Here is a 72,089-nt window from a genome sequence, read left to right on the forward strand (position 1 = left end):
GGCAATGTAGCCTATAGAAACTGTAAGCCTAATAGCTATAGCTATACCTCGTGGGTTGGTCCAACCCGGTTGGACATTTATTTTGAAAGCAACTAAAATCAATTTAGTTAAAATAACTCCTTGATTCACACAGTCTGAGGATGAATGGTAGGTCTTAATGAAAAACTAAAAAAGAACCCAAATCATATTGGCCCCAGCCTGAATGACAACAGCAATCACAGATATTCAGAGTCATATTTACATCAAGATGAAATAAATAAAAAGAAGATCAAAGAGAAAAGCTTCTCTGTAAAAACTGAAGCCTACAATATCACCTGTGTTTCTGTTTCATGCACCTTTTGGACATGCACTTCTGTTGCTTGTGCGTAATCCCCCAATTTAGCTGATAAGTTTAATTGGGGGATTTCTTGTCTCAAGAAAGTGAATTTATTCAGATATAAGCTACAGAAGTTGTCAGGTTTTGTATTAGTGTTGTTGGACAAACTTCTCTTCGTGTCTGTTCATTAAGGGATTTGCTAGACTGAAACCTATAGCTGACAAAAACACATTGAAACTTAACAGATACAAAATACTGACTCAGTTCAAAACAACCATGTTGACTAACTCACCCTTTACGGTCTCTTCCTCTGTCTTCTGTTCCGCTTTTTATTATTATTTTAATGTATATTTATTTTCCATATAGACTATATTGTGGACACATCCACACAGAGGAGTTGGATTTGCGCACAAGCACTATAGCTACTTCTCTCTCTCTCTCTCTCTCTCTCTCTCTCTCTCTCTCTCTCTCTATGTGTTAATCTGTGGAAGATCCCTGTATGCCAACTACTGACAATCCACCTACTTACTGTCTGATCCCCCTTACCAGTGGTGTAAAGTAACTAAGTACATTTACTCAAGTACTGTACTTAAGTACAATTTCGAGGTATTTTTACTGGAGTATTTCCAATTTTCAGTACTTTTACTTCCACTGCAATGCATCTCATCTCAGAGGCAAATCTTGTACTTTTACTCCACTGCAATTATTTGAAAACTTTAGTTACTAGTTACTTTGTACATTTTGTATTATTATTAGGAAACATACTTTAATCACTTAAGCCCTATTTATACTTTGGCTATTTGAAAATAGTCGAGCTCACAACCTTGTGAGCGTATAGATGTAAAGCTTGTAGATCAAGTACATTTTGAATTCTGGACTTTTACTTGTAACAGAGTATTTCTATATTGCAGTGCATTACATTGTCATGTCTTATGCTGGCTTCAGGGATCTAATTCATAATTGATCTCTATGTAGACCAATTGCTATGCAAGTCTAATATTTGTTGTGAGAAAATGTCTCCACCTTGTGGTTCGTAACGGAAACAACCAGTATTGGAAAAGCTTTCCCATAGAATCAGAAAAAGCTTGATTGCCACATCACATGTGTAGGGTGATGTTTTCGTTTTTCGTACAAGCTCCATCTTTAGTTTACAGAAAATTGGGTAGATCGATATTAAGATAATGGAAAAACAAGGGGCTTCCTTAAGCCCAGCACACTGTAAATTGACACGTGTCTCAATATGATAGACCTCGATGCATTCCAACCTTTAAGTTAGCTTTGCAGGTGGCATCTTGTTTGGGACACAGCACGACTCACTGAGAATGGTCTCAAGCTTTGAATATGAGAAATAGGATGCATTCCGATCCAGCTGGATGGATATGGCTCAATAGCCCAGAATATTGTTGCACTCATGGTGCAGCTTAACCTGACCAAAAGGCCATCTTCCATGTTAAAAGACTGAAATGGTTGGTGCGTTGTGGTTTTTCATGAATATATATGAAGCGGTCAGTATTCCATTTCCCTGCAATTTTCTGTTGCTACCATCAATAGACCACTTAAAAATACTGTTTAAGAATTTATCTGGTGAGATAAAGCTTCTTGGTGTATATTTCAAATTACTTAAGATGTTAAATATTTCATTTTAATATAGAGAATTGTGTCATGGTGCAAGCAAAACAGCTGATACAAGCTACAGCACTGTGGCAATTTCTGCAAGAAACTTCAAACCCAGACAGACATTAAGACTCCAGCACAAAAGGTTTATTCAGAGTGTTCAGAAACATTAATTCACAACCCCTCTTAATTATAAGAGAATTGGATGGTCCAAAGCAAAGCAACACAACCCCATAAAACTTCTCTTCACACAATATTTTTAACCACAATGACTGTGCCTCAACAATCATGATAATCTCGGATGCAAAACATCATGAGAAAACTCATGTGTTAAAGCACATAATGGATTAGAAACATCAGTGAATATCAGTGTATGCAAGGTTGAGGCCAGAGGTTGGGTAACATCTTGTTTGGGACAAGTTGAAGCCTGCGTGTTTTTCTCTCTCCCCCTCATCGGAACGTGGGTTTAGCTCTTTCCTCCCAGTGTGTGCTTATCGAACAGGTACTCGGCCATCTTGTTGGTGTGGGCGTCCATACGGGTGAGGTTGGTGACGTAGTCGCCAAGTTTCTTGATGGCCTCCACCTGCTCGTTCAGGTAGTGACTCTCCAGGAAGTCACAGAGCTAACAGGAGACAAGATGACATGGAACGGTTAACTACTATTTTCCCTGGCTACCATTGCAAAAAGAAGCCCAGGGGGGAATCATGTCTCTACTCAATGCAAAGCGTTTGTGTGAATTGGGACAATAATAAAATTGACTAATAAAATTAGTTACTATCATAGTGTGATGTAATCGGGTCAATAAAGCTAAATCTAACAGTTATTCAATTTGGGCACCATGGTTTTTTAATCCACGTCATGGTGGTTGTATAGCAGTTTGTCAAACTTAACTGAATCTACTTACATGTGGGTCTCCTAGTTCAGAAGCCAGTTTGTGCAGATCCAGCAGAGCCTGGTTGACGTTCTTCTCCAGCTGCATGGCACACTGCAGGGCCTCTAGTCCACTGCCCCACTCATCACGCTCGGGTTTCTACAAAAGAAAGGGCAACACTGTTAAGTATAGTGGAATAAAAAACCTCCAGGTTACAAGAGTCCAGGTTACAAGACACAGTTGCCCTAACTTAAGTACACCAGCTGTTATTACAAGTTTCCAGAGAGGTTAACTACAGGTTTATTTTAAATAGAGATAACAAGTATTAATATCAGTGTCAGTATGTTCAATAGTTCACACTAATGTATACCAGGTATGATGACAAATATACTGAAAAATTAAGCTCTCTGCACCCCAGAATACTTAATTTTCATGTTTTGCATAATTTGTTTTCATCTTAGTCTTAGTTACAGACGTTTCAGCGAAAGGCTGAACACACTGGGTGAGTAAAACCAGGGAAACATCAGTGTCATTTTAGATTTTAGCATTGGCTATTCAAAAATAGCAGATGTACAAGCTCACAGCGATCTACTATTTTATAAAAAATCTTTTAAGTGTGAGAACTACTGATTTAGAAGAGCATTTGTAGAGTCGGCTCATCAGGTCTTATGGGTTAATGGAAATAGGATAAGGACACGGACCTTGACGTCCTGAAGGAAGATGCGTCCTCCTCGCTTGTTCTGGAAGGACAACAGTTTCTCAGCGTGCTCCCTCTCCTCATGGCTGTTCTCCTTGAAGAAACTGGAGAATCCTGGCAGGGCCACATCATCTCGGGAGAAATACATGGCCTGAGAAAGAGATAGGAGAGAGAAAGAGACAAGAGGCCACCATGAAGGAAAAACACGAGGCAGGAAGAGCACAAAAACAATGATTAAGAAACGGCACCTGTCATTATTTGGCTAAAAAGAGGCAGCTGTGACACAGACTGTGGTTAAAAACACGGGTCATTTTGTCTGACTAAATCTAGTAGTTTTATTCTTAGTCAAGTACAACAATAACATGTATGAATGCATGACACACAGGGTGTGGATGGCTGTCTAGTGTCTACACACTGCTGCCGCTTCCTTGTCAACAACAAATGGAGTCACCTGAACTGTTATTGGGTGAGTGGACGACCAACCAAGACATTTCAATACTTTGATGTAAAATGAAATGAATAAGCTACCAACATCGGTCTTTATTTCTGTTTGGGCTAGCCTTGGATCAAGACTAATACATGCATTTCATCGAGTCTGACTTTTACTTTCGTATCTATGCATGTATGTAGATGTATTTTGGATTAAGACTCTTGATCCAAGACTCAGCTTGTGCACCTCGGCTTGGCTGTCCACAGATAAACGCACTTTCTCATGATTCACGTCTTAATTAAATTAAACACATTATTATTCATGTCTTACCATGGAGGTGTAGGTGTAGGAGGCATACAGCTCCATGTTGACCATACGGTTGATGGCGGCCTCGCAGTTCTGGTGGTAGTTCTGACGCACTTGAGAGGACTCCATTTTGGCTGGCGTTTTCGCTGGTTTTCTTATCAAAATTAAGACTGTAGAAAAATATAGCTTAAATGCAGTTTAGTGGCGGTCTTGTAGACGTTTTTGGTCAAACAACTCCGGAATGCAGGTTAAGTAATACGGCGGGATGAATGTTAGAAGTTCCGTTCAAACACTGTTGAAGCAAGAACTCCTTGTAGTTTCTTCCCGGAAAATGTGAAGCTTGAACGGCGTCGCTGGCTGTATTTATAGGCCCACAATGCAGCGCGTGACAGACATGACGCAGCACAAAATGTAGCCAAACCTTTCAGCCAAACATATCAGGATTTGGATAGGAAGTAGGCGGGCTGTTTGTGTAAATTGGCCAATCCCCAGTGGTGGAAAGTAACGTAGTACATTTACTCAAGTACAAATCTGAAGATTTTTTACATTTAGAGTATTTTCTATTTCCAATATTTTTAATTCTACTCCACTACATCTCTTACTTTTTACTCCACTACAAATATTTGAAAACTTTAGTTACTAGTTACTTTGTAGATTTTGATTATTGTTACAAAACAATAAACATACATTAACCACTTCAACCCTATTTAAACTTTGGCTGTTTGAAAATAGCTGATCGCAAGCTCACAACGCGTCATGATGTGACACGTTGTGAGCTTGTAGATCTGCTATTTTAAAAAGATTTGTATTCATTTTGGTTATATGATAACTTGTGAAACGGGACATTCTGCATAATGAGTACTTTTACTTTTGGTACTTTAAATATGTTTGATGCCAAAACTTTTGTACTTTTTTAAGAACATTTTGATTTACTGGACTTTTACTTGTAACAGAGTGTTTCTACATTGCAGTATTGATACTTTTACTTCAGCTCAAAATGTGAGTACTTTTTCCACCACTGCCAATCACCGTGTCTGACCTCATGAATATGTTGCAACATTACATGTTTTCAGATTGATTATCATTTTCAATTTGACCTCATTAGCAAAAATAAATAAATAACAAAGGTAGGCCTAATTATTTTTATTTGAAAATATTAATTTGGTGCATAATGCAATTTGGAGCTATAAAGCTTATGTAGGCATAGAAAACAATATTATAGGCTAATGTTGTTTGGTTGGATAACATAAACAGTGGTGAATCAGCGATTTTAATATCAATACCAATACTCAATGTTTTACATAGGAAAACAAATACAGGTGGAGAAATACTGATGACAAATGATGTGAGCAAAGTGTATAGCCTACTGTTTTTTTGTGGTTCTGGCTTTCTACAGAACTCAGTGGAAATTTCTAGAAAAACTGGAAAAGTGAAGCAGTTCTTAAATCTTTTTTTTCCCCCTTCCCTCAGTTGCCTTACAACTTCCACTTTTTCATTATTTTTTACAGATTCTGCAAAGCACCAGCAACAGAACTGGCCTCCCAGGGTCAGGCTATAAATGTAGGTCTTTTTTACCTGCAAAACCTCACACCTCTGTAAACTGCTGATAAGCTGTTTCTAGCCACAGTGGTTTTTATGGTATTACTCAATACCATATGACTGTTACTGTGTCTGACCAACCATTTTCCCATAGCAAACCCAACTTTACCCATATTTAGGGGCCAGAATGCTCCTTATAGGAACTATAAGTACAGCTGCTTCATTCTCAACAAGATTGGGGGGCGGGGATAAGTGACATGTATTAAATTACTAACTAAAACCAATTAATACTTGCTTAATTATATTTAGAGTTATGTAATAGAAAACAGGCTAAGTAGAACCAGGCCTTTGTCATTGGAGCCAACCTTTAATCCATAACACAAACAGCTTTAATCAATGAATATGGTTGAAACCAACTGATAAAGTATGATATCAAATGATGAGGCTGTTACCAAGTATTTGTGGGTATGATTACAGGGCTGTTTTATGACTGTACACACAACACAGTAATGTTGCAAGACTACAGGGAGACTTGGAAAAACAGCCCTTGAGGTTATATTGTTCCTTCAGATCTTTTGTATATAACAACAACACATAGTGATGATTATTTACTATGTTTAAAAGCCGTGAGCTTATAAACAATACGTTCTTGTATACCTGAGTATTGTTACCATGGGAAAACTCCAGTGCACTGCCTCTAACCTGTAATTAAAACATTTTCTGAAACATACAACATCTGACTGGGACTCATGATCACCAGGGCTGTTGCTATGAATTCTATCTGGACCCCATGGAAAGGTATGACACAGGGCCTCTTAAAACATTGTTGCTGACGAGCAGAAACCTCTTAACTCCATATTCTATGTAACATTTTGTAAACATTTTTTCGTAAATGAAAGCCCTACTTGACCATACTACAGCGTCACACAAAAATATCAAAAGTAGCAGATCCACAAGCTTGTTTTGAAAAGTACGTTTTGGTTTCCACCAGCGTTCCACCCGACAGAGACAATATATTGATGATAGGCCTACTGTGGACCCCCAGCCCTGGGCACCATGAATCGTGTGCAATCTGAGATATCTATTCATTTGACCATCAATTTTGATTCAATACTGCTTTTTGATACTTCGGACCAATTTCGGTGTAAAAGAACTGAGTTGGACAATGTGTTTGGGGATGGAATGTCTGCAATGTCTGGATACCTGCGGATGCCTTTTGATTGTCTATTATTAGTTGGCATGATAGCGAGCCATTGTGCCGTGACTAGTTGGTGCATTGTCCTCTTGAATAATGCCTGTTTAAAAGGAACGCAACCTATTTAAATATTTAGTTTTTGGTTCTTGCTGAAGGCTGGAGGGTAACTGCCGTAAGATTTAAATACACACAGCAATAAATGTATCAAATGTTATCCTATCAGAAGAGATTGACATTATTATTCATTGTGGAATATTACCTGTACTAGTATTTTAAATGGTAATCTGCATTGTCATTCTTAGGACTTGTGATTCTGACTTGTGGTCAGTGACATTCTTTCATATGACTGAGGAAAGAGGAAATAAATGTGACATTATGAAACCATGATGAGACATTTTATGCTGTAGGAAAATGAATATTTCATAATATAGTATAAAAACATCAAGATACTCCCAACTCCTATGAACTGAACTGTGTTCATGAATTGAGACTTCATTTAAAGTAAGCACACCATCTAATGTAGATTCAATACAAACAGGAGGAGGGCAGAGCTGTAGAAGAAAATAAATAGCATTTTTTTAAAGAAAAACATATTTTGTTTAGTTTCACAGTCAGGTTCTGTTCATCTCCTTGGACCTAATTAATTTAAAGCTTTAAAGAAGAAATAATTTTAAGAACAGATTTTCAAGCCAACAACACTTGGAAGATGAAGATCAGGTATTATCTGTAAGTTAAACCATCATGCAATAGAGTATAGATTAAGCTTTATTCTTCAGTGTTTTCAGGGTGGCTCATTCTAGAACAAGTTCGTCTAGGGTAAATAACACAAAGCTAATACTGAGACATGCCAAATTGGCATGCAATATTGTTTAATGTTCAACTGAAGTTGAACTTTACGGTGTTGTTCAAAGTAAGAAAATAACTCAGTCACCAGTTATAAACCTGTGATAAATACCGTGGCAGTTGATAGTTTTAAAAGTAATTCCTTCAATGTCATTTTGGTACACTTTGTACTTCTGGTTCCATAAAACAAAGGGAAATGAGATTAAATGTTCTGTATGTGTGGGTTATACAAGCTAATTTCTGCTCAGAACTGCTCATTTAATATGCTCTTAAATCTTCAAACTACTTTATACAAAGAGGTGACTGCAGTTTAAAAGGCGCGATCCTTCCTGTCTGCATTAATCCTGTGCTTTGTCACAAGTTCGCCTGACTCATCGTCATACATTTCTGCACAGATGTCAAGTCAAGCTTTGCCCGCCCAAAGGATTTTGCTGTGTCATTGCCATGACTCAGCATTCTGTAGTTCTCCTTTTAAGTAGCCCTTTTACTCAGCGAGTTTAGGTTTAGAAAAGAAAGGAAGACCCAGTGAGTAGAAGCAGAAACTTAAAATGTATTGCAGTTATTGTACAGTATGTGAGATACCATCTGATCTACCATTAAAACATTTATGCCTATAAGCTACAGGAAAAAACTAATTCATAAAGTGAGTAATGACTCATCATTTTAATTAGGTACTTTAGACATTTATGTATCCATCCAGGTCACCATTCTTTCATTCCACATCAAAGGTTTTTAAACAAAACATGGACTTTCACTACTTCCTAAATGGAATCTGGCACATTCTAGATTCTAGGAATGTTAATACCAAGGAATTTAACAACAAAAACAGTATCAAATTGCACAGCTTTAAGTATGGCAGGATTAACTTAACTATTAAAAAAATAATTCCACAATGGAAGTAAGGCGTAAAAGGTTGTGGCACTGTATAGTCGAAAACATGTTTCACAGTAGAAATTTTAACTTTGCTTTACATTGGACTGAAATATAACACCATTCTGGCAATCCAGGTGGTCATGGTGTTTGTATACCATTCTGTTCACCACAGGTATCTGAGAACAAAGGTTGATAGTGTTCAATTGTAAATCAAACAATACGGATCTTAGGATTAGGAAAAGACCCAAATCTGGTCTGATGACCAACCTGACAGTAAGAAAAACAGTAGGAAGAGGTAGCTTGTAATGGTTTGGTGATGTTCATGACAGTAACAATTTCTTCCTGGATTTGATTCTTGGCTAGTAAAATCAAAGATAAATAATCTTTCAACAGAGAATCCTACTGAGATGTATCTATTATTTGAGGCTGCACAAATGATGATAAAGTCACTGTTTTCTTCTGTGATCTTGTGTTCTTTGTTCAATGATCATCAAAATATGGGGACATTTCATTTCTTTGTACTTTTTCTTAATTGTAGTAGACAGAGTTCTCATTTATATTAATGATATGACCTTAGAACTATTAGTTGTGGAACATTAAACAATATATGATTCTATAGACGGGTTTCCTGTTAGTAAACATGAGAGGATATGACCGCGCAGAGGAGGGGTAAGCCTATAGAGGGCGCCATTACCCGCAGCAGCTCTGGTCAAATGTCCATTCATAAAATAAATGATCTTCACCGGGTTTAATGAAAGTAGATTAAATTATGCAGTTTGTAATACCTTGTTTACTCAATAAAAATGATTTGTCGGAAGTTGGATCTGTTTGTATATAATAGCAGCATTATGCCTATTATGCCTATAATAATATCTAACTCCCGAACACAACAACAGAGTGAACGACGCTTCCGGTTCGTTTCCCCCGAGCATGCGCAGATTGCGCATTCTGCTCTGTGATGACGTCGCGCGGAAATCCGTCTATAGGTTTATATCCTTCAAAAAGACTACTGCAGATACAACCCACCAAAACCCAAAGCTTCCTTCTCAGTTTCAGACAGAAGGCTATTTATTTATTTATTTATTTATGTATTACCAATCGTATAACAATAGGACTATTTAAATGTGAATTCACTTTCATACAGAAGTTTTGATTCTGCTTTGTTTTTGCTCTGTTGGGACACAAACATGACCTCAGAGACATCTTAAAGATAGCAAAGATGTCTTCATAATGTCATCTGAGGGGAAAAAAGAGAGAAAAGAAATCACCTGGGAACCTGAAAATACTAACTGAAGCTAACTTAAGCTTCACACATTTCAATTCTGTTTTGGGTTGATTTTACATTAAACAACCTTAATACCTGTGAGTATATTTGAAAATCCCCCCTAATCCTAAATCTGCCTGCCTGTCTGAATTAAGTGCACTCTGTAAACCCCCCTCCCTCTTTTCTTAGTTCCTTCCCTTTCCCACATTCTCAAATGTACAGTATCCTTGCGATCCTGTCTACCAATTAACTGTTTACAGTATATCTATCAGTATTAAATACTGAATATGTAATTTCTCTAGACAAGCAATAGTAGTAGATCTCCTGGTCCCTTCCTCTCCTTATCTTCCTCGGCTCTCTCCATCCATCTCACCCACCATACAGTACCGGTATTTGACACTCTACCACTCTCTTTACCCTCCTTCCTTCTTCATTTCTAGGCAGTAGGGATCCAGACACTCTTCCACTGGACGGCATTTCTCCACATCTCCTCCAGTAGCGTGGGATGAGGATGAGCCCAGTCCATTCCTCCATTTTTCTCCTCATCTTTCTGGCAGTGGAGCCACAGGGTCTTCAGAGGGTGGGTACATGTGTACTGGAGGTACTGACAGCCCTGGTGTGTGTGTGTGTGTGTGTGTGTGTGGGGGGGGGGGGGGGGGGCACAGAGAGAGGAGGAATACAAGTTAGGAATACAAGTTAGAATGACATAAAAATTAAGAACGAGATATTAGGAAGAGCGAGATAAAGAGCAAACAAACATAAAAGACATTATCATTTGAATGAGAACAAGAAAATGTAATATAGGATGCAGACCAAGCGGGAGAATACATTCTTGAACCTGAGCCGTTACAATAATATGAATTAAAAGTAACACATTAGGGTGTGTGTGTTTGATATATGTACGGTGTGTATTTTTCAGATTTGTATTCAATTATTTAACCAGGCAGTCTCAGCATGATTAACAATCTCACAAAATGTACACAAGCAAAATACATCAAATTCCCTTAATGACCTACACAACTGTGTGTATGTACACAGTGTGTACATGTACCTATTCATTATCACTGTCTAATTACCTCCATGCTACCCCAGTACCAGATGGACTTGATGACACTGTGATTGGCCAGAGCTGCAGTCAGCTGATCTCTATTTCCTGTTATGATGTTTACCAAGCCTGCAGGTAGGTCTGAAGACTGAAGCACCTGGAGGAGAGGACAGGAGAGGAAGATGAGAGGAAAGAAACATTTTGTAGACGATTAAGTCTGCAACACAAATGACAATTTCAATCAGATTTTGATTTGTGAATTTAACCACTTGAACCCTATATACAGTACCTCACTGGCCAGGGTTTTGATTGATTGAATCATTTATTCAGAATGTTGCAGAGAAAAAGCACATGGAAGTACAGTTTACAATACAAGGTCAACTAAGATGGATCGCTCATAAAAGCCGCAATGGGTTGTTTCCAATGAGATCACCACGTACTCAATTCATGGATCCTCCAGGGGTCTGTACTTGGCTCCCTCCTTTCTTCCCTCTACGTACACAAAAAATAGCTGATCTACAACACTACGACACGTTGTGAGGTTGCACATCTAGTCCAGTGGCTTAATGCCATTTTTTAACATTGGATCATGACGCAACAAACCTCCGCCTATTTCTGCCATTTTGCGTTATCTTCAAAACACATTATGCTACTACTCATATAGATTTTGTCCAATACTAACACAAATCGGCACTTTTGGTCCAGGGAAAAAAAGTTTTTGGGTGGTATGACCTACGGTTCAAAAGTTATAGGGCAAGAAGTGAATGGGCCTGTTTTTTAATTAGATTTTCTTAATTAGATTATTTTTTTTTTATTAGAATTCATCAGTAGGTCATAAAGAGGCCTCAAGAAAAATGTTGCGCTTTTATCCGCTTCGTGACGGTAATTTTGCTAAGCCACCTGTCTAATCAGCTATTCTCACCAAATGTTCACCTACTATGACATGCCCAGAACACGGACAATAGGGTTCAAGTGGTAAAAAAAAAAAAAAACACTCCAGTGAGGTGTTTTAGTTATTTCAGGACATTGTGTAACTGCATGTCTGCCCTGTGGCAAAAGCCTCACCTGGATGAACTGCAAAGCTGGGAGAGGGTACTTCTGACTGGGAACCATCACTACAGCATTGCCCATGGAGATGGTTGCCCCAAGAAGTGTCACCAGGGAGAGGAGGGGCTTGTTGTCAGGGAGGACAATGCCCACCACTCCTAGGGCCTCAGGCAAAGAGAGGGCAGAGCCAGACTGAGGGACGGGCTGGAGGAGAAGAAGGGATTATATTATCTGTCACTCAGCCATTACGTTTTGTTTTACATTCCCATACACTGCAGGTACGCCTTTCCAAAGCGAGAGCACAGAGGTCCCAAAATGGCAATCACGACATACTTGATCCATGTGGCAATTAGAAAAACAAGAAAAAATACATCCATATCTCATCTGGAAATACTGTCAAATGTTTTGTGCATTATCATATTTGTTCCCATATCAGAGGAATGAGCTGGCTCCGTCGCCTGCTTATATCCATATTCCGGAGACACTACGCTGGAATTGCTAGTTAGCTGTCTGTTAACCAACTAGCATTCTCAAACTGCAGTTACTGCACACCTACTCACATACAAACTATCGTTAACTAAAGATTGTACAGGGAAGCCACACGTTATTAGACTCTGGGTGCGTTCGGAAATTCCGCACCGGAGCGCACTCGCCTATTAGTTTGTATTGGCCAGTGCGCTCAGTGTTGTATTTCCGAACGCACCCTCTATGTCTTTCTTCCCGCAATTGCCTATCTCACATTCGTGAGAAAAAAACCTCATGATTTCGAGATGTAAAGACAGTATTGTGAGACAAGTTTACCTGGAGAAGAGGGGAGAATACATTTACCGTGCCCCTACACTTACCCCCTGTCACTACAACTTCCCCAAGTCAAAACCTACTTATTAAACATATTTATTGCATTTGTAGAATCGCACAAAAAATCCTTACCGGAGCACCACCCAGTGCCTTATCGCAACGTGCGGCCCAATCAAAGAGCCTGGCGATGCTAAGCTCCACCTCCATGTCAGCCTCCTCCAATGTGAGGCCGGTTTGGGCAGTGATTGATGCAGACATGTCCCTCCTCTTTGCCTCCAGTCCCTTGGCCAGAGCGTAGAGGGACTGAGCACGTGCAGAAGGGTTTTTCTTCATCCAGCTGTAAAAGAGGAACATTTAAAGAAGAGGAGGATCATTAACAAGTTGTGTTCAAAAAACACTATTTAGTCATCACTAAAAGATTCTACATAGAATTCAACAACTAATGTGGTTTAATTACATGTTGCACCATTTTTATGCAAGTATCAAAAACGGGCAAAGCTGGACAATGAAACTGACAAACTTGAAGAAAAAACTTTAAAGTAAACGTTGCATAGTAACTGCCTTGTTTAAGCAGGCAGTCGGGGACTAATTTCTTGAAGAAATGGTTATTGTGATAGGATTGTTATTAAAGATCGGGACTATGACTTTGCCATACAGTATATGGTAACTCTTTTATAAAAGCAATAACTCACTCAAGTCAAGAAGACCATAGTATATTGTCATTAGCTGATTCTGAGGAAGGCCAACAGGCTGAAACGTTCAAATAAAATCACTGCATATGGAGCCAGAGTGTGCGACACTATTTTCTTCTTTTTAAGTTTGTTCCCGAAAGTCAGCACCAGCACCTTGCAAAACCTTTGGTGGGTGTTACCAGTGGTGTGTTCTACCGTGTTACACTATATACATAGTGTGACCTGCAGAAACATTTATTGCCAATTGTAGCCCTCTACTAACCATTTCATTCATTGAAAACGTGCTAGCGTATACCCACGACCACGCGTGTCGTGCAGGGAATGATTATCATATACCTAAAAAAAAACTAGAACACACTACTAGGCGTTACCGCTCCTGCTGTATTGTCAGCAGCCAATAGCCATAGCAGAATGGGTAGAGGCCGCCTTACCCCTTATGCCTACATTTTTTGGGCATTTTTTGCTATTTTGAAAAACACTTTAAAATTGTAAAAAGAAAATCCGATCTACATCGACACGTTGTGAGCTTGTAGATCGGCTATTTGAATACTGTCGATACTGTTGCAATAGTCGAGCCTGGATGTGATGAATGCATGGATGTGTGTTTCAGCTGCAGAGAATGACAGAGAGGGCCGGAGACAGACAATGTTGAACAAGGTGGAGAAAGGCAGTTTTGGTGACCTGGTTTACATGTGGGAGGAACTCTACGTGGGTAGAGGGTGTGACAGTGGAGCCATCAATATCGACATAGGTGATCATTGATACCATGATTAATAATATATTGGTTAATTATTAATGACACGGTGGCCTTACACCTGCACATGATATACTCTGCAATGCATGTCTGATAATACAGTAGCATATAGTACTAGAGACAATTATTTTTGTGTTTATCACGTAGACACATTGGACTTTGATAGCTGCCTACTTTGTATTGCAAAAGATGTTTCGCCTTCTGTCTGGACAATACGTGTGCATCTGTATGTGTGCACGTATGTGTGTACTTATAATTCTAGCCTTGAAAGAAAAGTAACGTCTCCATCGTAACGAAAACGCCTAAACAACAGTAAACACATAATTTTACTAAACCTTACGACTAAAAGGCTTCATTTTGGGATAGTGTTTAGGTACAGGGTCAGGGTTAGAATTAAGGTTTTGTCAAACTTATGGTTAAGTTTGCGTAGGATTCGGACGCTGGATGGTGGGGTCAGCCTTAAGATACACAGTTAGCAGTTAGAGAAAATGTAATTCAGTCCTCAAAACTCTGTCCTCAAGATGTCCTTCCAGATATCATGAGAGTGTGTGTGTGTGTGTGTGTGTGTGTGTGTGTGTGTGTGTGTGTGTGTGTGTGTGTGTGTGTGTGTGTGTGTGTGTGTGTGTGTGTGTGTGTGTGTGTGTGTGTGTGTGTGTTTAGCTTTCTTGGTCTTATCTGACAACAGTTATGTATCCATGTCATGTGTCTCACCTTAACTTAGACTTAAGACTCTGCCTGACAGGAAGATGTTTATGCCTTCCAGGTGACAATATGGTTTGAGATTACTAGCTGTGTGTCTGTCTGTGCACCACCTAAATGTAACCTTTTAACTCAGGAGTACTGAACCTTTTCTGAGCACTGAACCTCTTCTGTCTCAAAGGTTCAACTGAAGCACCTCCTATGATTACAAATGTTGCTCAATAGGAGCAAATGTTTTAATTGCAGCTTAAAGGCTATAGGCTATACATGTAGTGAACAATGTACAACTTTCAGTCTCACTTTAGACTCAGGCTCACACTGCTATTAGAATTATAAATCATTACAACCATATTTCTGTACAGAATACATAAAAAAAAAAGAAGAGTAACCCTATTTTCCTCACAAGTATGTGAACCCCCTGCAGTACTGGCAAGTACCCCTAGGCGTACGAACCCCTAGACGAACCGAACCCCTAGTTGAGAATCCCTGTTTTAACCAATTCTTCAGCAGTAACAACGCTTTCTACACATTTCTGTAAGCCAATAAATATATCTAGTTATACTGGTTTAGAATAAAAGTAGATCAACATTTCTTAAGACAGAATGTCTAAAACATATCCCATTATGTCACTGACTCTCAGTTTTACCAGCTCTCCACCACACCCTCTTGTAAATATCTTCTGGACCCTGTGCTGAAAACTCTGTGCTGGTGTTAGACTCTGCAATTATTGCATCTCATCTAATATAAGATAAGATGTTATTTATTGTCCTTGTGTTCAGTATACATTTGATTGTAATTCTACCGCAGTTAAACCAAAGGCAAATTTCTAAGGTTTTATTACACTAAATTCAATTGTGTTGTTCCCTCTTAATTTCATTCCAATATGTTCCACTAACTTGGGTTTTGTACATTGGGGTACAGTAGTCTCGCGTGGCCAGACTGTTGCCTCCCACAATTTTCAAATGCTTCCGGTCATACAGTCTGGGACACGGAAGCTCTGATCATGATTAAAGTATAAAGCGGATGTGAAGCCTCCTCCTTCGTCTTTACAGTCGCGCAAATGTATTTATATTTCGGGAGGTGTAGTTCCAGACTCAATAGCATTCGGAGATTGTGGAATAGTTGTCTGGCTACGCGAGACTAGGGGTACAGTGACAGTCACAAATGCACAAATTAACCACCACTAGACCCTGGGCATGTCATTATTGGCGCGCATTCGGTGAATTGAGTACAAAGGACCCCAATGGAAACATGCCATAGTGCTTTCTTGGGTTTAAAATCCTCATAACAGACCTTGTATTGAACTGTACTTCCCTGTGCTTGTCTTTGCAAACTGTTAATAAAGTATTCAATCAATAAATCAAACCAAAATAGCCGATCGCCATGCTCATAGCGTTTGAAAATTCAGATTGAGAAGCTCCTGCTTCCTCCAGGCAGTGTCAAATGTTGTCTTGTTTTTTGTGTGTATTCTCTTGTTTATTTTAGTATTTTAACTGAGTGTACAGCACTTTAGTTCAACACTGCTGTTTTAAATGTGCTCTATAAATAAAGTGGATTGGATTGGATCATAGCGCGCCGCAACACGTTGTGAGCTTGTAGATCGGCTATTTTCGGCAAAGACATTTGGTGTAGAGGTCAGCTTAAGAATAGGGTTTAAATGGTTAAATATTTGTCTTCTGTTCAACTTTGTAGAACTTTGACCCAGCGTCAAAGAACAACAACGAAGTGTGTGGGGTTGACCACACTTGGCCGCTCATTTTTGTGAACTACCACATCCACTCAAAAGGATAAATAAACCAGCAAATTGATTTCTGTGTCCATCACATTCTGCACTGCCCATGTTGACTGTTCCCTTACAATATTGCAAAGGACCCCAAAATTTATATGTATTGGACTATGAACCCCCTTTTGAAAAGATTTTGTGCTAAGGACCCCCATAACAGAATATTTGTCAAGATTTGTCAGCATTTTTCAAAAAATAGCCAATCTACAAGCTACAATGTGTCGCAGAGTAACAGGTTATGAGCTTGTATATCATCTATTTTAGCTGAAATAGCTGAACATTTTAACTGTTCCCACTTTGAGAACCAGTGTTGTTTTGTATAGTATTCTATTACCCAGGCTGAACTTTGATAGCAGCCTCCACTGCGTTGCGGACGTCCTTCCTGCCACCGTCTGGGCAGTAGGCCAACACGCCAGCGCCCCCTGGTGCCCCCACTGCCACACTGCTGCCAGACTCTGACTTGCAAGGCTTTCCCCCGACAAACTGCTGGTAGGTTTTAGGGGCACTGGGAAAGAAGAAAGAAGAAGAGAATGGAGAGGAGAGAGGGAGGGGTTGGTGGGAGGGGAACAGAAAAAGACATACACAAAGAGGAAGAGGAGGACGAGATTGTGATGAATATGACTCACAAAATCATCTTGAAAATGAATGAATTCATACTCATACAGTACATTGTGTGTACACAAACATACACGCTCGCACACACACACCTGGCAGAGTCTGAACCATCAGGAATGATAGTTAAGGACGCAGATGTTCCAAACTTGTCATAGTTCACATCAACAGGGGAGGAACGAGGAAGAGGAGGGGAGGAAGAGCTGGAGGATTTCAGGAACTGGTAGAGACCCTGGGAGACAGGGAGAGAGAAGTCATTATTCAGAACTTATAAAATACAATCAAACGCACAAAATTATTAAATCTATCATAGGTAAAAATATATATTTTTTTTCAGCTTCTTTGATATCATTTCCTGCTTCTAGGTACATTATGTAAACAATTAATTGACTATCAATTAAGTACTTTTAATCGATTTCATCAAAATCAATTATCAATTAATCAATGATCATCAACAACAATGAATGCAATTCCTTAAAATGTGCATCTCCACCGGCTTCTGTTATCCTGATAATAGTTTTACAACACCAAGATTATTAGATTATCACAATACATCAACAATCAATCATTCAGCCAATCAATCAGTCAGTCAGTGAAGCGGTTCAAGCCCACACGATTCATATTTCCACTATTTCTGTGTGGAAATGCTTACTTCCTGTCCTCCATCAATGCAAGTTCCACTGTCCTTGTGACCCGAAATGGGGAGACAGGGGTCCCACATGGAGTGAGAATTTACCCATACTGATCCAACAGACAGGCTAGAGAGAGAGACAGTAAGATATGGACAGGCAGAGAGAGAGAGACAGTGGGAGAGGCAAACCGAGAGAGAATTTAAACATTTTAAGTGGTTTGTATTCAAACAGTTTCAACAGTTTATCGACCGGTGGCTGCTGGGCTAAAGAGGCTTCAGTTCAAAAAGATAGAGCCTGCACACCAAAGCAGGTAAAATGTACATCTATATTACAAAAAGGCTGACAACGTTTCGATCCGCTGTGGATCTTCTTCAGGTCATGACCTGAAGAAGATAAACAGGTAGATAAACAGAAGAGGAACAGACAGATAAAAGAAAGAGAGGTAGAAGAGAGAGGAGAGAAAATTAGCAATGACAAAAGAGAAGGCTGCACCTCTTAGCAGTCTCCAAAGCCAGGGTGAGATCTTCAGTCCAGACAGAGGCTGCGTGGCCATGGGGACTGTGGTTAGCTGGGAACACACAAATAATACAAATATGTCTATGATTACATACACTTCTTAACTATATTGATAATATACTATATTCATATTGTAATTGAAAACAATATAGAGACAATCGGCTACATTGTCCATGTACATGCACGTGCACACACAAGTCCCTTACCCAGGGCAACTCCCTCTGTGTTGCTCCTGAATGACATGAGAGGCAGCAGTGGTCCTGGTGGAGCAGTGACCACACAGGGAGAGGAGGCGGCCACGCCACACAGCACCGTGGGAGGGTACTGAGCTCCAGAAGAGGGTGCGGGGCAGGGCTGGATCAGCTGGGGAAGAGATAAACATTTCCTTGTCTTAACCAGTGTTGGGTAACGTTACTTGTTCGACCTGGTCCGCTGAGGAAGACCGACCAGGTCAAAACGCGTCCGTTGCTTTTCTCCAGGCAAATAAATCAATGAAAGGACTTAACTGAGTGCTGGCTGTTTCATTCTACTGTTGGGCCGTGCACATTAAGACTCTTTTTAGTACGAGTGTTGCAGGCATTCTGTTTTCTTATCACTCAGTTTGATGTATAACTGGCTCATGTGAACATTATTTCAAGTGCGGTAGTGCTAGCATTAACAGCTAACTGACAGTGATTATTTGGTTGTCTCTTCAACAATCTACCAATTAGCCACCCTGTGTGTGACAATCTCATTGGCCCATTTGTATGATCCGGATTCGTTAAGAGAATTGGAATTGTTAACTCCAAGAATTTACATTGTATGTCTCCAAGCTGATCAATTCCCTTTATCAGTGCTGGCATGTATTTCTGACAGAACAATGAGGGCATTGTCTCCAATGCTGCAACGGAACAGATACATTGTAATTTATTTAAAAATGTTCAAATTAGGGCTGTTCATGGGTCCATTTCCTCCGGGAGAGGAGCTGCTGCTTGGATTCAACAGATTCCAATCACAGTTCAGTGACTGACCGTGGCCCCCTGGCACTGAGCCTCCTGTACTGCAGCATCCACCAGGCTCCTGTTTACTTCACTGGGCAGAGCCACACACTTCATGCCTGCCATGCGAAGCGTCAGACGGGACACCACGCTGTCCCACACGCTTTCCTGCACACATAACACCCACTGGACCTGGAGAAAAGAGACAGGGAGAGGAAAAGACGAGAGCTACACTTATTGCAGTGGTTCTCAGATGGTGAGCCGAGGCACACTGGTGTGCCGTGAGACAAGAGCAGGTCTGCCTTGATATTTTGTGACAACCACACACATTATAATTGCATTTTGACTGTAGAAAAAGTATTTTTTCACTACATCAGTGCTTTGTGCACAACACAGAGGCAAAGTCTCTATATTTTAACCACTTTTAACTTGGCATCTCTATTTTGGGCATGTCTTTATTTCAGTCAGATAACTCATGAATAGATTTGATCTTGGCGTTCAGGTTCAGCTATACATTACTCCCTGGCTGTTCCATGTGTATGTAATGTTTCTGTTACACTGAGGACCACTTTGGAAATAAGTGTTTAATGCTTTTAGCTGCCATCATTTGGATTTTTTCTCATGTTGGTATGAGATTCTGTTTGTTGAATCCTAATCTCTCAAGAACAGATTCTGCTCTGCGTTTGAATCTGTCGGGGGGTTCGTCATATCACGTACGCACTGGCCTACAAGTGGGCGTGCCTTCAGATCAGGAAGCAGGCAGCGCTTTACCCAATCAAATGTAGTGGGCGGGATTTACGTGTGTGCCGATCCTTCCCCACTAGAAACAAACCGAAACCCATTTAACAATAGCGTCCTCGGAGCAGACAAAATCACAGAAAGATATTCACATTTTAACTTGCTCTTTCATCATAGAAACAAGTGGGCTTATAACCAAAACGATCCCTGTTCTCTGGGAGAAGTGGTGTTAGTGTTCCGTGTAGAAATATTGTTAGTGGGAATGAAAACATAGTCGCACCACCGGAAGTGAAAGGCTGAAGGCAGACCAAAACCCCGGTTTCCTTGCGCACATGTGCTACGTTTTTCCTTTTCATTTGGCGATGGGTTCCATTTTTTACTCTGCGTCCTATAATAAATTGGCACTTTGGTTATAACGGTGTGTGCGGCCACTTTTTTGTCTTTTGACAAATTCACCTTGAGATTTTCCTGCCGTGAGCCAGCACCACTATAAGGATTTGGTGTGCGTAGCACCTTTTTGCACAATGCAGAATTTATGTCTCAAATTGAAGCCAGTTACATCACAGGAATGAATGAATTGTATCATACATTTCACAGTACCGGAATCCTTGTACTGGAAGTATATTTTAGAAAAACTAAGTTCTGTCAAATTGTCCTTGAGCAACTTAGTCACTCTAGATAAGAGCATCAGCTAAATGTCTACCATGTCCTCTTCTGTTTGTCCTTTATATACTTCAAAACAGATTCTTCATGATCTTGGTTCATATCAATAAAGCGCTGAACCTGAGTTTTTGTATAGGAGGGCTGCCTCTCTCACCTCTTTCCTCTTCTTGAAGGCGGCCTCTATCACTCCATCCACGGCGCTGTCTATGTCGGCCGACTCAAAGATAATAAATGGACAGGTGGCGCCCACAGACAGAGAGAGAGACATGGGCACACCCATCCCCGCTGTGATCTTGCACAGCATCGCTCCGTCCTAAAACAGGGAGAGCCAGAGAGTATTTTAGAAACATAAAACAGATGAATAAACACAATAATGATCATCGTTTAGTTATCATCAATGACTGTCTTCCATTCTATGTTCAAGGGCTTTTGGGGAGAAAGGAAACGTAGAAGTCACTTCAGGTTCGCGGTAAGGGGCTATGGGGGATTTCTTTTGTATGTACTGTTATTACTTCTTTTTGATACTACTTAACTCCCTGAGTGCCAGGATTGCCAGAATTATTTCAGAATTGATTCTGAAAAGTGCCAGTTTTTTTTCCACAGAAAACAAAAAGTGCTTAGGAAGCGAGATACAGCCTTTTTCAGTTCTAAGTTAAACAAGGAGTGGATGGAGCTGCACATCTTCAGATGGTGATATCTTGGGTTCTGAACATGTTTAAAAAAAAAAAACATTTATTTTTATTTTTTTATTTTACTATTTTTTCAAAAACACGTCAAACACGTTAATGGCACCCAGCGCCATAGCGGTAAAAACACGTGAAACACGTTAATGGCACTCAGTGAGTTAATATCTACAGATAATGTTCAATTATATATCTTGGCTTGGAGCCAAGCTATATGGGGCAATGGTTGAAATTGGACAAGGCAATATACCACATTTGTGGAGAAACCTATATCCGCTGCAGGAGCAATCTAAAGCCCTGTTTATACTCTGTTTAGTTTGAAGGCGTCACTTGCCAAAAAAGCATTGCGATTATGCAGATTTGTTAGCTTGTAGATTGTTAGGATTTACAAGCAACCCATTCTGTCCTGGATTTTAGTTGGAGATGCTGAATTGGAAATAACGACACTTTTAGAGTTCACAGCTGGTAGTGTAGACGTTAACAGCGTGGAAGATCTAAGTGGGACTCTTGCTTAATTTAAACTCGTGCGACTTATGACGTGTCACTCACCAAACATTAACGAGCTTACGTCACAACTACACTTGTAGTTTAGCAATTTTTGTAGAGTGACACTGTCGCCGTATAAATCAGTTTTTAGAAATTAAACACTCATTATTGATTATTCCAGTGGTCTACAGTATCTATCAACTGAAAAGATGTGGGTTTAAGCTGATAGCAATAACCGTAATCAGGAATCAGCTGAGGATCAAACTGACCCCTCACTAAACAAAACATACACACACACACACACACCTGCTTGTTGCCGCTGTAGGTGACATAGCTGATGTTAGAGTTCTGGGCCACTTTAGACCCCATAGACACACCAGTTCCTGTTACAATATTCAGCACTCCAGCAGGAAATCCTGCCTCCATAAAGATCTGGGCCAATAGGAGAGCCGGAGAGGCAGTGACCGAGCCAGGAACAACAACAACAGAGTTGCCTAGGAGACAGTGAATATGTTTTATTTATTCATTTTTACAATAAAGCAAATACACATCCACCAGAAAATTACACACCATATAACAAAAATATTTGGGTCCTGATTGCTTTTTTTAAATAATAAACTGCACATAAAATATAAAGCTTGTTGTCTTGTAAATGACCAGAACATTTTACAAAGAGGTAGCGGCTATGATGAGAATCACTCAATAAATCAATTTCAAATCCATTTATGTATGGATGGATTTGTGTGTGCATGTGCGAGTGTGTGTGTGTGTGGTGTGGTGTGGTGTGGTGTGGTGTGGTGTGGTGTGGTGTGGTGTGGTGTGGTGTGGTGTGGTGTGGTGTGGTGTGGTGTGTGTGTGTGTGTGTGTGTGTGTGTGTGTGTGTGTGTGTGTGTGTGTGTGTGTGTGTGTGTGTGTGTGTGTGTGTTACCCATGGCCAGTGCTGGAAGTACTTTGAGCATTAGTGAATATAGAGAGCAATCATCAGAGACCACCACTAACACCACACCTGAAAAACATATTCAAACACATTAACCAGACAACATAAATATACTGTACATTTAGATTCACAATAGATTCTCTGATTATGAATAATACATTCTCACAAATAAGTAGATGTGTACACAATGCACACAGACATGGAAAATAACCAAAATACACGAACAACATAATCTCCCCACCCAAACCCCAACTACACATGCACCACTTCACAGAGGATCAGTCTAACGGATCTGTTAACCCATTCAATCCAGGGATGCATCTCTGTCATTTTAGATTGTGTGCAAATCTTTGAATATAAATATTTTTAAAGCAAATATTCGTAACTCAAATCTTTGCTTCTGGGGGGTCCCTGGAACAAAATATTTTACAAATGTTCGCTTTAAAGAAATACATATTTAAAATGTGCACAAATTGTCACGATTTTTCTTTTTTAAATAGCAGATCTACAAGCTCATAGCGCAGCACTCGGTGCTGCGCTATGAGCTTGTAGATCTGCTATTTTTGAATAGCCAAAGAAATCTTAAAATGACACACAGATGCGTTCCCGGTCTAAATGGGTTAATTTGGCAACAACCGACCGAGTCATTGGAGTGAAAATCGGCCGCTGTAAATCAGTGGCCGATCGATTGCAGCATAATAACACACAAACACAGACAGACACAGACACACACAGCTTGTCCTCACCCAGAGGAGTCCAGTTAGTGAGCAGTGTGTCTCTGAGCTGGGCCCAGGTAGCGTAGTACTGGGCCAGTCTGACCAGAGAAGAGGGAGAACAGGGAGCCTGGAACAGATCACACATCTCTGACACACACTGACCATGTTGCCCCAGGACACTCACCAACCTGGGAAAAACACATTCCGTTCAAGTTGAAGACTGTACTGTCCCAGATTGAAGATTTGCTGTGGAGCTGGGCATGGAGTCTAACACTTCAAACAGCTACAAAGCACATTGAAAAGCGTAAGCAATAAAATAACAGCTAAATCCTGCATGCATGAATGCATGCATGCATGCACGCCTGCAATAAGCAAACTAAATATCAAATGTTACTATGCCTCTGCCTGTCACAATGACTACATAATTACTTCATCGCCATTATTAAGCAAGTATTTTGCATAAATAGAATCATTTACATTAATGTGTATAATAACAGCTGGATGAAACTAACAGAAATGTCATATTTCCATCATTAGGTCCTTGGCATCCCTATTTCAGGCATGTCATATAGGTGCCAATTACAAAAATAGCCATTGTGAGCTTGAAGATCAGATATTTTTGAAAGATTTTGAATGGGACTGAAGTAGTCTCTCAAGTCAAGACTGTTGGAGCACACAATTTTTCTAAATAGCATTCAAAGATACAGTAGTGGAAGAGTTGTCTGGCTTGAGAGACTACGGCTTAAGCAGTTATTGACGTCATCTTGTTGCGCCCAGATAGGGTCAACAAGCTTGTGTTCCTTGCCCGGAATCTACCCAGCCAATAAGGAGCATAGTTCCTAGCTTGTGTTCCTTGCCCGGAATCTACCCAGCCAATAAGGAGCATAGTTCCTAGCTTGTGTTCCTTGCCCGGAATCTACCCAGCCAATAAGGAGCATAATTCCTGTGGTGTGGATGACAAGGATATGGCCTGTTTTGGCCATAGTACATTGCATAGTTTGAGTATTGGTATCTGTCATTCTCAGTCATTTTTTTGTATACCATATTTCACAAATAGGTGTTGTATATTTAGGTTATTTGTCATATCTACCCTGAGCAATTTCTGTTTACAAAGCCTAAAAGGCAAATAGAAATGTAATTTTTATTTATATGTTCCAATGTTCAGTGCCAAAAAGACAATTAAAACATTGATCGCAGTTATTGTATGACAATGAATCGCCAAGTAAACTTGAATGACCGTGCCAGCCCTAAATGTTACTCCATGTTCACTTACATTTTTTAAAGGGACATGATTGGGGACATGGGTTTGTTACCTGAGCAGTACTTTGGCTCTTTGGTGACAGGGCAGTCCACTCCAGGCCGTACAGGCACTCATGGCAGAGGAAACACACAGTGACACATCCTCCTCCTCAGCACACACTATACTACACACACTGCCACCTGGAAGGAGGAAGGGGGAATGAAATAAACAATCAATGGATTCAACATAAAAACTTGAAAAAAGTGCAACATCATTATGGAAACTAAATGATGTTTATAGATTCTGAACAAACTTTAAAAAAAAATCTTTGCATAATTGAAGAGAAACAAAACTGGCATATAGAAATTATTGTAAAGAAAGTATATTTTTAAAAACTTCTCTTCTATTAGTAAAAGCTGCTTCGTAACAACAATGCTGGTTGAACTAAGACATTAGCTGTGAAAACGATTAATCTCTTTGAGTGATGCACGCTGTCAGGTTGCACCAGCAGCCTAGGTGCCCAGACTGCTACAACCAGCCGTCCGGGCCTGAGTGATGCTTTTTGAGGTAACTGGTCCTGATAAGTCAAGTCAGGTCTGCCTCTTTTCACCTGTTTGCCAGAGAAGCTGGCAGTTTACAATGGGAAAGTGAAAAACCACAGTCAATACATCCTCACACATCTTAACCACATCAATCAGTCCAGAAGAATAATGTTGAGTCTTTGTTAGACTTGTTAGAATAAAAAAAGTAGTACCAAAATCGTGGCACTGCATCTTTAAATGAAAAATGGCTTGGAAAAACAGCTGCATTACTTTTACAATACATGGTTACAAAATACAAAATAGCAGCAGTACAATGTTACCTAAGCCTTTACCTTTAATGTCATCCATGGAGAAAGTCTGTCTGCCTGCTGGACAGACCATCTTCCCATCAATGAACAAACCCAGAGAACAAGAATGGTGGTCCAGCCAGGCCTGATGAGACAACATATCAAAAAGTACAATAGTGTTAAACATAAACAACCAAACTAAAGGGGGGGGGGCTTTATTTGTATGACTTTCAACTATTCAACTACCCATCCAGAAGCATAAACATACCAAAATAGAAATAGCATCTATCTTGACTTGAAGAGTGTTTATTTCACTGCAGCCTGCTGCAGTTTGGTATTAATTGTGCATTTACTGTTACACTAAAACCAGATTAAAGTCAAATGCAGTGCAGTGATAAAGCACAACTGATATCAGAGAATCAACATTTCCTATCATGTTTTTTATTGTGTTCACATCTCTTATAACGTGTTGAAATTACATTTTTACTTGCTTAGTTCTACTGAAGCTCTGAACTTTGAGACAAGGCTCACAATGTACACAAGTTAAACTGTAGCCTACACAGGCTGCTATTTGATTGGCCAGGAAGACTGACACCTCTGCTACAGTGACCAATGAAAGACCAGGCATGAATTGGGAGTGTATCGCCTACTGACAGAGGAACAAGGTACAGAAATAATCTGATTCTCTCTAAAATTAGCCTTCAGCCCAACCACACTGTGCATTAAAACTTAAAGTTATTCATCATTATGATTTATGCTTTCCATCCACAGAGGAGACAACGAAAGGGAAGATTTGTAAATTCACACACCCACAGGGGCTTTCAAAAGGCTCTCCAAACACTTGCTGGCAGGTGAACTTTACACTGGAAAAAGTGCAGTTCTATCCTGCTATGAACTAACTAACAAACTTTGTGTAACGGTGTGACTCAAAACACCTATTTCTATGTACCTGTTAGTTTAACAATAGGTGGTGGATTAGTACTCACCTTTGATCAAGACTATCATAGATGTATTTTATTGAGTCTGACTATTACTTTTGTATCCATGTCATAGATATGCAAATGTAAAAATAAAATACTTCTATGATAGTCTTCATCCAAGGCTAGATTAGTACTACTGGTCCTATGTGCTATGTACTATGTGGCAGCGGTGGCCTAGTGGTTAGAGGGGCGGCCTTGATACCGGAAGGTCTCTAGTTCGATTCCCCAATTCATCACATCGATCATGAATCACCGCTGAATAGCCCTTGAGCAAGGCTTCCATGCAGGGTCCGGCTTAGTCCGACACCCTGGGTAAACAACAAACTTTGCTTTGCTTTGTCCGCTAGGACCAGAGGTAGTGGTGGTGGATTAGCCCTGGTTCAGAGCGTTAGTGAGTTCTCTCACTAACGCTCTGAACCCTTTTACAGTATATGTCTGAACCAGGGCTATGGTGGATGTGCTGCAGGGAATGAAAGGATGCAAATTCCAGCATAAAAAACTCATGGCAATTAACGTTATATCAGTTCAGTATGTATATATATGTTTACTCTGATAGCTGCGGTTGCTTAACGTCAAAAAGTGAAACAGAATAACTAGCCAAGAACTTGCATGGGCAGTGATAGCCATGGTTCACATGCCGCTCATCTGTCACAAGCGTCATGGCTCAACTTGTACCTGGTTTGGGACTTTCTCCATTTACAACCCGTACATCTAAATAAACGTTCAAATTTTAAATAAAAAGTGCTGACTCCACTGCCATGGATGTAACAAGTTGAAACGCTTGGGTCTAAGTACCCGTATGTTCCATATTGTTCAATAAAAAAAGCATTTTAATCCGATCGGTGGCCATTTTCTTAAAATGTCCTTCATATACTTTCAACTACGCGACCCTATCGGTTGGGAGGTGTATTGCACTCTGATACTTTATAACTCTATGAGAAAATGGCCGCCGATCGGATTAAAATGTTTTTTTTATTGAACAATACGGAAGATACGGGTACATAGACCCAAGCGATTCAACTTGTTACATCCATGGCGTGGGGTCAGCACTTTATATTTGAAATCTGAACGTTTATGTAGATGTACGGGTTGTAAATGGAGAAAGTGCCAAAACCAGGTACAAGTTGGGCCATGACTGTCATGATATGACAGTCATGTTTCAGGGCTAGGGCAGTGACTGGCTGCTTAGGTTTGAATCCATTGTACTGCACTGACTGTACTGGGACTGCAACTACAATATAGTCTGTACAAGCATGTGTCCGATCACAACCACTAGGTTCCACTATCTATCTCACGTAAATAAAGACACACAACTAACATGTTCCTGCTGCCAGTCACATGTTTGCCTTGTGATGTGAGCTACAGTAAAAGCTAATGAACTTCACATGGTTATGGGTTCTGAGGAAGAACGGGAAAAAAACTATAAGAGCACGTTATCTCTGGCTGCTGCCTGGCTGGCACTATCCAGCAAGGCACTATTTATCGTTATTAACGTTTTGATACCATGCTGAATATCACTCCTTCGTTCAAATCGTTGAATTCACTGATCACAGGGCAATTGTCTCTGATATGTCACTGGCGGCCAGTTATGAAATACAGTGTTGTGTAAAGTTGTACCTGTGCAGTAGCAGCGCTAGAGCTGCTCGGTCCGTACTCCATGCTTTCAAATATGTCGTGCACTGTTTTGGTGGCGCTGCCGGCCATTACAATGTCATCAAGTAACGAGCTATAAGTCCCCTTAAATGTTACAAAGCGATGAGTACAAATACAATCTCTGGACTCCACGGAGAGTGCTGTGCAGCGCAACGTGCTGTTTCTCTGATTCTCTCCTGTGTGCTGTGGTGGTGTCACGTCACGTCTCACTACGCCTGCTAAAGAAAAAGCAGATCTACAAGCTACCCAGGCGTCCCATCGCGACCGATCGCGACACCATGACAGCTTGTAGATCTGGTGTTTCTGGCAAGCAGATTGTACTTGTCCCTCCCACTTGTTACAGTTTTGACGAATCAAATCTCTAACTCGCCTTCCGTATCCGGTCATTTGAGCGCACGCAAACACACGCAAGTACTATAAGTACATTTACTCAAGTAAGTACTGTACTGATTTGATTTTGAGGTATTTTTTACTTCACTGGAGTATATCCAGTTTTCAGTACTTTTACTTCTACTCCATTATATCTCAGAGGCAAATATTGTTCTCCACTACAATTATATGAAAACTTTATTTAGTAGTTACTTTGCAGATTTTGATTATTATTACAAAACTTCAACTTCAGCCCTATTTACATTTCGGCATTTTGAAACTATCAGATCTACAAGCTCACTCACAATGCGTCGCGATGCGACGGCATTGTGAGCCTGTAAATCAAAAGATTTTTATACAATTTAGACATTTGAAAACTTGTGAAATGGGACATTCTGCATAATGAGTAGGCCTATTTTTACTTTTGGTACTTTAAGTACATTTTGTTACAAATACCTTTGTACTTTTACTCAAGTAAATTTTGAATTCAGGACTTGTACTTGTAACAGAGTATATCTACATTGCAATACTTGCGATACTTTTACTTAAGTAAAACATGTGAATACGTTTTCCACCACTGTAGACCTCAGTCTATGTTCCAGACCCGGGGCCGGAACGGTACCGTTTTCACCATCAGACTGTAGTTTTCACACGGACATATTTTGCAACAGGACCTTAAGATCGACTGCGCATGCGCTGTACACACAGGGAAGTGCGGAGGGAGAATTTGTTGCGCTTTTTATTTTTTTAATGTTTTTACAGCTGAGTTGACTAAAGGAGACAACTGTGTTTTCTTTTGGGCTGTTATTATTAATTAAACATAGGCAGCATTCAGTTGTCCCTACAGCACTGGAACAGTGTTCTACCTAAAGGCGAAGCACTCACTGCACAAGTTAAACATGCCCAGGAGGAAGGTAAGCTAAATGTGTTGCAGGAGGAGGACAGACATTAATGCACATCAACAGCATAACGTCATGGCTAATGTTAGCAGGCGCTAAGCAGAGAGCACAGCTTGTGTGGAAACTTGTAGCTAAGTGCATTATTATTATGGGTTTATTATTGTTTGTCATTAAATGTTTCGATGAATTGAATACACTGGACCCCAATGGAAACAAACCATATAAGTGCTTTCTCGGGTTTAATAATTTTAGCATCCTCTTGTAAAGAACTGTACTTTCTGTGCTTTTTTTGTGCAAACTGTTAATAAAGTATTAAATCAATCAATCAATCAATCCGAGCAAAACTAAATACTAGTATTTGGTATGATTAATGGCTTGCTGTTGAGTTGTGATTATCCTATAAATGTACACACTCACACATTATTTAATTGTTGTTTCGTTAATGTGGGTTTCGAATGAGTTATTTGGTGTTTTAGTAACGTTTCGTGGGGGTGCAAACAATGCGAAAGGTGAGGAAAATATTTGTGGAAATAATGGTGAATATGGAGCTGGATGCTCTGGCTTTAGATTGTCAGTTGGAAACGGGAACAATCTGTTCTTTGGGGCGGGGTTAGGGTCCGTACCATAACAACCAGTGTTGCCAGATTTTGTGAGAGAAATAAGCAACCAGGTCTATGAAACAAGCCCAAAAGAAGCCACGCTTGATTGATTGAATACGTTATTTAGAAGGTTGCAGAGAAAAAGCACAGGAAGTACAGTTTACAATACAAGGTCAACTAAAATGGATCGCTCATGAAAGCCGCAATGGCTTGTTTCAAATGTACTCAATTCATGGAGAATCTTGAATCTTGGCTATTTGAAAATAGCGGATCTGTGAGCTTGAAGATTGCTAATTTCAAAAACTCAAAAATGTGGAATATTTGGAAGAATTCTGAAGCATTCAACAACAACAACAACAACACAAATGCTCCCTGACTGGCATAAAACATTTTCATGAAAATATTTGAGAGACACAGACACACACTGGTTTAAATAACTAACTTTTTTTTGGAAGCAAGTCTAAATAAGCAAGTACACTTAAGAATCAAGCCAAAAAGAACCTCAACCACCAATAATTACAAGCAACTTTACAGAAAAAGAACCCCAGAGTCGCTTATAATAAGCTGACATGGCAACACTGATAACAACGCTGTGATTGGATAAGTCCGGGACACGCTCTTCAGCCATTGGCTGAACAGTCACTCGTCACGCCCCGTCTCCGATGTGACTGGTCGTATGTTAATTAGGGTCCTCCGTTCTTGTTATTGTTGTGAAGTTGTCAAATACGTTTCTCTCAAATCTCAAATGTGCAGTTGTGGAAAAAGTACTCACATTTTTTACTGAAGTAAAAGTATCAATACTGCAATGTAGAAAATTAAATACTATAATACAAGTAAAAGTCAGGAATTCGAAATTTACTTGAGTAAAACTACAAAAGGACTGGTATCAAAATGTGCTTAAAGGGATAGTTCACCCAAAAAATGACTTATTTTCTATCAATTACACACCTCATGAAGCCTTGAATTCATGGCGATTTTTTGTTGTCGCATCCCTAAGCCAATACTTTTAAGACTGGCGGAAAGATGCTAATGTGTCTGGTAGGAGAGTTGACACTTTGAGTCTCCTACCGTAGCCGCCGCTGGTCATCAAATTATTGGCTTATTAGGAATGCAACAGAAACGAAAAAATATCCATGAATTCAAGTCTCCATGGGGTGACTAATCGATAGGGAAAAAAAGTCATTTTGGGGGTGAACTATCCCTTTAAAGTACCACAAAAAAAGTACTCATTATTCAGAATGTCCCATTTCACAAGTTTTCAAATGTATAAAATGTATACAAATATTTTGAAAATAGCAGATCTACAAGCTCACAATGCGTCGCGTTCTCTTAAGTGCATTAGTTCTTGGTATTAAAGGCGGAGTAAAGTGACCACCCATAGCCTGTCTTGTGGCATAGCCATAGCCACCCATGTGTAGTATTGGTGGGTTGTATCTGTAGCAACAAATGTGCAGGTTTACCAGTATGACAGATGTTAAACAGAAATGTCACAACAGGCTACGAGCCAACTTTTGATACACTCTCATCCAAGACAGTGCAGCATGCATCCACTCAACAGTCAACACTACTCCCCCCAGAGCAGCGTAGAGCAAGGCGTGCTCCCCTGTTCTGAGTGAGCTGAAGTTTGTCCAAATCCTTTTTTGAAGCACTGGACCAAATTGTTGGGCAATAATCAAGACTGGACAAAATCTTGTAATACAAGTTTAACTTTTTTTTTTTTTACCCACCATTTTGTTAATTTGCATCGACCAAGATAGTGTTTCATCAATAATCACACCCAACAACTTGGCCTCTTTAACCTGTTCAATAACACACAGCACCTTGCAAAACAAGACTTAGTTCAGGATTAGATCTCAGCATATATCTAGAACCCAGCATAATACTCTTTGTTTTTAAAACATTCAGCTTTAGGCTATTTTCACTAACCCAGTTAGAAACCAGCATTAACTGGTCTTGCAACAACGTATTAACAGAAACAGAATGTTCACTTGAGGCATACATTGTAGTGCCATCTGCATATATTTCCATACATGCACTGCTTAGTACATAGACAGCAATGGACATAGACAACTTCCCTGGGGGACGCCACATTGAGGGGTCACAATCTCTGACAATGTACCATTAAACACGACACATTAATGCCTGTTGTGTTGACCAAATAAATCAATAGCACTTTCTTTAAAATGATATGCTGATAACTTCCTGACCAGCAACTCATGATCTATTATATCGATTGCTGCGCTAAAGTCCAAAAGCACCGCACCCACCATTGACTTGTCAATATGTTTAAGCCAGTTGTCAGTAAGCGCTGTGAGTGCTGTGCTTGTGGAATAGCCAACCTTATATGCATGCCGACACTCAGAGTTAATGCTGTGTTCTTCAAAGTAACATTGAATTTGTTTACTTTGTATATAACTTTCTCCATCAATTTACTTAGCACCGGTAGAATACTCACAGGCCTACTATTTGGACCAGTGAATGGTTCCCTACTGCTTTTTGGCAGTGGAGTAACCTTTGCAAGTTTCTATAGCAGTGGATAAACACAATTTTCAAGACACAAATTAAAGATATGGTATATCGGTGCCACAATACACTTGACCGCCAACTTCAGTAACCTTAAATGATCAACTCTGCATGGCTTATTGAAAATAAAAGTTTTTTATTCCTATCCTCTTGAATTCATAATTACACTCCGTGTCCTTCATAATCTTGTTTTTTATAATTGAATCAGAAAGTCCCCACTAACTGGTAGCATCTGGTCCCGAATTGTATTTACTTTATTGATGCTACTTGGCAAAAAAGTAATTTGCTATGTCAACTGGTCTAGTGATAAACTTAACCTCTATAAATGAAGGCAGTTTGCCCATTTTATCCCCACCCACAGCTTCATTAAATATTTTCCACAGTTTTTATGTCATATTGACATTCCTCAAATTTACATTGATAGTGGCGTTTCTTCTTCTGTCTATTCATTTTAGTAATTTTGTTCCGAAGGGCCTGATTGATAGTGGCGTTTCTTCTTCTGTCTATTCATTTTGGTAATTTTGTTCCGAAGGGCCTGACACTTACCAGGTATAAGGATAAGGATAATTCATTTTAACAGGTTGTTCATGAAAGTCCTTGCGGTCTTGTTTCCAATGAGAACCTGTGAGCAATTAGGGGTTAAGAGTCTTGCTCAGGGACAAATTTCATTTCATCGACACATATGCTGACCTGGCCCGGAATCGAACCTGGGGCAACCAGGGCTTCTGGCTCCCTAGGCGGGCTCACTAACCACTCAGCTATGGCCGCCCCTGTATCAGGGCCAGCCAGATGCAATCGCATATGCTTAAGTAAATCTCTCTTTTATATATATTTTTTATGATAACTCATCAAGCCAGGGGGCTTTGATCTTCCTAACAGTACGCTTTTTCATTGGGGTGTGTTCATCACACATATTTGAAAATAAGGTTGTAAATATTATTAATTATTATTACAATTCAGATTTTTCAAATCTTTAACAAAATGATCCTCAGAAATGCCTTATACATTCTTTTATGAATGATCTTAGGCCCACTTTTGGGGGGCCTAAGAAATAACAGATCTACAAGCTCACAATGCAACGCATTGTGAGCTTGTAGATCAGCTATTTTCAAATGGCCGAAATGTATATAGGGCTGAAGTGGTTAGTGTGTTTTGTAATAATCAAAATCTACAAAGTAATTAAAGTTGTCAAATAGTTATAGTGGAGTAAAAGTACAATATTTGCCTCTGAAATGTAGTGGAGTAGAAGTAAAATAACTGAAAATTGGACATAGTCAAGTAAAGTAAAAAATCACTCAAAATTGTACTTAAGTACTGTATTTGAGTAAATGTACTTAGTTACTTTCCACCACTGTTACCACGGCTACAGTAATATACATTTTTGTGGGCGTTGTAAATATCTGGGATACCATTTTAAGGCTTCCCTTTAAGTAACATCAATGCGTGTATAATTACATGTCAAAATTCATTATACTGTTGGCTAGTAAAGATGATTTCAGTGCACTGAATAGGGAACTGCCACAACACTACACGCTGGTTTATTCTATTGACAGCTGCTTGTTTATTGATGAAGTAGCTTAACAGGGTTGTCAAAAGCTGGTGGAATAGGGGATGGTCGTTCCCCCCACGCACCCCACCTCCCAATATGGGATCTTTGTTGAATTATCCAGTGGTAATAATAGAATTAAGACACATTTTTGGGAAGAAAACAAAAACAAAGGACAAATTACCGGAAAATGTATTAAACAAAGCTTAATTGATCAACACTTGAGCTTGGTTCATTCTTTATCTGATTTCTTTTATCTGGTTGTGCTGCCAGAGGACCGCAGGTAGCAGCTCAGAAGGGACGGAAGACTCAGATTTCTCAGCTGACCAGGAGCCAGTTGAGGGTTCAGAGACTAACCAGGCACACAGACGGAGAAACACGCGGCTCACCCGAGCTTCGCTGCGACTTAGTCAAAGCTCACAAGGTACCTATCACTGTTATTGGTCCATTTGGTTACATTTGTAGTGCACTCTCTAACTTACAAATGGAATTAACTCTGAGGATTTTACTGTGTATGTTTTATTTAGCTTGCATTTTGTACTTCTAGATTTTCCTACTACTCTGCTGTGTAATTATACACCAATTTATTTGGATTTTACTTTTAGTTATTTCTTTCTCCACTTATTCTGTAGTGAACTCAAACTTTCTTTTGATCCTACCTTGCACATTCTTTTGCTAGCTCATTTGCTAAACACTATTAACACCTATTAATCAGTTATGCAATTAATAATAGCTTAATAACAACTTTAACACAGATAGCTTGTAATGTAGCCTAAGTCTACAATTTGATATAGTGATTTACAAACATCCGGAGAGTAATACACCTCCACAGCAAGGGGGTTTAAACCTGACTTTAAAGCAGAAGCCATTGTATACAGGCAGGCATGCAGCATGAATGAACAGAGGCAACCTTACCATCCCCCACGTGACCTCTTTAGGCTCTGGCTGTCAGAGGAGATTTACAACAGTCGAGTGACACAGTTTCCTTTTCCTTTTGTTATTGAACGAAGCTGGCTTGTTCTGGTCTAAAGTGGGATTATAAGCAGTGGTACACACACACACACACACACACACACACACACACACACACACACACACACACACACACACACACACACACACACACACACACACACACACACACACACACACACACACACACACACACACACACACACACACACACACACACACACACAAACATCTAGTTTAGTGGTCCTTTTCCTCTACAATGTCTTCATAACTCCTGGCGTAGCTTGCAAAACGGAGCATGTGCTGTCTCTGCTTTGAATGGCTAACGTCAGCAATGTCTGGAAACCTATTGGGTTAAGCTAACTCTTTGTTTTGCGTTTGTGCAATCCTACAAGCAACCCAGGAAGGAAAATATCACTCTATGGTGATGAATTCTGTGAAAATCAACAGGCATTGTAGATTAGACATTAGACAAACTTAACCAGCCTCAGCCAACATAAAGTAGCACTGGGCTGGTGGCTGCTGTCATTTTTCCAACCTTCCCTGCTGCTGTTGACTGACGTACAACAAACTGATCATATCAATTTTACCTACAGAACAATAATTTAGAAACATTATCAATACATCTCAGAACTCAGTGATTTGATGCTCTTTCAAGCACTCTTATAGCGTTTTACATTTTAAGGACATGCTGTCTGCCAGTTTACACAATTTATGATATGAATCAATACTTCTAGGATCAGGTTACCTTTATAAAGTTCAGCCTTGGAAACATCTGATTTGATGTTATCCACAATATTCTGGTGATTAGTAGTTTCCTTTCCTACCTATGTTGAATACACTTATTGTAAGTCGCTTTGGATAAAAGTGTCTGCTTAATGAATGTAATGTCATCTCTATCTATCTCTCTCTCTCTCTCTCTCTCTCTCTACACACACTCAAACACATAATGTGTGCTAATTATAATATGTGGGTTTAATCCATCTCCCTAGATACCTGCAGCCCAGTGCAGGAGAACAGCTCACCAGTGACATTAGGTCCAGAGGAAGGAGTGAACTCGGCACCAGAAGCAACAGCAGCAGCTACTGCAGCAGCATCAGTGTTCTCCTCGGGCCGCAGGGTCACACGCAGCCAGCAGGGGGCATCAAACACCACACCCAAGAAATACCCTCTCAGACAGAGCAGGTCATCTGGATCTGACACAGAGAATAATGGTGAGAAGGGATAGAGAAATGGAGGGAGTAGGGGACAAAAAAAGAGGAGAGACGGAAACGGAGGAAGACTATTTTACATAATATAAAGAGCATAATAGAGCAGGAAGATTGATGAAAAGGGTATGTGGACGTATTGTCCCGTTAGGGTGTTTTTGAATAGATTTTTTTTTGTGGAAGAGAGGTGGAGAAAGAAGACCGGGACGATAGCTCCAAGCTCAGTTGATAGGAAATTAAAGATATAATTGGGGTAAGGCAGATAGAGGAGTGGATAAGGTCCATGGCGATCACCAGAGCTTGCTTACGTCACTTCTTTTGACCATTACCTCCTCGCCCTGTCTACAGTGCTACTGTGCTGCTCATGTTATTAGGTCTATCTATTATCCCCTCGCGTCCAGAGCAAGATCAAGACTAATGGGTCTACAATCCATCCTGGTTGGACCTGTGTGCTGTTCTACCTCCACGCCTGGAGAATCATGTTCCTTTATTTGCCGACATCCTAAACATAGTATCTATTAAATGTCAGGACATTTGGGGGACCCGAGAGTGTTAAAGGCTTCAGATTGTCCAGTATACATATTTATTTCCTTACTGTGGAACTGAATGTTAGCAATAATGCCTGAGACAGTGGGCTTTGCTGTGATAAATAATGGATACAGCGGTGATGCAATAAGTGTTAGACACTGCTGACTGGGTACAGTTAGTAGTGCAGAATTACCCATAATCACTGTAAAGAACGTCCTCAAAGGTTTTATGACATAAAACCACAAAAAAAGAAAACAGTCTTCAAAGGATGTGTACTTACAGAACATCTTTCTTCAAAGTACAAACATTGCAAATAGCTCCCTGGTTACTCAAGTCTCCACATATAGTACAGCCATGTTTTACAGGAATTACTACCAGTATGTTGGGACACATTTTTTACTCTGTTGAAACTACCTGTTACCATGATTTGAGATAATAGTGTTGCCAAGCGGCAGTAGTTTCTTCAAAATTGGAAAAATATATATGTTTTTTTTTTGTTTAAATCTTGTCAGATGACAAGCAGTTATTGTCTTATTTTCTTTATATTTTAGACTGTTGTCCCCATTAGAAATTATTGTTGCTGTTGTGAGTATGGCTAATGTTCTGCATTAGCCATACAGAACAGATCATGGTATAAACCATGATGCGTATATGTTCTCTTATTCTCAGTATCTTTCAGAACCTGCCTGTTTAGAATACCACGATCTATGGTCTAGTAGTGCAACAACAGCCAGTGTTAATTTAGCAGCAGACAGTGGTCATTGCATAGATTTAAGGCAACACGTGCCGGCGCTATGGTTCATTCTATACGTGTTTTTGTCATTAGCTGAATCAGTGCCTATAAGGACTAGCATGGAAACACTACATTGATTAACAGTATGAACATTCGTCCCTCCCTTCCTTATTGGCTTGTCAGATTTGAAACAAGGGGCGGAGCAGGACGAGACCCCGCCCCGCACGCCAACGGGCAACGCTCCGTCCTCGGAGTCCGACATCGAGGTGTCCAGCCCTAGCAACGATCTCGCCTCTCCCAGCAACGACAACGTCGTTTCCCAAGAGGAAGACGAGCGGTTGGCCAAGGAGCTGTCCCTCAAAGAGGCCGCCGCCCACGACCTCTCCCACCGGCCCAAACGGCGCCGCTTCCATGAAAGCTACAACTTCAACATGAAGTGTCCCACGCCCGGATGCAACTCCCTGGGTAAGGATGCAAACGCACAAATCATCGCTGTCGGGCAGAAACCTTGTATGTCCATATTTATGCCTACTTCGTCAATGACAGTGTTTTGCAATAGTATAGAAAACATCTGATCTACAATCTCACAATGCGTCACGACGTGGTTGTGAGATTGTAAATCTGTCTGTGTATTACATTTTTTTAACCAATGACATATATTAACACGTGCTTGTGACTAAATAATAACTACATTGGATCCATTCCAATTGGATCCATGAAAGGGGGGGCATTTGCTAGGTGTGAAATGGTGTCATTTCACACCTGGGTGGCAATTCAATGGTGGAAATTCAGTGGAGACAAAGAGGCAAATCAGGCACGACAATGGGGGGAAAAAAGACTACAGGGAAAGATCAGGGAAGTGTGAAGAGGTCGGGTCGGGTGTCACGTCTGTACATGTAAACAACGCTCTGAATGAAACACAGTGGTTAACGGTGAATTACTACGCAGATGTTGTGGTTGGTGGGCTGTGCACCCTTGGCCTTAAAGCACATAGTCATGTTTCCACCACTTTCTCTTCAGTAATCTCTGCATCTCTATCTCTTCCTGTCTTTTTCTCTCTCTCTCTCTCTCTCTCTCTCTCTCTCTCTCTCTCTCTCTCTCTCTCTCTCTCTCTCTCTCTCTCTCTCTCTCTCTCTCTCTCTCTCTCTCTCTCTCTCTCTCTCTCTCTCTCTCTCTCTCTCTCTCTCTCTCTCTCTCTCTCTCTCTCTCTCTCTCTCTCTCTCTCTCTCTCTCTCTCTCTCTCTCTCTCTCTCTCTCTCTCTCCTCTCTCTCTCTCTCTCTCTTCTCTCTCTCTCTCTCTCTCTCTCTCTCTCTCTCTCTCTCTCTCTCTCTCTCTCTCTCTCATCATCATCATCATCATCTTTGTTTTCATTTCTTCCCTCACTCTCAGGTCATCTAACAGGGAGACATGAGAGACATTTCTCCATATCTGGCTGTCCTCTCTACACAACCTGTCTGTAGATGAATGCAAGGTAACCCCCCCCCACACATACACGCACGCACGCGCACACACACTCGCACAAAATGCAATGGCAATGTTAAGTGACTGACATCAAGTACTATTGATGCTTAACAGTTACAGCCTCCCTGAGGCATACCATGACAACTTGCAACTTGAAGACACAAAGAAGACACAAATATAGTTCCCGCACTCTGCCCATAAGCTATTCTTAAAACAACAGACGCTTTGAAATAATACAACAACAGAAGACACCAAAATAGTTCCTGCACTCTGCCCATGAGCTATTCTTAAAACTATCTGTTATCATGCTTAGAATTATCCATTGAAAACAATGGGCAGAGCCTACCAAAGCTGCATATTAGCTTGGTAGCTCTCCGTTGGTTTAAATGGCCAATGCAACTGTTGTGAAGAATAGTTACTACATACGAAAATGAGCTCTTAACTGCAGACATAATGAAACGAGAGAGACAAACGTTGACGCACCCAAAAAGAATCAGGCAAGTTAATTATGATGTTGACATACAGTAATGCCAACGACATTTCTCTACGTTAAATGAATACTGTGAGGGGTAAAAAGCAAACGCATTTAAATTAAAAACGTCTAAATGTCACAGTGGCAACAGTGGCCAGGTAGGTGTTTATGCCGGGGGGGGGGAAATGTGGTGTGACTTGGAGGTGTGGCGTGCAGTGAAACGTGTCTGTGTTTGGACAGGGCAAGGCATCATCGCGAGAGAAACAGGTGGAAGAGCGGACGCTGTCTCACCGCCAGGACGAGAACAGACACGCCACACGGAACCAGGTAATGCACACATTCAGTATATGCACACAAAAACAGACGTGAAGAGCACACTTGTGTGAACAAATATGCTATACACCTGCCACTGCATGAGTACACAAATAGATGCATTACAGAGTACTACAGACATACACAGAAACCTAAATCTATAAATAAACATGGCTCCTTGTTGACAGAAAAATGCATCCACATACCCACACACACAAATAACCGAGCATGCACCCCGCTTACACAGAATCTTAAACGCGATGCGACATATGTACCGACACATGCACTGAGAGTAACGCAGATTAGGGTTCACTTGTTAGATCTACCTAAAGTAGATCTAAAGGAGAAAAAGAGACAGAAGCAGTTAGAGGGATTGTTTAAGAGGAAGCACAATGTAATATTGTGCTTCCATATTGTGCAGAATTTTCTGACGAGTGACCTTGAACTTGCTCGCATGCATGTGTCAGGCCCCTACAGAGCGTCAGCTGCGCTACAAGGAGAAGGTGACAGAGCTGAGGAGGAAGAGAAACACTGGTCTGAACAAAGAGCAGAAGGAATCATACATGGTGAGTGGAAGGAGAGAGGGAACATATATGCTGCTCAGATGTACCTTGTGCAATAATTACTATATCATGTGACCCAGAGGCTCCAGTAGCTGCAGGGTTCATTCCAACCCAACACTTTCCTTGTTGGGTTGGAATGAAACCTTGCACCTGCACTGGATAACCGAGTGTCCACAAACACGATTGGCTGTGTTCAAGGGAGGGAAGCCGAACGGGAAGGGCAATCTTTGTCGTTGTGCTAGTGAGTACTATGGACTGAGGCAGCACCTGTCAACGGGGGGTTGTTGGGTGGGAGGAGTAGGACGGAGGTCCTCCCAGGGGAGGCTCCTCACTCCTCACAGGTGAGTTAGTAGGGTACAACAGCAGTGGCAGAACACCATGTATGGGGAGGGTTCATTGGCATAACGACCAAAATGGGAGTAAAACATTACCTACTCTAAATAACAAATAATAGAAAAAACACAGCAGCTAACTTTTACTGTTGGTTTTCTATCCTGCCAGAAGTCAACTGTTCACCTGGCCCCCGGGCATAGTAAAATCCTGAGTGTCAGGATTTTACAGTGTGTCATTCTAGCAATCACCGGGATGCCAGATGCTTGATATGAGGGATCATGTATTTTTGTTGGACAACCTGGAATTTACTACCGCCGCAGGAACCTGTAGTTACACTACAGGTTCCAAATGAAGTTTTGCAATTCTTTTGGATACATCTAGAAAATAAGCACTTTAATAAAGGAGGCTTATTATATTAACATGTTTCGGTCAAAAAGAAAATCAACACACATTTTGCGGAAAATAATATATGTTTATTGAGTTTATTAGGATCCCCATAACAGCTGCTAATCTTCCTGGGGTCCACACAGACATAATATTATGTGTAAAAAGCACATAATGGGCCACAGTACGGATCATAGAACATGTGTGATTTAGTTTACTTAATCGGCAATGAGTTGCAAAAGTTAAATAAAAAAGCATCAATTATCAACTCACTCAAACACATCTCCTCCATCCCCTCCACCGTTTCGTTCTCTCACATCCTGTGTGTTGTGTCATTCTGCACCTGTCCACCAGGAGCACCGTCAGAGCCACGGAACGAGCCGGGAGCCTCTTCTTGAGAACATCACCAGTGATTATGACCTGGAGCTGTTCAGGAAAGCCCAGGCACGTGCCTCGGACGACCTTGTAAGAGAGAAAACTCATCTCCATCCTCATCCTTCCCTCGTTCTCTTCTTTTACCCCTTCCTCGATTCCTCTCTCTCTTTGTTCTCTGCCCGTTGCTCCTGTTCTTTTTCTTCTTTCTGCCCTACTTCCCCCTTCTTCTCTTCTGCATTTACATACATTTTAGGCATTTGTCTGCTCTGGTCAGCAGCGACGTATGATGAGTGAACAGGTAGGGGCTGTGGTGTCTTGCTCAAGGACACATCGGCAGGACACTTCTTTCAGCCATTTAGGATTTAAAACTATAAGCATCTTTTTTTCTTCAGTTCTTCAGAAGTATAGTTCATTTTTCTCTGCAGTATTCACTCATCTGTTGTTCCAACTGTTTATTTGTATGTCCCTCATAGAAATGTCCATCCTTCATCTAGTGTCATGCCAGTTCTGTATATTTTAACAAAGTGTTTTTGTTTAGTTCGTTTTTTGCTTCTGATGGGGCTCTGTGTAGTTATTCTGATTGGCTACAGTGAGGGTGTACCTTTTTATTGATATTTTACTAGGCTTGTCTTTGTGGGTGGTTTTACCAGTGGTATAAGGTGTGTAAGTTTCCACCAGTGTAATTTTCTCCACAACTTCCCTGCCATCATTTAAAAAAAATGACATTACTATTTTCTCTCACGCTGACATTTATATGCAACACCATGCGTGACCAATGACACTGTGAAAAGGTTATCCTTAAACAATAATATTTCTATCATACGGAAGTTGAGCAGGGGTTTTGGTTATACGCTGCTAAAATAACCATTTGCAGCGTTTTTGTACTGTGCGGTTCTGTGAAAAACATGAACGGGAAAAAAGTATTACGTCCACAAGCCTCTGCTGCTCCCTGTCTAGTGAGTGTAATACACCCATTGTTTAACAGAAGCAAATTGAAAACGGATATGCTCTGCATGCGTGCATGTAGTGTCCAACGGCCATAATGACAAAACTCTGTGTTACGGGTGTTGATGGAAAAAGTTGCACCGTTGTGAACATTTTCCTATTGTGATGAGCCGTAATCCAAATTTACAGTATACTTGAAAATCTTGAAAATGTGTTATTTATTGGTAAATGATACCATCGTGTAAGTATAAATTAGGATAGCGTTTGTACCTCCGGTGAGGTTCTACCTCCGGTAAGGTTTTACCTCTGCTGAAGTTCTACCTTCACTGTGGTACTACCTTCACTCTGGGTTTTCCGCCGCGGATGCCCTACCGGTGTACTGGGTCTTATGGACCTTTTTGTTTTCTCATCATCGCGTTCTCTCCTTTTCCTCTCCTCCCTCTCTTACCCTCTTCAATCCCATTTTCTTCTTTAACCCCTCATCCTGTCATTCTCCTTTCCTCTCCCTTGTAATTGTTCACCCCCCATTCCTCCTTCACTCCTCTCCTATTACACCTCATCCCTCCTCTTTCATCTCATCTGTCCTACATGTACCTGTACCAACTCCTCTTGTCCTCCCACCTCCCCACCCCTTCTCTCTCCTGCTTTGCTTCTCCTTCATTGCTCCTACTCCTACCACCACTCTTACAGGATAAGCTTCGTCTGACAGGCCAGGTGGCGGAGGGCAGCAACATGATCAAGACCATCGTGTTTGGACGCTATGAGCTGGACACATGGTATCACTCCCCGTACCCAGAGGAGTACGCCCGCCTGGGGAGGCTCTACATGTGCGAGTTCTGTCTCAAGTACATGAAGAGCCAAACCATTCTGCGCAGACACATGGTGAGACGGCCTTTTAATGTGTGCCATCATATTGTCTGTTTTTTGTTTTTACATACTCAGCTGTTACCTTTAGTTTCAGTTCTGAAATTGAGCTATGTTCTATTGAGTTTGATTTCAAGTACACAGGCAGCTTCCACTTGTAATACATATGAATGAACTGCATCAAACTGGCCAGGTTATAGAGTTTTCCAGAGTCAAGTAAGAGAGAAACAAGAAAGGATCACATGTGACTCTATCTACGTTACCACACAGACGACATGTAGAGAGCCGTTAATGTCATCATTAAGTTGGATATGTTTATAACTGCTAAAATACAGATGTTGTTGTATGCATGCCTTGATGCCTAATTTATGCTCCGTTGTACAACGGCATTGCAGACAGAAAACAAATAAGCAGACACTCACGTCCATGATGCGTTGTGAGCTTATAGATCAGCTATTAGGTTGATCAGCTTATAGATCGGCTATTTGTCGTGTGTGACACTGACGTACGACCAAGTACAAATTGAGCTTAAGCCTCCTCTCTGACGATCTCAATTGAGAAAACTACAGACAGTGATTAGCCGTCTCCCATTCATAGACTGCAAAGCAAGATGGTAGAGCCCACATTGATCTGCTCTCACACTCTGTTCATCTTCCCTCAAGGCCAAGTGTGTGTGGAAACACCCTCCAGGAGATGAGATCTACCGAAAGAGTAACATCTCTGTCTTTGAAGTGGATGGCAAGAAGAACAAGGTGAGAGAGTACCACTGAGAGTACCGTAATGAATACAACACAGTAAAATACTGCAGAGGCCTTCTGATTCAATTGGTCTGAAAATAGAATAAATATGCGAAAATATCAATAGGTTTTTGATGTAAAAAAGCGTAGTATTAAGTCCGTACAGCGCAAAATGCCTTACAGTGCCCTTTCAGAAATGTCAGAATTTACCCAGCATGGCTAATGAATAAAGCAGGGTCACATGGTCAAGGAGGAACTTTATCAGTAGATTCTGTTCGATGTTAAGCAGAAGGATAGATTATTTTAGATTATGTAGATTATGCATAATCCCAGTTCCTTTATGGTCATGACGCTCTATTTCAGCCCTTACTGTAGCTGAGTTGACTGATCACGTGGATGTTAAGGGACGGCAGTGTCCACATAACTGATCGTTAAGGGTTACAGTGCTTAGTGGGGAAGGCTCTATGATACCCTATGTTTGTCCATAGATCTATTGTCAGAACCTGTGCCTGTTGGCCAAACTCTTCCTGGACCACAAGACCCTGTATTATGATGTGGAACCTTTCCTATTCTATGTCATGACTGAGGCTGACAACACTGGATGCCACCTGGTCGGCTACTTCTCCAAGGTAGAAACGCATACTTTATCGTGTGGATATAAATGAGGGGTAAGAGTGGCTGTTAAAGGTAACTTGATATGTGTGTGTTCTGCAGGAGAAGAATTCATTCCTCAACTACAATGTTTCCTGTATCCTCACCATGCCACAGTACATGAGACAGGGCTACGGCAAGATGCTCATAGATTTCAGTAAGTAGAAGCACTGGTATTTTAAGGTGTTTGTATGAGTCTCTCTGGATTATTTGGCATCCTTGGTGCGTGTTCACCAATTTTGCTTAGATGTTTACATTTTTAGATCATCTTGATCTAAAAGATGATCTGGGTCTAAATCCAATCTCTCCTACTAGGTGAAGAAAATGGAAGAAAGAATATGAATAACTAAATTAAAATACAATAAATTAACGACTGAATGATTCTTTTTATAACCCAACTCAAAACCCTATTGCCTATGTGCTCTGTCCTGCCAGGTTACTTGCTGTCCAAGGTGGAGGAGAAGGTGGGCTCGCCTGAAAGACCCCTATCTGATTTGGGCCTCATCAGCTACCGTAGTTACTGGAAGGAAGTGCTTCTGCGTTACCTCAACATGTTCCAGGGCAAAGAGATCTCCATCAAAGGTCTGTCAATAGATACACTTTGGTTGTCGTCAGGTGGTGTGTCTGGCTGTGTGCCATCTTTTCTCTGTCGTCAGTTGTGGTTGCTAGATAGGGAAGAGCCAAGATGGGTGATGCAAGTTCAATTTAAATGGTTGGAGGAATGTAAGTTTGTTGTGTTTGTATTTATGTTTGGTTCTGGATGTGTGTATTTTGGATTGTATTTATACTTGTGTGGGTGTGTCTGCCTGAGGCTAGTGAAGGTAGTAGCTCTCTAGCCACAGTTCTTTTCTTTCATCATTGCAATTCCTTTATTCTTCCTGTCTCTGTCGCCATCTCTATGCCGACTCGAAAGAAAATCACACGTGATCTCTCTTGAACATCTACTCAGTCTCTTTCTCTCCTTCTCTCTAGTTTCTCCTCTTTAATTTAGGCGTTCCTTTACTTTGTAGCCTATCTCCCTGCAAGCCACAACTCTCACAGACACTCTGTGTCTTGTTTTGAAATAGTTGGGTCTTGAATTATATTTGTTGAGGTCTTAAATAAAAAGCATTGAATCTGACCTTAGAAATGGTGCAAGAACCCTGATATTGAATGAGAGACAGAAAAAATAGCCTGAAAGAAGCAGAGAGAGAGAGAGAGAGAGAGAGAATGCCATGTGGTATAGGTTGTACAGTAAGTTGAATTGCAATCAACGACATCACAGACATGGCAGGATCTGAAACTCGATTATTTTAGCTTTGATTCAATCGATTCCTTTACAAAATATATATATATTTAAAATATTGTATATATCAATGAATCAAGGTGGAAAAATTATAATACATTTTTTTATCATTATTGGCTAAATCGAAATGATTAGTCTAATCTCTAATACCTCTTCAGCCCTATTTTATACTTCATCATACAGTGTCTTGCAAATGGTGTCTTGCTATTTTCACTTTTTTTTACAAAATTTGAAAGACTAAATTAAATTAAAATATTTCCCCCCAGAATCGATAATTTTAGTATTGAAAAATATAACAAAAGGCAGGACATAGAAAAGGGCAACACTGAAAATATAAAATGTATTCCCCTATCCTCTATATCCTGATTAGTGGCTACGCAATGGTGGCATAACCAAAGTAAATCTGTGAATGTAGAGTGGGTCCTTTGTTTAAGATCAATGGAAGGGAAATGAAAGATTATACATTTTGATTGACTAATTGTGGCTCTTGCTGCCATAATCACCCCCCCCCCTCCACACACACACCAACTGTTTCCAGAGTTTTCACACTGTTCATAGAACACTAGCATCACAGTTATTATGCTAATGTCCTCATACTGAAGACAGTAATGCGTATGCATATGTTCTACACAAATTCTAGATCATTTAAAAAATGTAATTATTATAGTAGCTAGAATCTAATTATCTCTCAACCACATGCTGGAGACACAGAGATTTGCAAAAGACAGCCTTCTAAACGAGTTGCAACTCTACTAATCTGATTCTATGCCATCATCATCAGACCCAGAGAGATTTAGAAGGACACAACACACTACTCAGCGGGTGCAGCCAGAAACCTTAAGTTGTAAAGTTCACACTGCAGAATACTGTTCCAACTTGACCTACACATTGTACCACGTTCTACCTGTAGAGGCTAGGCAAAGAAAATACATTGTATTTAGTTGTGATCCTAACACCATACACCATAGATATAAAAGTTGAGACTTCTGTGTTTACTGCCATTTACTTTGACACTTATTGTATTGCTATGGATATATAGCATAACCAATGCATTGCAGTTGCGCAGAAATTTCATATTTTTCCCCCCATAAATTAATGCCCTATTTTCTACTTTGTCGTATGACAGTGTCGCGTAAAAGTAGCGATAATAGCCAGTCTACAAGCTAAAAGTCGTTTTTTTATTTTATTTTTAAAGTCGTTATCTTCCAATCAACCAATTAAAAGTATTAACAAGAACTTGTGACTAAATAATGACTACATTGGATCCATTGGAACACAGTTTTTTTTACAGAGGAATTACAGCCTTAATTCTTCTCCATAATTGTGTAATATAAAAATGTAAGCACAGCATTGGAGTCAATGGAAATGTCCATTCTATACCGTCAATATTGTCTAGTCAGAGAACACGTGAACATTCTACAACCCTCTGACAACATTCAAATCGTTTTTCCGCAGTTCCAGTTCCATCAGCCTGATTTCCTGGCTCTCATGTTCTTGTTGCTCGTCTTTCCTCAGAGATCAGCCAGGAGACGGCAGTGAACCCAGTGGACATTGTCAGCACACTGCAGTCCCTACAGATGCTCAAATACTGGAAGGGAAAGCACCTGGTCTTAAAGAGACAGGTAGGAAAGGCGGGAACACCATACTTTTAACTAGAGCCGGACCGAAGCCAGATTTCTTTGTGTCTGATGCCGATCCAGATTTTGGACAGTCCTAGACCGCCGATTACCAATGTTTTGACCGATATTTTGTCAAAAAGTTCAGTTATTTAACCAATTTGTGTCCAATTCAAAGACACAAGCTCACAACGTGTGAAGTTGCGACTCGTTGTGAGCTTGTAGATCGGCAATTGTTTTGATTCTGGACAGAAATGTAAGTAAGTCTTTACTTCTCCAGGACCTCATCGACGACTGGAAAGCCAAGGAGACCAAGCGTGGCAAGAGCAAGACCATCGACCCTGCAGCATTGAAATGGACGCCGCCTAAAGGAACGTAGGGTCGTCCTCTTACAGCCCGACACAAAAAACACACACACTTGTGCGCACAGTTTGATCCCAACTCACTCCACCCACAGCTCGCACTTCTTTCCAACAAGGTGCCCTGGGTTCAACGCTCACTGTCTAGATCTGATGAGCTTATCTACAACCAATGACTACTGCTTTAGCTCAACCACATATATGTACAATAACTTTGTTCTTTGGTGATTATTAGACAGATAATTGAGAAGTGTTTTAATATGCATACATACAGTATGACTGGAATATCAGACTGATCCATGTATTTAATAAGTAAAATTGCTGTTGGGCAGAAACCTTGTATCTCCATATTTAAACTAGTTGTGTTTTTTAAAAGTAATGCCCTACTTCAGGGTACATGAGTGTCGCGCAAAAATAGCAGATCTACAAGCTCACACATTGTGAGCTTTTGCTATTTTTTCATTTAATTTTGAACATGAAAATGAAAATGGTTAAGTCCGGCATTGGGTTGTATGCATTTTTAACCAATGAAAAGTATTAACAAGAGTTTGTGACTAAATCATAATTATATTGGATTCATTGGAACACAGATTCTTAGACATGCAAGGTTTCCACCCGACAGCAACGATATGTAAAATCTGAATATACTAGATAGTTCAATGTGGGATGTCTTCCCAGTACAGATGGGATAGTTTATTTTGTAGAGTATAGATCCAGAGAGCATCATTACAAGGAGAGGTCAAAGAAGTGAAGTCATGTTACCCAACACAAATGTAACTGTGTTATGACACGTCTGATGTCTGACTAGTATTTGATAAACCTGTTTCAATGTGGCTTATCCAGTTGCTAATATGGTTTTAAACTAGGGATGCACCATATTGACATTTTGACCGATATCTGATTATTTGCATGGTCAAATTGACCAATACCAATACATATATTGCATTACAAGTTTCCAATTGGGGTTACCTTACACTCATTATACAGTAACTGTGATTCTGGGTGCAGATGCAGGATTCTAACAAACTTACTGATGCAAATATTAGTTCAAACGTTCTTCTCCATAAATAATGATTGTATCAGCCTGCAGCCTTCATCATCACAAAAGCCCTTTTCAGCTTTACATTCAAACATAATTATAAAATCAAAACCGATATATTTTTTTGATATTGATTCGATACCAATATACGGCAGATATATCGGTGCATCCCTATTTTAAACCATCACATTTAAATGAACAGACAAAACATGTCTAGTATTATTCTTATTTTTTCTATGTGATGTCAGATTTCCTACATCAGGGCCCATTCACTCCTGCGATTCCACTCCCATGTACATTAGAACACAACTCTTGACTTCTCCATCTCAGTTTACCCTTCAATGATGCACGTAGAACCACCAATGTGGTCGGAGCCTCTCATTTCTTATCATAATGAGCCAAACTAATTTAACATAGCAGCACACCCTATTCTAAGACACTTTATTAAGGCAGAGCAGCACCAGACTGCAGCCCGTAATCCAATCTCTGACAGCTGACGTCGAAAAACCTGCTCACTTCATTCTGTTGTCAAAATGCAGGTGGACAGGGAGTGTTACTGTTGACTCACAGCCGTGTGTTTTGACACACACTGAGCAGCTGGCTATGATTAAACTGTACACTGTAAACCCTCACCCAAATGGCCCATTAAGGGTACATGTTTACACTCTCAGTTTGCTGTGTAAAAGGACACATAATACATGGTTATTGTGTAGGGTCAGACGTCATGGTCATGCATAGTCCTTGTGGTGGACACAATATGGGTATTGCAGAAGGGCAGACAAAACCATAGTCCTCTGGTACATGCATGCATACAGTACATAAATACAGTACATACAGATGGGTGGGGACAGAAGAAGTTGGTGACACACTTTATAAAAACATCCGGCTGCGACGTTTGTGGCTCTTAGTCCAGAACTGAGGGAAGCATCCCACAAAATGATGTTCTAATATATTTTAAAATTGTTTAGTATTGATGGTTTGTCTGAACCCAGAGCAAATAACAGTTCAGCTTTTCTCTTTTGTGACACACATATTATATTAACAGTGTTAACCTAGTTCAGTCAGTCAGACATTCATTCATTCATTCAGTTTAGCCTGTCAGGAGACAGGAAGCTACAGCTGCCACTGGCCATATTTGGTGAGTGTTTCCCCCCTCCCCCCCACCGGTTTTGATTTACTGTCTGTTGTTATTTGCACTGTCTGTCCTGTTCTGAGTTTTGTTAGTGTGACGATATTTTGTTTTGTTATTTTAGACGTGTACAATCAATACCTTGTTTGCAAAGCTTTTAAAGGAAAGCATACCCTTATTTTCCTTTTTTTTTCTTGACTGACTTTTTTCTTGATTGAAAGAGGTGGCCAAACAATCACAAGATTATTTTCTTAGGGGAGAATCATAATTGCCATTTATTTGGGTTTTTCATGGTGGTTTTGTTTCTAATAATATTTTATCCTGTTTTTCTACCTCTGTTGTTTTACCACTGTTTTTTTGTTTTGTTTTTGTTTTGTATTTTAAGCTAGAATGCCCATGTTTAAGCTTGTTTTGATTTGTTTTGTTTTTAAATCATTTTGTGTCAAAAGTGTGAAAATACGTACTGTAGTTACATTCAGATACAGAAAAACTGCTTTTTAGAAGATGTCTTTCTTAAATAAGTTATTTATATTCCTATATGGTACTGAACTGGTTAGGACATAAGAGAGATTGTATTAGACATGTCTGCTCTCTAGGACTGGCTTCCTATGTGAATCTAAAACAAATAATCATAACATTTTAGGACTAAACATCATTCGAAGAGACTCCTTTCTAAAACGTAACAGATGCGAGAAAGTCCAAGACAGTCGAACAGCAGACAGCAATTTAAAGTTATACGATGTACCACAATTCTACCACTTCGTTGTTTTCATTATGACCTGTAGTGCTACTGGCATTAAGGGTCATATCACAGGGGGTAAAAAAAAGAAGTATAAACTTCTATTATTTCAAAGAATGTTTCGATCCTTTCTGGATGTTCTTCAGGTTGACCTGAAGAAGCTTAAGATAGAGACTTCAAGTAATGCATTTGTCCATCTGTGCAGTCACCAATGAAGAAACAAGAGTTTAGTTGATGCCTACTTGTCTTTTTTATACTGCATATCTTTAGTGGCACATTTTTGGTAGACTGAAGAGGTCTGAGAAATATATAATTCCTCATATTTAATTTGCTCACAGCTTCCTGGTAGATTTTTGCCCTTCATTCCTAACTTCTTCATAGTCGGAAACGACATTGCCTTCAAATATCAGAACGTTGAGAATGTATGCTGAATGTTTCTTTTCTGTACATTTACATACTTCACATGTGTTTTCATTGTTATGTGGTTTAGTTTGTGTGAGTTTATTAACATTGTTTTCGTTCTAATTAAGTGGTCATTTCATCCATCTGTAAATGTGAATTTGTCTGAAGTTGGGTAAAAAAACCTGTGGGAATTATAATACTGTCACGTCACTGAAATGTTCATTTAAAATCGAACAAATAGTTCACAGGTGATACATTTTTCTTAATTGCATTATTTTATTTTGTTTTAAAGAGTATCAATTTCCCATAAGAGTTTACTACAGTTAGTGTAAACACTTGCAGTATGTTTACTTGGAGTGCACGGAGTACTGCTGCCATTTAATAAGTGCTTTTTGCAAGGAGTGGGTCAAAGCATCGGCTTACTGCAGAGATTTATCTAATATGTATGTCAATCAAAATTCCTCCTTTAACGTTTCTCTTCTGGGAAGAGAATACAAAGCGTTTCATTCCAAAGCAAATCAAAACCTGACTAACATTTTAAATGTTGAAAATATATAGACCCAAAGGTATTAGTTGTCTCATTCTATCTTTACTAAAAACAAAACAATAGAATTTTGTGCCGCTCTTGCATAACTTGTAAACTCCATAACTGTTAAGAAAATACATATGTATGTGGACCGCTTTCACAGATCCATTTCATTTCTTGTCTTTTTTTCTTCCTTTTGGCTTCTACTTTGATACAACATGCTATTTGTCTTTTACAATCTTTCAATGCTCCAGTGGCAGCTATAGATTCACGGCTCTGATTCCAGGTCAGCCTTGAGCAGGTGTTCCAGAATGCCCTTCCCATGTCCGCTTCACACTCCAGAATAGGATTGACAGTATTCTAGAATAACAGGCATTCCGTTGTGTTGAGCTACGAGTTAACTTTTGTAGAGTACTTGTAGTACTGCTATGCTTCTTATCGTACCTATACTGCGCACAGCGAGCACCAGCTAACCAAGAGTAGTGCAATATTGACTATTGAATATGTAGCTCAGTTGTGCACCTGCTTTTGTATTCGCTTCCCCACTTATATTTCTTCCTCTTCCTTCAATAAATGCAAACAATGAAGCAAACCTGCTTCTTTTTGCTTGTTTGTGTGTTTGTTTACTCTAGCAACAGCAGGTGGCTCACATTATTTTATCAACAAGAGTCCATTGTGTGCAGGTATGCATCGTTTCTACACACATTTTGTATGAAGAAAAGGTCAAACGCATTACCAATGTCTTAAAAAAAGGTCATGTCCCTTCGCCTACATCACACAGTCCTCCAGCCTGGCAGTGAATGGGCTCAATGGTCCCACCTTCTGAAAGAAGCTAACGTTACAAAATCCTTTTGTGGTGATTTTAATGGGGTCCTGGTGGTCTAAATTAGAGGCATTTTTGCCACCTTGGATTCAGGCTCCTGTCACATCACGTCCTGTCCACGTACATTGTGTCAGCCAGGAAATCTATTCATAAAATAAAATCTGGGACAAAGCTAATGGGAACAGCAATTATTTATAGTCCTTCAGCTGAAGGTCTCACCCAGTGTGACTTTGAGTAATAATAATAATAATACACTTTATTTGTATAGCACCTTTCATGACATGAAATGCAGCCCAAAGTGCTTTACAGAGCAAGACAAAAGCACAAGTGCTAAACAGAAAAAGTACAAATAATGTAACAATAAAGCAAAAAAAGAAAAGCATAAAACAACATTAAATGAGTGACACATGAGTGACACATTAGAATAAGTTTACCTTGATGGATTACCACAAGGAACCAATAGCAAATACTGCCCAACAGCTGTAAGACAAGTGCTCAGAAAATAAATATGATGGACAAGGTCATCTGCAAGAATAGGCCAAAGGGGGTGATTGAAAAGGAGAAGAACTTGAGGAGGAAGTCAGGAGGAGGGTGGCTTCACTTGTAGTTGATTCATAGTGGAAGTAATAGAGTGACCCGGTAACACACTACTGTTACTTTGTAACACTTTATGCATTTTCAATTCATATACACAGAAACACATACAGTATACACCACCCACGGGGAACAGACAATGTGAATACATTCGGTGTGGCAACCGTAACTTAACCCGGACTAATAGATGTTTCAAAGACTGACCTCTAATGACATTTCTAGGGTGTTTTTTTTTTTCTCGATGTGAGCACTTTCACCGCTCACTCTTTTGCACTGAACGAATGGACACTTTTTTGATTGGCATTGCACTGATAATTATTTGTTTTATGACGAGATACAGTGAGACACTTATGAAGCACTGACTGTAATGGACATTTTATTAGTTTTTACCTCAGTTTACCGTTGTTCTGTATTGTTGATGCTTTTTCTTACTCTTTACCTGTAACTTTAACTGCTGTGCCGCCTCTGGGCGACTGAATTTCCCCTGTGGGATAATAAAGGTATCTATCTATCTATCTTGCAAATCTAGGGGAAAAGACACATTGAAAAAAGCACCAACACACATCTGACAGCAATTTGAACAAAATACGTTTTTTTTTAATTGAAGAAATTGCAACAACATTCCATGTTCTCACATTGAGGTGTTAATACAACACAGACAGACATTCCCAGCAGTGAATCAAGTTAAATCAGCAATGAATGATATGTGATATGATATATGAACTATTAGTAAACCACATCCTTAATGTTCTGAATATCATTTGATCATAAGTTAACCACATTTCTCACAGCCAAAAAGCAGGTTCCAGATTCATCGTTACACAAACTTACTTCAATACAAAATAAAGATACACTTAGCAAATTTTATCGACCCAACTTGCTTTGGCATGAAACAAAAAAAACGTAGACAGCAACATAAGGCTTGAGAGAACATGGTGGAGTATAACTGTAAACGTTATCGACAACAAGGATTGTAGTTCCACAGCAATGGCTGAGGCTATAATTTAAGTTAACTTCAGCATTTTTACTACAGTATGATTTAAGTTCAAATTGCATCATCTCCCACGATCAGTAAGGCATTATGTCGTTATCATGTCAGCACATGTGTATCTGTACATGAATACTGATTGTACAGTAGGATCATTGGGGCTAATGATTAGAGAGGAAATTACAGTTGAATTGGCGTGGTGGTCATGGTTGGTTGATTTAATCTCTCCTCTTTCATTTTAATCTCTCCTCTTTCTAATAGTACTCTGGTTTCCATTCCTCCTCTGAGTCTGAAAAAGTAAAGAGAAACAAAAATCATTAGAATGGAGTGTTTTTACAATGTTCTGCAGAATTTCCAGTTCAACAGTCGGTTGAATTGATTCCTTTCTTTCTCTGTCTCATTCTGTCTCTCTGTCTCAATGTTTTGCTGTCATTCTCAGATATATACACAAACTAACACTAAAACATTAGATGAGACTCCCCTCTGTCCCTCCCCTGTCTCTCTCCCATGCAAACATTACAGAGTAAAATACATGGTGTTTAAGTGTGGCCTGTAAGTCAGTTATCCCCTTTTTCCAGGTAAAACAAGGGTTTAACAATTAACGTTTTGACAACAAAGACACAATTAGTTAATAGTTAACACTACCTCTATCAGAGCTCCTTCTTCCCATCAGTCCAACAAACATCTCCCCTCCTTTATTTCCTAGTGAGAAAAATAAATAAGAATGACTGTGGACAAAATGCTCAAATCGCTAAAAAGTTCAAAGTGAGTATTCATGTTTACCACTTGATTTAAAATGTGGACTACTTACTTTTCCTTCCCGATCTCACAGGCTGAGAAGCCCCTGAAAAAAACAAAAATAAAACTTGTTTATATAGATTAGTAGGCCTACCTTAAAGACAGATAAGACAAAGTGTGTGTGTGTGTGTGTGTGTGTGTGTGTGTGTGTGTGTGTGTGTGTGTGTGTGTGTGTGTGTGTGTGTGTGTGTGTGTGTGTGTGTGTGTGTGTGTGTGTGTTAATATTGTAGTGCCATACATTTTATAACCTCATGGAATACAGATGTGTGAATACTGACGAATTATGTTTGCACACAATATAGTTGGTAAACAATCGATCTGATTCTATTGATTATTTGTACTTTACCTGTGCTACGTCCCATAAGACCATGGAACTGCTGTGCTTTGGACCGCTTGATGAAGTCTGCCAGCCTGATGCTAAGACCCCTCTCTGGTGGGTAGCCCTACAGTATCACAAAACACACAATAAAGGGTGTTTTATTAGTGTGGTTGCCCAACAGGGCAACCAGACTATAGTACTCTATACACTTTATTTATAGATTAACTTTTTTTCAAACCGGATCTCCTCCCACAGTTTTTATCCCCTAATGTTGTGCCATATATCAAAATGACCGTCTAAATCGGGAATCGTGCGCTTGTATTTTGCTAAGAGATTGGTTAAATAGTTTAATTGATATTGATTTATTAGTGCATTAAATGTCCCCATCCACTTTAATGTAAAAGTGAAAAAACTCAAATTCAAGTATTTTTTTCTCAGAAACCGTAAGAGCTAGAGTTATCAGATTTGGAGGGATAATTCATAATATTGTCCGAAATTATTGAAAAAAATATCACACCATTCGGCCTCATGGTGGCGCTATAACAGCCCCCTTTACGTTTTGGCCTGTAACTCTTGAACCGTAGGTCCGAAAATCAAAATTTATTTTCACCTGGATTCCTTGGGTCACTACGCATCTCCCCATATAGGCCACGCCCATTTGCGTCAGGATAGATTTTTTGATATTGATTTATTTCTGCATTAAATTTCCCCATCCACTTTAATGGGAATTGCAAAAACTCCCATTCAAGTATTTTTTTCTCGGAAACCGTAAGGGCTACAGTTACAAGATTTGGAGGGGAGGTTAATAGTTTTTTGCGAAATTATTACGAAAATAATCACACCAGTCGGCCACATGGTGGCGCTATAACAGCCCACTTTACCTTTTGGCCTATAACTCTTGAACCGTAGGTCGTAAAATCAAAATTTCTTTTTCCCTGGATTCCTTGGGTCACGACGCATCTTCCCATATAGGCCACGCCCATTTGCGTCAGGATAGATTTTCCGCCATTTTGAATTTTCTTCAAAACACACTTTTTGCTCCTTTTCCTTCAATTTTTTTCCAAATCTCACACAAATCGGTACACGTGATCTATGGACCCATGCGATAAACCTATCCAAGCGGAATTTTGATAGTCCCTACCGTCCGTCCGTAAATGGCTTCCAAAGTTAGCGGGAGGGGCCCGTTTGACCAAAAATGCCATAAATCACGAACGAAACGTCCGGTCAATCCCAAATTTGAATCACATGTCGAGGGTGGTATACTAAACCAATCCCCAAAAGCATTTCTACTTTGATCCATAGGGGGCGCCACGAATGCTCGAAACGTAACCGTTTGATGCAAAAACATGATTTTTGGGGGATCAATCCTCTAAAAATTAAACGCAGGCGATCTCAGGAGTGACGTGACGATGTAATTGGCGCAGTCTCCGACGGTATTCCTCCCGGCGTATTACTGGAGTCCCGACCGCGTCGGCGCAACCACACTCTGCAATTTCCCCGGAATTGCGACGCGTCTAGTTTTCTCTTTCTTTTTAATCTTGGATGAATTGCATTGCAATTAATAAAAAAGTAAAAAGAGATGCCAATTTCCCCAACTATTAACCACTCGTTAATAATATTTAGCCAATACATAAATAATGAATACATACATAAAAATGGTAAGGAAATGCTCAGGAATCTAACAAAAATAGTCAAAATATGCAATGATTAAAACAAAACACTGTAATAAATAAATCTCATACTATTGACATACAAATGATCGAATGAAAGGTTATATTGCATTTAAAGCCAGGTGCAGCGTTTCTGTCGCTGTCTGCGGTGCTGAATGTGACTGCAGGATATGTGCGCTGAGGAAATCGAGATTTAAGAGCGGTGAATAGGATTTTGTGATTCAACTTTGATACGGATGAATCTGATTGATACAGTATACTTTCTCAACGTTTGCTATCCAAGTCGCGCAATGTAATTTCACTTGGGAAAGTGGCAGTAGACAAACCGAAAATCTAGGTAAATGTTAGTAGCCTACAACAAAAAGTATGGGCCGTAAGATAACACCTTTTTTTAAAATGATAAAGTAAGAACTTGCTTTCTCGGCAGAGACCCGGCTGATGAAACAACATAGGCAGCATTTAATGCGGAGCAGAACTCAGATTGAGATCCCATGTGGTTTCTGACAGCAGTTCGATAACTGCATAATTGGTAGGATACTGCAGTAGTTCTCAAACTTTTTCAAGACAAGGACCCCCACATTGATGTAAAAATGTGAAATGTAGGCCTATTTGGCCGCGGACCCCCATCTGAAAATGTTGTGTAACAGGGAGTCCCTGGCACACAACATAAATCTTCCCTTCTGGGGGTCCCTGGCAGGGAGAGAAGATTTATGAAAAAAATAACATTTTTGATATTTCTCAAGAAAAATAGATGTACAAGCTCGCAGTGCAGCACGAAGTGACGCGTAGATCTGCTATTTTTCAATAGCCAACATATAAATGGATAAAGTGGTTAAAATGATTGTGACGCTTACATTAACTACTTATGCTGGAACCCACCCAAGGACCCCTGGGGGTCCCCGGACCCCACATTGAGAACCAATGTTAAACTGATATCATCTCACCTGCCAGTTCTCAAGTGTCCAGATGTCTGCGTCCTCTTCGCCGGGGAGAGGAGACCCCAGTGCGCCGTAAAACACCAGGGCGAACAACGCCACAAGCAGCAGCACCACAAACTTCACCATCTCCATCTTCTACACAAAAAGTGTTAATAAAGTGCCTGCAGTCAAAAAGGTCTCCAACCACTACGAATGAATGAAAACGCCGGCTTGCTCTATCGGACGCATGCAGATGTATAATAGGCCTACCGTAACCTAGGCTACTTTCTGCGCTGGTTTCTGGGATCTGGACTGGAGAGACCTCGAGGTCCTGCTTCGTGTTTGTTTTTGAGGTCGGTTTGCCCTTATATGCCTCGCCACGCTCCTCCCTACTTCTGCCAAAATATAATAAATGTCTACATGACGCAGACACGCCGGTGAGTAAACGTACCTCTGTGTCTAATGCCATCTGACCGTTTCCCAAACTGTGATGGATGGATGTGGAGATCATCATGTTCTCCATGATGTTCATGTTGCTCACTCATGATTTTTTTTTCTTCACACAAATCTTTATTTATAATCATGACATGAAATACAACACAATACAAAACAGCCATACAACAAACACAAACAAAGAAGTTATTAATACATCGATACAACAACATCAGAGCCAGGGGGGTTTACTAACAGAAAACATTAAAGAGTGAACACAAATTTAAAGGACAGTTCTTGCAGCGTTCTTATTTTTTGGGTCATAAATTGCTCTAGGCTACTGCTTGGCTTCAATCTCAAATACAATGAAAGAGGTTTTGGAATTACAACATTTTGATTGATGTATATGAAATTTAGCTAGAACAATGATCGAATGAATTATGAAAACCTAATTTTTCTTATTATTACTATTATTATTGAAGCAAAACAGTAGGCTACATTTAGCCAAATACAAATACAAGTCAGAGTCAACATTAACAACAATATACTGAGATACATACTTCCAAAACGTGTTAGTGTGGGTAATGCTCACTCATCAGGGGTCATAACATGCCAGCTTGTGATGGACGTTTTCCTCAAACACATTTTTTGTACCATAGACATACAAAATGACTGGTCAATAATATTACCATAAATACTAAATGTATACTAATAGTCCCGTAGACACGATGGAGAACACATGCTATGTTTTTAAAGAGGGAGAGTTAGTTAAAGAGGGTTCCTCATCCCTTTGTACTTCATTGTATAGTAAGTAGGAAAGCTGAAAGGGAAGGCGTAGATGGAGCAATTTGTTTTAAAAAATGCTTTAAAAGTAAATATTCTTATTATTTCCATGGCCATCTCTGTACTTTTGTCTAATTTCTACTTCACCTTCTTCTTCTTTCTAAATTGGACTAATGCTTTGAACTTTTCAAAGCATTAGAGGCAATCAGAAACAGTGAGAAGAATTGTCATAATGACATCATCCACCGCCATTACAACACACAACAAAGACTTCTCTCTCATAAAGTACGCGGACGACATGGCCCTGGTTGCCTGCCTGAAGGACGTTTCCAGTCCCTCTTACTCCCAGCACATCGACAGTATTGCCACCTGGTTTGATAGCAGCTTCCTTGACCTTAATGTCACTAAGACCAAGGAACTGTGCTTGGGAGGGGGGTCAAGAGCAGAGGGCTCAGGGTCCATCTTTAGGCCTGTTACTATGAGTGGGGAGGAAGTGGAGCAGGTCAGTGACTTTAAATATCTGGGAACGACCATAGACAACAAACTCGCCTTTCAGACCAATGCAGATAACATCTACAAAAAGGCAAGGCAGCGGCTTTATCTTCTCAGGAAACTGAGAAGTTTTAATGCCAGTAAACATACCCTGACCATGGTCTATAGATCACTCACTGAGAGTGTTCTCACTTTTAACGTTGTGTCCTGGTTTGGGAACCTCTCAGTTAGAGACAAAAACAAGCTCACCCAGGTAGTCAACCAAGCAAGTAAGATCACTGGAGACAAACAATTGAAACTTCAGGACATATACAACCGCTCCATAACCAAAAAAGCAATTCAGATTTACAATGATTCTACCCATCCTCTTCGCTCTGAATTTCACTTGATGCCATCGGGCAGGAGGCTTAGGGCAAAATTAGCAAACAAGAAGGGTTACAAAACGTTGTTTGTGCCAACTGCTGTGGACATTTTAATTAAGAAAATGTTTAAATAGTCTAATCACCACTGCTCATGACCACTGTTGTTGTGTTAATGTGAATGCATTTTTATATAGTATTTTAATGCACTTATGTATTTTTTGTAATGTTTTATTGTTGTAACTGACTGCTGGTGTGCCAAAGACAAATTTCCATTTTATGTCAATTTAATGGACAATAAAGTTTTCTTTATCTTTATCTTTATTATAATATCAAAGCATAAAAAACTCTCAGACAGATTTTTCCAGGCCCAGTTTATTAGGCACGTTCTGTATCCGCCACTGTTTGGTACCTGGTTTAACAAGGTGTGTATACCTGTCAGTGTATTTATTAGAATGTTAATGGAGATTTGGGAAACCAAGCTCTTAAACTAATATAACCACTTAAACCCCACGATCCTATTGTGTAGAAAGCTTTCGCTGAAAATAGCAGATCTACAAGCTAAAGCGAAAGCTTTCCCCACAATAACAGAAAACAGGCTAGGCTACTGGCAGTGGCATCCTAGGCCAGTGGTTCTCAAAGTGGGGTCGGGGGACCCCCAGGGGTCCTTGAGGGGGTTCCAGGGGGTCGCCAGCAAAACTGCAGCTGCAAATGAATAGCATCAAAATCTGTTTAAAATCCACTTTAAATGTATTTTATACATCAAGTGACACTGACACTGTGGGAGCCAACACAAGGCACAGCTAGGAGGGGAAGGAGCTGCACCACCTACATGGGTGCACCACCTACGTGGACACACTGGGGCATGACACCAGAGCAACAACACTGCAGAGCTCAAGACACTGATGCTTGATAGGAGGGAGTGGAGGGTGGCGATCCAGGAGTCTATAATTGGTTTCAGCTAGTCCGTAGTCCGGGAGTCCGCACCCCTCGCGTCGCAGTGATGATTCAATGCTATTTGCTCATTGTCTTTGTGTTACAGTATGGGTGTGTCATAATGCTTGGTGGATAATCTATGCACACAATTTTAAGTTTTTAAGCTTTTGAATGTATAGTGCTGGTTACATTTGTATAAACTTACATGCTGAGCACATTGTAATCGCTCACTGTATAATGCATGTGATGTTTCTTATGTTTAATTCATTTGATAGTGTTTTATTCTGTCCACGAGGGGTGCTCATTAGTGGTAGCATGGGGTGCTCTTGGTTCATAAATAATATGCTCAAGCATAGTATTTATGAACCAAGAGCCCGGAAAATGACTATGGTATCCAGCATGGCAATATGCAGAGTTGAAGTTGAATAAACTGTCTGATGATTTCAAATACTAATTTGTTGAGTTGGGGTTTGATTTCAAAACTTTACAATCATATGTGATATTACATGTTACTAATATTTGTAATTTGAGTTAAGGGCACTTATTTCCTATGTCACATCCATACAAAATAAAAGTACAACCAGAAAGAAAGAGAATATAACATTGAATTGTAAAAGCTAGCATTAGTTATTGGTATAGTTATTGGTCTTCAGTGTGAGACCACAGGCAAACACCGTAGATGTATGTGATTTATACATGCAATATACACTGATTTATACATGCAATATACACTTACATTTTGCAACTGCAAAGGACCAGGACATAAAGAAATGTCAGATCCATATTTCAACACGTTAGCACAACACAAAAAACACCCTCGTAATCATGGTCAGTGTCATGTTTATCACCTGTGTAACCTTCACTGAGTATAATGTTATTACGGATACATTGGTGTCGTATTGGAGCGTACCTTTTCACGTGACATGGACAAAATGCAGAGGTACAGGGTGATATCAGATCAGACATAACAAATAACAGGACTGATTTAACCAATCACATATAAGTCCATGTATATATGTCCATGTTTACACTTACACTTTGACCAGGTCCATTTTGGTAATTTTGAACAAGATTTCAAACTTTATTTATTGTTTAATGTTGTAGTTTCTATTAAATTGGAATCTCTATCAATGATGTCTTTGGTAGGTTTCTGAATTGTCCTTAGCCCTCCTCTGAGATGCAGAGAGAGTAGGCACAAATGGTGGCATCATATAATGAGCATTAATGAGTATCAGTTACAGTGTATGAAGATATTGAAATTGGAAGTGCTCCTTTAATATTGAACAGTAGGCTATATACAGTATGCGCCAGACCCTAGAGCTACAGTACAGGGACAGTAATACCCCTGGAACACACACACACACACACACACACACACACACACACACACACACACACACACACACACACACACACACACACAGTTATGCCCCGCCCATCCAATCAAGCAGCCACCAGCCATTACCTGTCTCCAGCAGGCCTCCATATCAATGTGTATGGCCTCCATCTATCTCTCTCGACAGGTGCTGATTGGGGATCAGCCTCACCGACGCTAAATCTTCACCGTAATCATTAGTGGAGAAGTCACTAAACTGACCCCAGCGCAGTGTTACATCATGCTCAGTCCCATAGTTCACCAGAGTCACACAGTTATGGATGGATGAAATTAGACTTGCCGTGTGTGGTGGAAAGTACGTGCATGCAGGCACGCATACATGCACGCGTGCATGCACACACACACGCACGCACGCACGCACGCACGCACGCACGCACGCACGCACGCACACACACACACACACACACACACACACACACACACACACACACACACACACACACACACACACACACACACACACACACACACACACACACACACACACACACACACACACACACACACACACACACAAAAATATATTTTATGCATCACGCACGCACACGCGCGCGCACACATTTTGTAACTAATAATTCAGTGCACAATCTGAGAAGGTCTCTAATGGGCTGCCTAAGAGATAATGGCAGGTTTCCGAAAAAGAATTAGAACCTCTTATTCACCTCTTATCTGTTCCAGTTCCACTGGTGTGAGAAGTGACATTATGATTCACCAGTCCCTCCCTATTAGATATAAGAGCAGCTGTTATGGGGTCACACTGTACTGCTACAAATCCGGGATTTTAAAAGATACCAAAACCTCCATTTGACACAAAAAAAACAAATCTCTCATTTATACATTTCACATTTCACAATTTCACATTTCAACTGTTCTTTTGTTTTTACTTCTTTGTAAAGTTCCTTGAGTGTATTTTAGGCATCTTTAGGCATTTAGCTCATCTGGAGCAACAGCAGTCAGCATTTCATGCAACTAATCATACGGTGAGAATGAGAATATATTTTTTACAATCTCCCCCTTTTTTCTTTTTCTAGTCATTATGCCAATTCCCAATTCCCCATGTACTCCAGTCCCTTGTCACTGCTAAGTCCTACAGTTGCTCATAGGGAGAGCACAGACAACTACATGTCTCCTCCGATATGAGTGATGTCAGAGCTGCCTCTTTTCACCTGACAGTGAGGAGTTTTAACACAGGGAGGAAATAACACATGCAGAGGTACACGCTATTCCTCCTTGTTCCACACCCTACTGAAGAGGCGCCCTGACCAACCAGTAGCAGTCACTGGCCACAGAGATTGCCATATTTCCTCGGAGCCAATCCGGAGGCACCGTGGAAGTGGCACTATGGAACCACCCTAACATCCCCATTTCTATGTTTTCTTAAAAGTGATTAACTACAAAGCAGGGTAATACGGACATACAGTACACACATGGCTGAGTGCAGAGAAGCTAACGTTTTTTCATCAAGAAGGTAAAATCCTGAGTGTTCATTTATCTGTGTGTACACTTTCTTTTTCTTGTACACTCCCTGATTTAAATGAACACTGAGGATTCTACTCTGCAGGTAGATCAGCTTACACTTTGATGCATGAAGCCACAAAAAGGAAGACATGAACTCTTTCGAAAAACATAAACAAACAGAAACATTTTAACCACATGAACTCTAATGTCCCAATTCTGGGCATGTCATAATAGATGCAAAGGCAAAAATCGGTGAACATTCAGCGAAAATAGCCGATCTACAAGAAAAGGAGGGGACCAGGTATAGACCCCTGGGGGACCCCAGTCAACAAAGTATAGAGGGTAGGCTTTAAGAGCATCCTCTCCATGATATAAAAATCGTATATCCACTGTAGCAGCAGACACCTGACACCACGGTGGTTTCTCGTTCTCGTTCAGTTTCAAGACAAGAAAGAGCTTTATTGATCCTCGATCGATTGAGACTAAATGAGATAAAAGCTAAAACCAGAGGGAATAGTCAGTCGAGCCGTTGATTTCCGCTGTCCACAGAAATCACCGAGATACAGTATCACACATTCTGTTTAGATAGAGTACCCTACTATTAGTCACTTTTGAGACTTCAGCACCAGAGACAGCGAACAGTGAACAGTGAAGTCTGATTTATACTTTGTCGTATGACGTGTGTTGCAACGTGTCACGGATGCAATGTATTGTGAACTTGTAGATTTGCTATTTACTGTGTGTGACACGGTTGTGCGATGGAGCATAAATTTGCTGTGGCCTAACACTGAGAGTGTAAAAATGATCCATCACTTAAAAGAGGGAACAGCATTTACAGTATTTACTTCAATGCCAACATGTTTCGACCTGACGCGGTCTTCACCTGATGGTTAAAAGAGGCTGTTCCCTCTTCTAACTTCCAGTGCCCGGATCTTTCATTTTTTATGATATTTAATCCTGTCTGATCCAGGAACACCTCTTATTATTTTAACTTTTAACTCTGTTGTTGCTTTAGCATTATACTGCTTCTTTTTTTTTATATATTTATTTTTGGGCTTTTATGCCTTTATTATCATGATACTGTTTTTATCGTGTATGTAAGCTGGTCTATTACACTTGGCACGTTCTTTATCTTTGGGGAATGGGTTACAGCTGGAGGTACTAATCACCACCAGTCAGCAGCCTGGCTATAAAAGCTGCCTGACTCTCCTACAGAAAGTCAGTGGTTCTCAAACCTTTGTGTATTTGGCCGCGCCCCCCCCCTCCTCAGAATATTTTGTGAAAGATTGTTTTTTTTGTTAAAATGTTTCAAAGAAATTACAAAATGTAAGGTTAAAGTGGTTAAACTGACTGATTTTTATGTCTTATTTTTTCGGGGTCCCCTGGGACCCCACGTTGAGAAGCACTGTCCAAAGGTGATGATCTCCATGGTGTACGACTACAAAGTATTTGTGCATATTCACAAACCAAATAATGTAGGTGCTGCATAGATACACAAATAAGAGCCGCACACCCTAGCTGGCAAATCCAATGGTAAGAGAACTCTTGCTGTTGGATGTGCCAATAGACTGCACTTAAGGGAGCTACGGTGTACTGTGCAGATCTTCTTTGTATCATCCATGGTGAAGGAAGCATCAGTCTTGAACATCCTCTATTCCCTCACCACGTAAAAGAACACTTTCAATATCGTATGGAAGCTCCGTTGCTGAGTGGGCCACAGCCAAGAATGTGTATACATAACTTTGTTTCATGTCTTTTCCAGGAAAGTGTGTGTGTGTGTGTGTGTGTGTGTGTGTGTGTGTGTGTGTGTGTGTGTGTGTGTGTGTGTGTGTGTGTGTGTGTGTGTGTGTGTGTGTGTGTGTGTGTGCCCTCTAACATCCAGCATTAGTCATTAGCAAACACCTACCTGAGGAACTGTGTATATTGGAAATTGCCATTGGAAATAGCATTCTCTCAATGTCTCTTATCATTAATATAATTGAATAAAGGTGATTCATGATGTTCATACTATGTAAGAAAGCTGTGCAATCAGTCTCCTTTTACAATCAGAGTCTATTGAAAAGACTGTGAGGTCACCAAAGATCAACACCAAGTACTCCTGAAGAAAGTTATTCTGCAGTAAGATATCTACCCTTAACAATAACAAAATTAAGAAAAGAGTAAAGAAAGAAAGAAATACTGACAGATGCTCAGACAAACGCTCAGACAGAGGGAATGGTTCCTTCACTACCCTCTCTGTCAGTCATCACTAAAAGGCAAGCCGTGCGCGCACACGCCCGCCCGATTTGAAAAGGTTAAGGTGGACTGTCTTCCTTGGCCTACTGGGAGTGTGCATTCAAAATGTGATGCCATACGGTTCTGCAAATTGCAAGATTAGCTGTGAACAGTTGCACACAGAGACACACGGACAGGGGCGAAAACATATCCTCCACCTCCAGGCATGTCGGTCTACTGGAGATAATAATAACTGTTATTATTACACGGCTTGGTTGAATGCTCGATTCTGATTGGTCAGTCATCGGTCATTATTTCTGGATAATGACCGATGAGCTCTATAACGGACCGCTGTGTAATCAGAGACTCAGAACACCTGCTCATGTCAACCTGTGCTGCTTGGTTATATGCTTTATCCAACATGACAGCCATGTAAACAAACAAACAATGTCATTTACAACTAAACGTTGCTCTCAAGAATGTTTTTGAAAACATTTGAAGTGAGAAATAGACGATGCAATAACCGAGAAGTCATTCTATTTGATCCACTGCGCTTCCTTGTTTATCGTGGCACAACAACGGGGGAATACCAAAACGCTCGCCCCAAAACACAGTCGCCCCGGGGCAAATCCGGCGGTATTACAGGCAAATCGGCAGTAAATAGAATGGGGGGCGAGTGTGTTTTGGGGCGAGTTTTTTTCCATTTCGTCATTTGTTTTTGCGAGGCGAACTTGTCCGCCCAGCCCAATACTTATGGAATACTTTCATTGCCGTAAGCAAGGAAATACTTCGTTTTGTTGTTACTTTTTGGGTAAATGTATTTATGTATTTATTAAGTAGCCGTGTAATAAGCCCTTGTAATAAAGCCCCCCGTGTAATAAAGCCCTTCAGGGCGATTAACCACCTCGGCTGCGCCTCGGTGGTTAATCGCCCTGTCGGGCTTTAAATTTCAATAATGACTACCTCCCCATGCATTATCCCTTGCATAACTGTCAATATCAAAAATGATTTAGAGATATTTAGTGCTGCACCCGATACTACTATGAATCACCCCATTCAATGGAAAGGAACACCCCATGGAATGAGGACATTTGGATGTAATGTGATTTATAGTAGATCGGGTGAGTGCTGAGCAAGTGGAACTGATTTGGGTTATGGAAATGGTTTGATTTTTGGAACTCAACTCTACGTGATAACCATGAAGAATAACATTGTACTCTGGGTCAATGAGCTTGTACCTAATCGGGCGTCACATCATAATTACACAACCACAGAGGGCAACACTGAAAGTTGCTTAAGCCATTATCTCCGTTATATTTGATCACTGTACCGTGACGAAAAGAGCTGGAATGAGAGATTTGCGTCATTTAAATTTACGAGGTTCAAACTGCAATTCTGTGGCCTCTTTTAAAGCATTAGAAAAGGAGAAAAAGACAGAAGGTTACCCTTATTAATCCCCATAGGAAATGTATGATTGACTGTACTTCATAAGTGTGGGATTGGGGTCGCATAGGACAAGTAATACCTAGAAGTACTGTATGAGCCCCATTTCTTTACTTGGGAGGCACATGTTCGTATGCTCACTGCCACCTTGTCGTTCAGTGTTTAGTGGATATCAACTAGGTAAGTGATATTTTTTGTTAAAACAAAAACTGTTTAAAGCTCTATATTGCGATTATAATCATTGCTAGAGTGTTTGTTCAGTAATAGAGGTCTCCTCGTCTCTCCATCTCTTTAATAACCAGAAAACCTTTTCCAGGTACGGATTGCCAATTTCAGCCAATCAGGAAAGAGTACCCATTTATCATCTTACTGTAAATGTTATAGTGTTCCAGTTCCATTTTCTCTTTGCTGTTTTACTTGTCAATACTTCCAATTGCACTTATTAATCCTGTATCCTTTACGAGTTCTCTCCTGATTGGATCAAAATGGTACCTGAAAAGGCATTGTACTAAAGAACCGTAAAGACAGGGAGACCCCTGTTACAAAACAAACACTATAGCAATGATTACTATCACAACATAGCTATTTAACACTTATTTTAATGAAAAAATATCACTTACCCCTTCCCCACTTTAAATCCATGTTATCCAATTATACTTACATTATTTCTATTTTAGAAAATTATGGGGGGAAGAATTGTGAAGATAATTACCTATCTATTACATGTCCAAAATAGGGACACCAGGGTTAAGATGGTTATTATTATTACTTTAATAATAATAGAACATTCGGATCAGATATTGTGATGCTATTTGTGCTATTTACAGTACTTTTGGGTGGCTTTGAATAAAAAAAGTCGAGAATGTTCTATAAACAAAGAGGTCTTGCAGTTAGATCTCAGGGCTTAGAATTGCAAACCCCTAGTGTTTTATATAGAATCCCATATAAACATACTTCATTATGTGAAGTCCTTTGTGTCTTTCCTTTCATTTGTGTTTCATTACCTTCTTTCTTGTGCTTGCGTGTGTGCGTGCGTGTGTGTCGTGTGTGTGTGTGTGGTGATCCTCAATTTCATCCCCCTCCTTCTCTCGACCTGCCATGTTTTTCTTTCCACTTCAAAATAAGGATTGTATGCAAATGTTCAAAAACGTATAGAAAACGGTACTGTATATTCATCTGTCCCTTTTGCTTTTATTTTCTCCCTCTCTCCTGTTCTTTTTGCTGTTATTCTCTCCCTCCATCCCCTTGGTCTTTCCTCTCCATTTGTGGTGATCCTCAATTTCCTCCCCCGCCTTCTCTCGACTACCCATGTCTTTCTTTCCACTTCAAAATAAGGATTGTATGCAAATGTTCAAAAAGGTGTAGAAAACGGTATTGTATATTCATGCAATCATTCTGCATTTCTCTGTCCCTTTTGCTTTTATTTTCTCCCTCTCTCCTGTTCTTTTTGCTGTTATTCTCTCCCTCCATAGTTTTAGTCTGTCCTCTCCATTTCTCTCTCTCCCTTTCCTCCCTCACTCTTCTGCAGCTCTCTCAGGGGCTATACGGCTGACGCTGGCGGTCGACAGAGCTCTTGTTGCCGTCTGCTGTCATTAGGAACCTCATTCACGCTCAACAGCTGTCTGCCAATGAAGGCTCTCAACAGAGGACTTTAAGGGAGAGCTAAACACTACTGGTCTTCTCCCACAGGCCACAACTTATCCAAGCAAACATTATCACTGTTCCATCGACCCCCAACTATCACCAGTTTGAAGTACATAATGATAGTGTCTGGGGTGATTTTACAGGGATATGAAAACTATGTCTTTCTTGGTTTGTAATGACGGAATGGGTTACACCATTTCCATTATATATGTAATATAATGTTGCTATATTGAATACACAATATAGCAAAAGTGTGTGTGTGTGTCCCTATTAAAGAATATAAATATATATTATTTTTTTCAATCAAGCAATTATTTCCCCAGATTGCTTTCTCCATCTCTCAATCTATCTTTCCAACAATCTACCATCTATCTTTTAGTTGTTTGTAATGACGGAATGGGTTACACCATTTCCATTATATATGTAATATAATGTTGCTATATTGAATACACAATAAATGCTTGTTTGGATAGAGAAGGTCCTGAAAGGAACATTGTATTAAATTCACAAAGACATTAGAGTGTTTGTCAGGAGCAGCTCCAGGATTGGTCTCTCGCTGGCATCGTACAGTACATTACTGCCATTCGATCGTGGAATGATTCTAGCTTTGGGTGACATTCACTTGTACTGAAATACAGGAGTTCGCTTATAAAATCAAACTATAAAATGTAAAACTAAGTCAGATTATGTATAATTGTGTTTTCTTTTGTTATAGAAGCATTTAGTCAACCTCTAATCCTTTCAAAAGTATAATGGTACCGGCACCGTTAAACCAATTGGCATGAAACTGCACGCATATTCCAAGTAAAAACCTCTGCCTCATTGGGGTTTGTGATCTCAGAGTGTGTCATGCTTGCACAGACTGTTCTGGAGCATCCAAGGAGCAGAGCCACACCGTCAAATACAATGCAACATCATTTTCATCTTGATGAGTGTGTCTGACTGAATTATATCCCTTATCAGCTTCCTCTTATCAGTTTTTCAAATGTTCCATCCTGTTTGTCTGTCTGTCAAGCTTTCTTTGTTTGTGCTCTACTAAATCCTACGGGTTGTTCTCACTCTCAAGGTCCTTGGTCCCCCCCGGTGAGCAAAATAAATGCAACTGTTTGAGTCATGAGTACATCCACACAGAACGTGAATACTACACAACGATAAAGCGATGCAATTTTCATTCAGAACCAGGTCAATTTTTCACAGCCAATAAAGGCATCAACCTGTATGAATGAGGCATCAACTATGAATAGCTTTGATGCAAATTACATGCCGGTGATTTTCGTATTATTTATTTGTCATGCCCCCGGTGTGTAAAGACCTTCAGAGTTAAATGGATGTGCAGGTGTGTGTGTGTGTGTGTGTCCATATTAAAGAATATAAATATATATTATTTTTTTCAATCAAGCAATTATTTCCCCAGATTGCTTTCTCCATCTCTCAATCTATCTTTCCAACAATCTACCATCTATCTTTTAGTTGTTGGATATACACTAAACACTATTTTGATACTTCCTTGATGATTTCCCCTCTGGGTAGGTACATATGGTAGGCATAGTACAAGTACTCTGGTTAGGTACATATGGTAGGCATAGTACAAGTACTCTGGTTAGGTACATATGGTAGGCATAGTACATGTACTCTGGTTATACTGTACTACACAGGAGTACAGGTACTCTGGTACATAGGTAATCTGGTTATGTATACAGTACTGTAGGCGTGGTACAAGTAGTCCGGATAGGCCGGGACATACTGTAGGCGTAAGGCACTCTGATTAGGTACATACAGCAGAGGTACTCTGGCTACAGTAGGTAGGTATAGTATGGCACTGTTGTACTAGGTACATACAGTAGGCATAGTACAGGTATACTGGTTATAGACGTAGTACAGGTAATCATGTGTTACAGTAGATACATAGGCGTAGTACAGGTACTTTGGTAAGGTACATGGGAGTAGTACAGGTGCTCTGGGTAGGTAAATAGGCATAGTACAGATATACTGGTTAGGTAAATAGGCATAGTACAGATATTCTGGTTAGGTAAATAGGCATAGTACAGGTATTCTGATTAGGTACATAGGCATAGTACAGGTACTCAGGTTAGGTAAATAGGCATAGTACAGATATTCTGATTAGGTACATAGGCATAGTACAGGTTCTCAGGTTAGGTAAATAGGCATAGTACAGGTATTCTGATTAGGTACATAGGCATAGTACAGGTACTCAGGTTAGGTAAATAGGCATAGTACAGGTATTCTGGTTAGGTACATAGGCATAGTACATGCCTACGTGGAGTAAGGCTATAAACAGGCAATCTTATCACTGCTGTAAGAGGGTTAACATTATGTATTGTGTGTGTTTGCATTTACATGCAAATTACAGTGTATAGCTGTCATTTACAACTACAACGTTGCTCTGCAATCTGCAATAAACACTGTAAGTGTGCAGATTCCATTTGTTTTGTCTTGTTTCATGATATAGCTCCCTTTGCCATGTTTTGTTTTTATTTACCCAGAAGCTCCAAATCCATTTAACAGTAATGGACTCCACCTCTCCCAGGTCCCTGCTGAACCCCCACAAAAGTTGGACCAGTAAGGGTAATGAATAAAGGCAGTAAACATGACTGGACAGTTTTCCTGTCTTCGTAATTGGATTAATTAATCTTTTGCCCCTGAGATCTTAACCTTCCTGGGTGGGGAATTTGAGTAAAACTTGAAAAGCAAAACACCTTTACAAATGGAAAAGGTTTGCGGAATTAACATCATCAATTCAGTTCAGAAGACAAAGCAGAAACACAACCTCAACTTGCAAGTTATGGAGTCTATGGACTGAAATT

The 72,089-nt window shown here is 40.1% G+C and overlaps 3 protein-coding genes and 1 pseudogene across 4 annotated transcripts; 1 reads left to right on the plus strand and 3 right to left on the minus strand.

The window, feature by feature from the left end:
* Positions 1-2,055: 2,055 nt before the first annotated feature.
* LOC311056413 (ferritin, middle subunit) lies at positions 2,056-4,577 on the minus strand. The gene is made up of 4 exons (XM_084073002.1): positions 4,259-4,577; positions 3,503-3,649; positions 2,835-2,960; positions 2,056-2,552 (listed from the first exon to the last, which is right to left on the minus strand). The coding sequence occupies exons 1-4, from the start codon at positions 4,361-4,363 to the stop codon at positions 2,397-2,399; spliced, it is 534 nt and encodes a 177-aa protein (XP_083929128.1). The 5' UTR covers positions 4,364-4,577; the 3' UTR covers positions 2,056-2,396.
* Positions 4,578-8,341: 3,764 nt separating this feature from the next.
* On the minus strand, positions 8,342-28,596 carry aldh16a1 (aldehyde dehydrogenase 16 family, member A1). The gene is made up of 17 exons (XM_084072882.1): positions 28,393-28,596; positions 25,841-25,940; positions 25,040-25,166; positions 23,757-23,914; positions 23,002-23,079; positions 22,380-22,567; positions 21,059-21,217; positions 19,537-19,695; positions 18,733-18,889; positions 18,503-18,578; positions 18,031-18,136; positions 17,474-17,610; positions 17,101-17,271; positions 12,971-13,175; positions 12,059-12,244; positions 11,025-11,150; positions 8,342-10,561 (listed from the first exon to the last, which is right to left on the minus strand). The coding sequence occupies exons 1-17, from the start codon at positions 28,477-28,479 to the stop codon at positions 10,385-10,387; spliced, it is 2,397 nt and encodes a 798-aa protein (XP_083929008.1). The 5' UTR covers positions 28,480-28,596; the 3' UTR covers positions 8,342-10,384.
* A 910-nt stretch (positions 28,597-29,506) lies between these two features.
* On the plus strand, positions 29,507-52,590 carry LOC311054987 (histone acetyltransferase KAT7-like; annotated as a pseudogene). The gene is made up of 15 exons (XR_014602901.1): positions 29,507-29,711; positions 34,638-34,788; positions 36,329-36,550; positions 37,989-38,270; positions 39,196-39,277; positions 39,980-40,066; positions 40,519-40,617; positions 41,686-41,796; positions 43,342-43,533; positions 44,178-44,267; positions 44,741-44,881; positions 44,967-45,060; positions 45,339-45,485; positions 47,704-47,810; positions 48,085-52,590. The product of XR_014602901.1 is annotated as a histone acetyltransferase KAT7-like (transcript).
* A 1,661-nt stretch (positions 52,591-54,251) lies between these two features.
* LOC311054667 (uncharacterized protein) lies at positions 54,252-58,639 on the minus strand (the record flags this gene model as incomplete). The annotated part of the gene is made up of 6 exons (XM_084070671.1): positions 54,252-54,692; positions 55,049-55,105; positions 55,215-55,247; positions 55,548-55,644; positions 58,135-58,263; positions 58,559-58,639. 6 exons carry the CDS (start codon positions 58,637-58,639, stop codon positions 54,658-54,660), a joined length of 432 nt encoding a protein of 143 aa, XP_083926797.1. The 3' UTR covers positions 54,252-54,657.
* Between the last annotated feature and the right edge of the window lie 13,450 nt (positions 58,640-72,089).

Source organism: Gymnoscopelus microlampas, assembly GCF_963454915.1.
Source record: "Gymnoscopelus microlampas genome assembly, chromosome: 11".
Taxonomy (NCBI): Eukaryota; Metazoa; Chordata; class Actinopteri; order Myctophiformes; family Myctophidae; genus Gymnoscopelus; species Gymnoscopelus microlampas.

What these genes read in the sequence shown, in the direction of transcription:
- LOC311056413 (XM_084073002.1), bottom strand. Translation starts at nt 4,363, where the DNA reads ATGGAGTCCTCTCAAGTGCGTCAGAACTACCACCAGAACTGCGAGGCC. An exon ending in CCTACACCTACACCTCCATG is followed by an intron (nt 3,650 to 4,258) that starts GTAAGACATGAA and finishes TCTCTTTCTCAG; the next exon opens with GCCATGTATTTCTCCCGAGA. An exon ending in CTGAACTAGGAGACCCACAT is followed by an intron (nt 2,553 to 2,834) that starts GTAAGTAGATTC and finishes GTCTCCTGTTAG; the next exon opens with CTCTGTGACTTCCTGGAGAG.
- aldh16a1 (XM_084072882.1), bottom strand. Translation starts at nt 28,479, where the DNA reads ATGGCCGGCAGCGCCACCAAAACAGTGCACGACATATTTGAAAGCATG. An exon ending in CACTAACTGGACTCCTCTGG is followed by an intron (nt 23,080 to 23,756) that starts GTGAGGACAAGC and finishes TATGTTTTTCAG; the next exon opens with GTGTGGTGTTAGTGGTGGTC. An exon ending in CACAGAGGGAGTTGCCCTGG is followed by an intron (nt 18,579 to 18,732) that starts GTAAGGGACTTG and finishes GTGTGTTCCCAG; the next exon opens with CTAACCACAGTCCCCATGGC.